The sequence below is a fragment of the Malania oleifera genome, chromosome 7, assembly GCF_029873635.1.
Source record: "Malania oleifera isolate guangnan ecotype guangnan chromosome 7, ASM2987363v1, whole genome shotgun sequence".
Classification (NCBI taxonomy): domain Eukaryota; kingdom Viridiplantae; phylum Streptophyta; class Magnoliopsida; order Santalales; family Ximeniaceae; genus Malania; species Malania oleifera.
In genome coordinates, this window is record NC_080423.1 from 29,137,368 (window position 1) to 29,209,456 (window position 72,089).

General features: G+C 34.9%; 1 protein-coding gene across 1 annotated transcript; it reads left to right on the top strand.

Annotated features, from left to right (window-relative positions):
* Nucleotides 1-10,658: 10,658 nt before the first annotated feature.
* LOC131160800 (protein GAMETE EXPRESSED 1) lies at nucleotides 10,659-13,293 on the top strand. Its single transcript, XM_058116682.1, has 7 exons — nucleotides 10,659-10,753; nucleotides 10,961-11,491; nucleotides 11,603-12,190; nucleotides 12,291-12,417; nucleotides 12,520-12,706; nucleotides 12,803-12,950; nucleotides 13,044-13,293. Exons 2-7 carry the CDS (start codon nucleotides 11,025-11,027, stop codon nucleotides 13,291-13,293), a joined length of 1,767 nt encoding a protein of 588 aa, XP_057972665.1. The 5' UTR covers nucleotides 10,659-10,753; nucleotides 10,961-11,024.
* Nucleotides 13,294-72,089: the final 58,796 nt, after the last annotated feature.

Below are 72,089 nucleotides of genomic sequence, written 5' to 3' on the forward strand. Positions count from 1 at the left end.
TGAAAGGGTTAAGACGTTTGGCACTTTGGGTGAGTGGAGGGTTTTAGTTCAGGAGCCTAGAGTTTAACTGAAAGAGGGTTTCGCATATTTTAAATAAAATAAATTCATGACTTCAGGCACCTGAGAATAAGTGTAGGCGCCTGAAGAATTTCCTGGGTGAAATTTCAACAGGTAGTAGTTGTTCGGTCTCCTGAGGTTTGGGATTTAGGCGTTTAAGGTACATTTAGGAGCCTGAGAATGTCTGCTCAGTCAACCGAAGTGCTTCAACTTCTGAACTTTCCTTATTTCTTTCATTTAAACCTTTCTAACTTATTTCCCTTATTATATAATGATTCAAGAATTTTTCTTATATCAAAATTTATGCTTAAGCTCAATATTCTCATTCCCAATTCTTTAACATTGTGAACCAAGCTTTTCAACATTAAGTTAGACAAATTTATACGTGTGTAGCATATATCATATCACCACATCACACATGGTTAAGTAGGCATAAAGTACATAATATCAATACACTTATATAATATGCTCAGATTGTATATTTTCTTTATGTCTCAATAAATTACGTCTTGTAGAACGGACATCCTACGATTTTAGCCAACAATTCCATCTTTGAATTTCATTTATGTATGGAGTCACTGTTATCTTTTATTTTCCACACTTGTTTGATTTTAACACCTATCCTTTTAAATGGACAATCAAATTTAATGTGTCCCTTATTTTTACATAATACGCAGGTGGTGTGAGCATACGGACCAGTGGAGGTACTAGCATAGAATTTTGACACTGTAATAAAATATCCCATGTATAGGTTCTTTCTTCTCCTATTTTCAATTCCATTGTAACCTATACGTTCTTTGTCTAAGGTCATTTTTTTGGAACCTAAGAGTTTGTCAAAATTTTCTTTTCCCTTAGTAAATGTGTAGATGATCTTAGCTTGATCCTCTATCTTTCTTTCTAGGTCTTGAATTTTTGGATTCTTTAAGCCTTTGCAAACAGCTTGTAATTTTACCAATTCATCAGTCACTTTGTTTGCTTTGCATTCAAGTTCAAATATTTTAAGATCTTTTGCATTATCACTTGAAATCTTAGATCTTAACTCTTTCAGCTCTTTTTCCATCATATCATTCTTGTTTTCTAGTGTTATGATTTTCATGTCCTTGTCTTTTTCAACATCAATTTTTGATTCTAAATCTTTCAGTGTTTCCTCATTCTTGGTTACTAATCTCTTAATCTCTAATTCCTTTTCAGGATTTTCTTTTTCCCAAGAAGTATGAGACTCTTGAAACTCTTCTAATTGTTTTGCTAAGTCTTTATTTCACTTTTCAACATTATTTTCTTTTTGGACATCTTTGTTAACATTTTAAGAGCCTTAGCAAGCCCCTTTTGTAATTCCTCATAAGATAACATGTTATCATTATTAGATTCATCATAATATTCACCACCAGAAGTATCACATGATGTATCACAGTCATTGCATGAATCATTTTGAGAATAATAGAATGGGTAGAGCGTACATCTTCATCAACCAATGCAACAAGGCCACATTTTTCTGCTACCTTATCATTTGAGTAAGGATCTTCCCAAGTAGAGTACTTCTTTCCTTTGGTCTCTCCAAATCTCCTATCGAGTTCTTCCCATATCTCCTTAGCACTTTGACATGTCTTGATTTCATGAAAAATATTAGTATCTAAACCAAGCAATAGAATGTTCATAGCATTAAAATTTATTTGCATTAATTTCATATCATTCTCATTCAGCTCATATTCAAATTTAGGAATTTCAACATTATCAATAATTTTAAGCCACTTAATTTTCTTTCACACACTTCTTATAAGTTTACCAACTACTTCTAGTTGCTCAATTACGTGTGAGTGTGGCAATCCTATCTATGTATCCAATATATTTGATTTAAAATATAATGCGGAAAATAAAGAGTAAAAGGAAAAGAGAAGACAAACGCGATTTTACAAGGTTCAGCCAACCCGGCCTACATCCTCGCCTTGAGCAACCATTCAGGGATTTACAAAGAACCCTGCTCCTTAAAGTGGGACGGAGCTTCCCGTACAATCCGCTGCTTACAAGAGGTACAACTTCCTCCTACTCTGCTGCTTACAAGAGACACAGCTCTCTCCTCACACACCGGTTCACACACCGAACCGTGTATACAATAGAATCTGTAAAATAACACTCAAAACAATGCTTCTAACAAAAGCTTGTGAGTGCAATTCAAATTCCTAACACATTAACATATGATATAACTTGAAGCTCGTGAATATATGAAAACGATACAATCGTTTTATAAATGATTATGCATCAACACACAAATCCCGATTTATTCAAAAACTCCCAAGTTAAAATATATTTGAAATACCTCGGAGTTAACTAGGGTTCTTGGTTCACTTTTGTAAAGATGCAAAAGTATGTTTGAAGTGAACTCGTTAACAAAATTTTTTTCTTGAAAACAAGCTTAATCAAAATCACAAATCTTTATTCCATGTATTCTATCACAAATTGAGAATATTAATTTTCAGAAAATATTCCTCAATTTAGAAATATAGTTATAAGTACCAAGGATATTTAATCATGCTTTAATATATCAAAATATAAATCCTTTGAAGAACACCCACTTGAATCAAAAATCAATCAACCAAGTTAAATAAGTTTTCTCAAGTAATAATCTTCTCAAAAATAAATTTTATATGAATTGATACACTCAAGATCAAAACTTTTCAATACTTAGTCAAGAACGAGCAATGAGATGAGAATTTCTTAAGAATATAAACTTGAAAGATCAAACCTCAATACTAGATTGAAGTAAGTAGAGTAAGCAAGTTCCCTTTGAGAATCTGAGTTGATTTTTTCAAGCTTAAAGATTAGAGATTGAGAAGTAAGCAATCGTATAGCACTAAGAGTAGATTTTCAACGGTCTCTCAACAAAGTGTGTTCTTTTCTTTCTTGTGTATCTCTACCACGTTCTAGGGTTTAGACATTTAATATATATAGTGTATGACCCTTAGGATTGATCTCAAACGTTGGATCAATCCAGATAGCTCGCGTGTTTTTAATAAAAATCTGATTTTTTAGGCTTTCCTGTAAGTTGAGGCAACCGAACTAGGGTTCAAGCTCCTGAAGTGACAACTTCAGGCGCCTGAGGTTCTAGGGTCAGGCGACCGGAGTACCTCTTTCAGGTTCAGTCTTTCCCATTTAATTCTTCAAGCGACTGCACTTAATCTTCAGGCTACCGAACTTATTCTTTAGGCTACTGAAGTAAAGTTCAGGCGATCAAACTCCCCTTTTTCTTAACTTTTCTTTTCTAAGTTAAAAATCAGCTTTGATTCTCTTCTTGAGTCTTTTATAAAACATATTTTTCAATGATTTGAAAACATTTCTAAGTTCATACAAGTTGCCTAATGATATACATGAAACCTAAAATCACTCTAAGTTATATTTGAGCTTCAAAATAAATCATATGACAATGTAAATACATAAGCTCTAAATACCCATTCCCAAGAGATTCATGAACTTTGCTGCTTGTATCTTGATTCTTGTACTCTTTGAGTTCCATGGTACTTGCCAAGATGTGTAAGCTTTACTTGAAGGCTTCCATGACTCATTATCTTTCCGTGCATACTTAATATAGTTCTTGTTCACAAACTCGATGCACAGATCAAATACCAAGTGATTTGTCATTATCGAAATAGGATTGGACTTGTAGAGTCAACACATTCCCAAGATGTTCTTGAACTCTGCCGCTTGCATCTTAATTCTTATACTCTTTGAGTTCCATGGATCTCACCAAGATATGTTAGCTTTACTTTATGGCTTCCATGACTCGTTATCTTTCCATACATGCTTAATATAGGTCCTATTCACAAACTCAATGCACAAATCAAATACCAAGTGATTTTTCATTATCAAAACCGGATTGGACTCGTAGAGTCAACACATTTCAAAAACCAAACCTCTAATCCACAGAAATTTTGACTTATCCAATCAACTAACGTTTCAAGTTCCCGTCTCTCTGCACAGAATCAAAAACCGTCAATGGTTTGCTGTAATTTTCCTGAAACTGTCGTCGTAGGAAAATCACATAAGACCGTCAATGGATTCCTGTTTCCAGCCTTTGAAACCAAAACCCAAGATTCTATCTACCTTCCAATAATGACTCGCTAGATTCATAATCTACCTATGTCCTACCCTCATCAAGATTCATTATACTTTGGTATTGTTATCCACTGAAATTTATAGAACCTAGCAACCTAGGCGCTGATACCAAACTATGACGACCCGAAAATTCTACCATATTTTTTTTTAAAAAAATATTCATAAAACTCTAATACCATATATAAACGACCTGACCACCCAAGTGGGTTACAAGTATAATTGTCTATAAGCTATACTACAACATAGTGGAAGCATAATATACATACATCCCATATAATACCAGAGTACTAATACCATCATAATACAATAGTACCTCTCCCAAAACCACTCATACAACCCAAGGTACATAAAACATAACCATACACAGATAAACATCACTATCTCACTAGCACTAACTTCAATCCCAAAAACACTAATCCTTCCCAAAGCTCTCTAAGCTCGTCTCCTTGGCTTTCCTAAAATGTTAAAAATTAAAGGAGTGAGACATCACTCAGTAAGACAGAATAAATTATTGATAGGGTGTGGCAACATGAGTTTTAAAGTATCATAACTCATTCATTTAATAAATAATTTAGCTGAGTAATCATTAAAACTGTATTCATATACATTTGCAATCATAATTTTTTCTCAAAAGTATGCAAGTGCTCAATACGTTTTCCTGGGTTCGAACCCAACATGTCTGTAAACATAGATTCATCATGTCTGTAATAAGGAACCAACCTGAGTGGACATTCATATATCAACATCATGTAAACACTCCACATGACCGGGTTGTGCGGCCCGAAGGCAAGACTTAACCATGGTTGGCCAACCAGGTTAAGTCAAACCAATTCTCATCTGTAGTATGTAACCTAGTCTGGACCCAGGGGCGGTCCACATCACTTTGCAGGCCCAATCGACTTTCAATGTTAACACTCTCCCTAAGTAGTGTGGTTGTACTAACTCATATCCTAGCAACGGTATCGTGCTCACAAATACATCACTGGTCCATTAGGGCTCTCATTTCCACAATTCCACAGTAATCTCAATATAAAAATTGTCATTTCATTCTCAATATAAAAAATATCATGTCTGTATAAATCACATTTCTCTATATCAAAATAACATGTCTGTATTTTCAATATTCCCATAAACTAGTATAAATCACATTTCTAATGCCACATAAATTTTAAGTAATATTTCATAAAATGATAATTGCTTGGACAAATATATAATAATACAAAACCAGTATTTTCAATGTCAAACACGTTAGAAAACCATATACAAAATCATCATTTTTCTCATGCTTTAAATTAATTAGTAATTTCCAAAATGTCTAACATACTTTATTCCCCTTACCTATTTACTAAGAAAGTGTCAGCAAGGATCCTAAACCAACACTTGCGGCATTCGGAGCACAAACTCCTGTATTTATATGCCTTAATTTAATCAGCTCAACTCCAAAATAATAACTATTTAACATTCCTAGGCCCACACACTCCTATTAACCAATTAAATTCTAAAAACAACAAACGTAATTCATTTTCTTACCTCAACCTTGGAATGGTGCTTAGGACCCCCAAACAGCTAATCTGCTCTGATTTAATTGCAGAGAAATGTCGCCAAGATCCCGAAATGACATTTCTCCTTCGATTCGGGCTTAAACCAAGAAAAAAATCGAAGAGAGAGAGAGAGAGAGAGAGAGAGAGAGAGAGAGAGAGAGAGAGAGAGAGAGAGAGAGAGAGGATACTACAACCCTAGGAGAGAGAGAGGGATAGGAGAGAAATTTTCCTTAAAAAATGAGTTAAAGCCTATTTATAGGTTTTGGACCCAGAGCAAAACCGTCAATAGTTTCCTAAAACTGTTGACGATTTAGTTTTTAGCCAAACCTTAATTCTACTATTTTACCCCTACTGAGCCTTAATAACTCAAAACCGTCGATGATTTTCTAAGCTCACCCAAAACCTTCAACGGTTTGGTCTACTACAAACCAAATTTCCTCCTTTCTAATTTACTTTTATTCTTATTATTTTCCAGGTCTCTACACAGAATGTAGTGATAGAGATATGCTACATGTTTCGTCAGGTTCGGAGTGCCTCACGAGTGATTCTTGGATCTTAGATTCCAGATGCTTTTATCTTAGAAAATGTTTTGACATCTATAGGTTAGTTTATACTGGTTGTATTTTGATGGAAAATAATATTTCATGCAAAATGTTTGTTATTGGAAATGTATGATGGTATTGTAAGAATCATATGTGATGTAAAGCATGAATCGGGTTTAAGGAAGAATGGTATTTCATTGGGAACTTTAAATTGTAATGGATATTGTTACGAGTATGAATGTGGAGAAATGAAAGTGTGTGAAGGTAACTTGATAGTAATGAAAGGGGAAAAAGTAGCAGGAAATATCTATGCACTGCAGGATATTACGGTTGTAGATGGAGTTGCAACTGTTGAATCAGAGTCAGATATCTTATGGCATATGCGCTTAAAGCATATGGGTGACTACATATAAGAAGATATTTGGGAACAAATGATAATAGTATCAGGGGATAGACATATGTATTTTGTGGGATTATCACGAAAGGTCTTGTGTGTACTTCATGTAGTAATTGAGGTGGAGAACCAGACCGGGAGAGAGATTCTCAAGTCAAAAATTGGAGCTGAGTACGCTTGTTTCATTCAAGAAGTTTTTTTAGTAGGGCAAGTTATATGCAGTGCTTGTAAGGTACTTCTTGGTGAAGTCAGTGAGTATGGAGAGTTTCTCGTGTGACCGATCTCCAAATGTATCACTAGACGGGAAAGTTGCAGGTAAATTGTGGGTAGGTTTTATGGTAGACTACTCGATTGTGAGTGGATGTCCATTGGTGCACTATTCTAGTGATGGAGGATCTAGGTTTGGCGTTATGTTCGGACAGTACACTTTTTTGGGGTATAAGAAAGGTGGGTGCAAGCTAGGTGATTGTACGGCAAACAAAGGGGTGATTAAGGACATGACTTTTGGTGATAAAGTCATAGGGCAACATACTCAAGTAAAGGAAGAGAAACAAATTCAAAAAAACTACAGTAGCATAAATCATATTAATGAGGTGGAGTCAGGGACTCAGGGCAGAAATGAGGGGAGTTCTATCTTGGGTCAACAATATCATGGTATGAATGGGTATGTGATGCTGATCGAGCAATAGAATCCAGGAAAAGATGACATAGTTCATATTGCAGGGAGTTTCAACTCGGGAGACCAGTAGAATCATGGTGGGCCCATATGCACTATCAGACCACTACTCAAGTGAGTTGGTGAGGCTTCCTGTTTGGAAGAGGGTAATAGGATGTCGTGGATTGATGTATCTATTGTGTGTGAATGACATGTTATTGGCTGGAAAGGCTTTGACAGAGGCTAATTAGTTGGAAACTCTATTGAAAGGTTTTGGCATGAATATGTTGGGTACGACCAAAATGGGTCTTAGTTTGCTAATTTGCATGGACAAAACTACAGGGAGATTGGAATTATCTTAGGATGGTTTTGTAGATACAACCAGAGAGAGATTGGTGTTATCTTAGAGTGGCTTTATGGATAGAACTGTAAGGAGAATTCGTTTGTTGTCTCAATGGGGTTCTATGGAGAATCAATATGGAATGTCTACTGTACGGTACCCCAAGGACAGGCTATGATGTCCATGATATGTCAAAGGTTCCCTATGATTATGCGATGGGGTGCTTCAGGAGGTAACAGAGTGAATGGTCAATTGTTAGTTTTATTGAAGACTATATAGGGGGCTTTGGTGATATAAGGCTTGCAGTAGCTTTTGTGTTTACTATTATGGGATGGTCTTATAGGAAGCCTAAGGTGAAGTCTTTGGTATTGCATTTACAACTGTATCGTGGTTGATGGCAGAATCTGAAACTTCCATCGACAAGTTAAAGCGGCGTTACTTGGACTTGGAGCATGTCTCCAAGTGTTAGAAGGGAGACGGTCCCAACCGAGCATTCCGAGTTCAAGGTGGAGCAGTCAGATATGTTTTTTTGGATTCTCCTAAGGGGTGTTTAAATGCCAAGGTGGAGATTGTTGTTTATAGTGTGGCTCTTATACTTCGAGGGTTTATAAATAGAGGGAAAAATACATATGGATGTATTCTTGGTGCAGAGCAACAGTAAAGACTCATTGACAAGTACCCTGTGCTCGTCGACAAGGAGATACCAAGAGCAAAAAAAACTTAGAGTTTAAAGACTCGTCGACGAGTGGTCTTCTCTGTCTCGTCGACGAGTGCCTTGTTCTCATCGACAAGTGCTTCTAGGCTGTGAAAATATTTGAATTTTGAATGTAAATGTTATGACAATTGAGGATTCGGAGGGAAGCCTTTGAGGGCTTGTTATATATATATATATATGCTTCTGGGCATATTTTGACATGCAAGAGAATGAGAAAGGGTGAGAGAAGGAGACAAGATCATTGTACTGTGTAATCTTTGATCTTCATAGTGAAATCTTATGTGTTCCCGTGGATGTAGGTTTCATCGAATTACGTAATTCTTTGTGTTGTTGCCTTTATTATTACTTTTTTTTTTCATATTATTATGGTTGTGGATATATTCTGTATTCACCATTTACATTGTATGCAAATGTATGATTGATTATTTTACAACAAAATTGTTATTCTGCTGTGCATTGTTGGAAGAGGCCCTATTTCCCAACATTAAATAATCACTTTAAAGCATGAATTTTAAATTCTACTTTTATATTTTATAAATTAAAAGTATGACATTTGCAAAGCAATATGGTGTGATTAAAGTAAAAAAAATATCAAAAAGGAAGATGATGCAAATATAATAAATTATCTATTACATAAAATTGACCAAAAAATAATAATATATGGTAACAGATCGGGATACTAGACCAAATAATGAAATAACTTAGATTGATAAATTGCTACAATTTTTATTTTTATTTTTTAAAAATTACATAGTAAAATTAGTTTCACATATTTTATTTAGTTTTCTTAAAAGTTTAACTAAAAATTTCATGGATTGTGTGACTAGAATTTTGTAATATAATATAGTATAATAGACCAAGCTAATAAAATATACTACCATTATTGTGGCTCAACAAATATGGCAGTGATTAACTTTAATTTAAAAAATAAAACAAAAAATAATACTTAAAATGAATAAACTAGAAACTAACAAAATTAGTTATTTCCATTTTTTCACAAAATAATAGACAAAAGCATGATGGCATTTGTATTCTATGATGATTTTATATATTAATTGCAATTTTCTTACTTTAAAGTGAACTCTAATTAAATTACAACTTTCTTAATTTGCCTTCTTTTTCTTCTTCTTCTTCTCTTGTAACTTTAACCCTAAATTATTTTAATGAAAAAACCCTAGTATGCAAAATTCGTTGTCTTTTTAAATTTTAAGCGAGTTAAGTGTCAATACTAAAAAAGTAAAAAATTCATGGCACATTACGGCAGTAAAGCATACAAATAAAGAGGGAAAGAAGGAAAATAAAATGGGAAATAAAATCCGAACCATACAGATACACTAAAATATCTCATTACAATTTTAGTACATAACTGCAAACATATATAAATAGTTAATAATCAAAGATAACCGTGTAAAATATAAATGGAACTTGAAATTAATTATTAAAATATTTAACTTGCGCAATGAGTGCACACACACATTAGTGAGTTCTTAATTCAATAACCAAATATTTATTAATCACAATTGGGGACATAGTAGTTGAAATTGAAAAAGAGACTCTTGTTTATCACAATTGTTGGGATACTATGACAATTTTTCAGAAATTAATTGCAATTTATTCACTTTTATATGAACGCTACATTAAATTACAACTTTCTTAAACATTCTATGTAACAAATTTGGCATATAAATTAATACTTATTTAGGAATATATCTTTTGAAAATTATTGATACAAACTTCAATCTAAATAATTTTAAAAAATATATATATATTTGGAAATTATATTAAAATAATTTTATTTTGAAAAATACTCAAAATGACTACTGCAACTACTACTACTACTATTAATAATAATAATAATAATAATAATAATAATAATAATAATAATAATAATAATAATAATATACCTCTCTTGAGAAATGAAATTATGAAAACCAAGGTGTGAAAAATATAAATTTAAGAATTCTAAGGGGAAGAAAGTGTGAATATTGAAAACGCATGGCAGGTTGCTGCAATAAAGCATTAAAAAAAAAAAAAAAGTAGAGAGGGAAAGAGGGAAAACGAAAAAGGAAAAGGAGGAGATATAACGATATGAAACCGGACCGCCACGTCTTCTCCCCTCTGCAAAAAACCCACCCGTTGGTTTTCTTTCCTTTCTGAGGGTTTGTCCGAAGAGTCCCGTCTCTCTCTCTCTCTCTCTCTCTCTCTCTCTCATGTTTAATTTCTCTCTGTTTCTGGGTTCAAACCGATTGAAGAACATATGATCATCAATAATATATATTTGTATTCCCCGATTTTCCAAAAATATTAAGAACACTTCCTCTGCAATTAGAGGTTTCTAAATTTAGTTTCTGTTCAACTGGAGAAAATGAAGTGCCGATTTTGAATCGAAGAACCAGTTCCTGGTGCGCAGTCCATTCGAAAAAATTACAGTGATTTTGATTCTGCATATCCTCTTTTTTCTCTCCCCTTCTCTTCTGTATTTCCTTACTTTTTCCCTTTTCGAGGAGAGGGGTTTTTGGTTTGAAAATATGTTAATAAAAAATAAATTTTTTCTCAATCATGAACTTGTGTTTCGGCTCCTTTACTTAATCGTGAATTACGTAATGCAGGGTTCGCAGAATCGGTGGTGGATTCAGGAAACTAGACTAACGGTCAAAAAAATTGAACTCCTATATGGGTCGTTTGTTCTTGTCATTTCTGCTGCTGTTTTTTCAAAATTGCCAGTCATGGAGTTGGTTCCAATCCTCTACCGAGACTCGTTTCGCTGAAAATCCTTCTGGGGCTAATGATATGTTTAAAGGTTCTGTTGCGGAATTCTCCATGGAAGGTCTCACTGACCGCAAAGGAATCAAACTGGTTGAGAATGCTAGACAGAAGTTGGTTGCCTCAAACTCTTGTTGGCAGAATGCTTATCGGAATCTCTTCGCCGGGTGTGCTGAAGTTATCGCTGTTGAAGAGAAGCGCTCTAAACTTGCTTGGTATCTCAGTGATTGCTTTCAAAAGGACTCGGGGAGGCCTCCTTTTCCTTCTTGTGACACAAGAACCGCCATGAAAAGATGTCTTGCAAAACTGGATGAAGATGAACGTAGGATCTATCTCGAATTCTATCTCGAAACAAACTCCATATGCCACCAGTTGCAGTGAGTGCTACCTTTCGTCTTCTTCTTCTTTCTACTTAGAATTAGGACATTTTCATGTGCTTTTTGTTCTAAGACCAAATGGTAATTTTTATTTCGATTGGATTGTTGCAGGACTAATGCGTTTAAGCATGAAACTGAGAGGCTGGTGAATGAACTTAAGAAGTCAGCCGAATTTGCAGAAGATAAACTAGAAAAAATAGAGGATAGGTCAGAGTTTCTATTAAAGAGTTCAAATCAAGTTCACGAATCTATAAGTTCGATCGATCTTCGTACGCAACAGTTGGCTCAATCGTCAAAGAAAGTAGAAGATCATATCGATGTTGTGCTGAAGCATTCAGAAGCAGTTTATGAGCAATCCAAGGGAATTGCAACTTCTCAAATGGAGTTGCGAGAAGGGCAAGTGAAAATGAAGGAAAAATTGGAAGAGGGGATGGAACTGCTTCATGTCTCGTACAAAAATTTGGGCCAAGGAATCGATAGCTTGAGGAACGAGGCTGTTCAAATTGAAGAGGAGATCAGTAGAGTTAGTGATGCCATGTCTATGAAGATGGAAAATCTGCAGAACAGGGCTGATGATATTGGGAACATGGCAGGAGTTTCTTTAGACAGACAAAGAGAACTTCTAGATGGGCAATCCACAGCCCTCCAAGGTCTTCAATCCCTTACTCAGTTTCAATCCCTGGCCCTGGAAGAGAGCAGGTAAAGAATTCAACAATTCATTTTATTAAAAATTAAAGGTTGGACTCATGAAAATTTGTCTAAATTAGCCATTTGATTTTTCAATGCATAATTACTACAGGGGCATTTTGCAACAAATGTCTGAGTTTGGCCGTAGACAACAAGAAGAGCTTCTTAGACGGCAAGAACAACTTCAACAAGCCCATGATCACCTAGTTGAAAACTCGAAGTCGATATTGGCTGCTCAGGTTGATATCTGAATCAGTTTCATCATTCATTCTTACTTTCACTGCTTGTATTATTTCTGTGAATGATAATCTCATTGGAAATTCTGGCTTTTTTATTTTCAGGAAGTTTTTGAATCAAAACAAGAAAGCATGTTTATGGCTTTAGACAAGCTCTTCACCTTGCACAATGCCATGCTGGCCGAATCACGATTAATTAAAGCTTTCTTCATTTACTCTTTATCGATCTTTTTAATTTACATGTTCACAAGTACAAAGCAGACATATACTGTGAGACCATGGCTTTACATTGGTTCGTATATCATCTTTCAACAAGTTGATTATAATTGTGCAAAAGCCTTTTTTTCTTTTCTTTTCTTTTATTCATTTATTTATTTATTTTTTACAGGGCTATGCGCTGCATTCCTAATTGAGTGTGCGATAATTCGGTTCACAGGGAATAACATTGAGCAGCAGACACGCGTTATTTCTTTGGTTAGAATGCTCTTTGTGTTTTTTGCTTCAGGTCAACTTCTACATGCCATTTATACATACAGGTTTGTGAAATACGGCTACCATTTTGGTGAAATTTAAATGAACAAATGCTTATCTCGATCGAATATCTAAAGGATTTCCTTGAAACAATGCAGGGATTATGATGTGTTAAACCACCAATTGCTACAAACACTAATTGAGAAGGTCAATACCATAGAAAGGAACAAAGAGTTGTCATGGGACATGGACGTGGAAAGCGACATAAACTGGTCCTCATGGATCGACTCAGAGTTGCCAGAAGATTTGAGCAATTTGGAAGACCCTGATTATACACCAGTAGAAGAAGTAGCGGAGAATTCGATATGCACTTCAAGGAGATATAATCTCCGGAATCGTCGTCGTTGAGAACAATTTTGTTTTGATGTTTTTATTATTCCTCCCTTGTGTACACTAACAGTAGTGATGTACTAGCAATATGTGGACTCTTACAAGTGCATTGAGGTCCTTTAGAAATTATTCGCAGCTAAATGTTTTGAATTTGTCTGCATTGGGAATCAGAAATGATGTATGGACATAGTTTAGTAGGTATTTAGAAATTCTCATATAGCAATTCTAATCATCTGCTTTCCCCTTTGTATCGTTTGTTTTTTTGTTTTCAGTGGACAAGAGTGCGTATGTTAGAATGTTGAATGATTTCATCAGGACCCTGTGCGGATTTAGGCGAGAAATATTTCATTTAGTAGAAGCACCTTTCTGCAGTTAATTTTGTTGGCAACAACTAAGCCAGAAATTTTGTAGAATCAATGCTTTTGATTGCTGGGGAAACTTCATTAGGAGAGGATACATGGTTTCCTACTCTTGAGTCTTGTCTTTGTTATTGGCTTCATTGAAGCTGGCATGCTGCAAGAGCTGCCAGGTGAAATGGCTGGAAGAGTGGTCTCGACCTTGATGAGGATGGTTGGTTTTATATATCAAGGATGAGCCCTTGCATTGAATAAAAGGGATTTTATTGCAAATTGATTTTGAGCAAGGAAAAAAATGTTGGGAAAAAAAAATAATATAGGAAACAATTCCCACAAGTAAATTAATGGAGTAAAGCAAATAATAAATAAAATGAGACACAAGAAAATTTAACGTGGTTCTCTCAAATGTTGAGATACGTCCACGGGACACGATGGTCCAAATCTACTAGCACCAAATTCGTATAAAGTGAGCAGAGAAGGTACAAGTCTTGCAAATACACAAAGGGGTGTATAACGAATAGAGCAAGATGAAAAAATCTCACCAATGTTGTGAACAAAGCTCCCAAACAACCAACCAAAAGAGCAAACCAGAGATATCCCAATATGTTGAAAATAACACTTAGCCGGAGTCACATGAAGAAAAGAGCAGCAACAGGTTGCCACAACAAAAATGAACGGCTGCTATACAGGCGTGAGGAGCAGCTACTGCAGGTGAAGAAGACGACTGGCGTGAGAAGTTGGGTGAGGTGCTACTGTGAGTGAAAAACGAAAAATGGAGAAAAAACAGAGGAGCGGCTTGATGCTCTTGGCCGAAAAATCCGAGTGGAGGGGCTACGCACCTGTGAGTGGAAAATTAGAGATTGGAGGTCAAAATTGGGGGTGGTCACTTGCTGCCGTATTCAATGCTGCGGCTGGAGAAAGACTCGCTCAGAATACCTGGGCATGTGTAGAAATGTACCAAATTTTGCTCCACTGGGAAGCCAACAAACCCAATTAAAACTCACATATTTTCAATGCATCGGGCCTATAGAGGGAAAACCCAACAAATCTCCCCCTCCCGACTTATAGGAACGACTCCACCAATCTTGCTAAAACTCAACACTTCACATACTTGTCCCTAAACAATACTTTTGTCATCATATCTAAACCATTATCTTTGGTGTGAATTTGTTCAAATGAATTGCACTTTGGCTATCACAATAAATAGCATACCTTTCTTGTTCCATCCCCAACTCTTTCAAGAATCTCTTCAACTAAAGCAATTCTTTGTAAACTTCCGTAATGGCAATAAACTCGGCTTCTGTAGTAGATAAAGCAACACATTTCTATAATTTAAATTGCCATGCCACAACTCCCCCTGTAAAAGTCATCAAATAACCCAAAGTTGATTTTCTAGAATCAACATCACTAACCATGTCGGCATCTGTGAATCCATAGAGCATAGATTTACCATTTCCAAAACACAAACACACCTTTGAAGTGTTTCTAAGGTATCGGAGAATCCATTTTACCACTAACCAATGTTCCTTTCCCGGATTAGAGAGAAACTGACTAACAACTCCAACGGCGTGAGCTAAATCCGCTCTTGTGCAAACCATTGCATACATTAAGGAACCAACAGCAAAAGCATAAGGAATTTTCTTCATCTCTTCCTTGTCTTTCTCATTTGTAGGACTTTGTTTTGTACTAAACTTGAAGTGACTGGCAAGTGGGCAACCAACGGGTTTTGCTTTATCCATATTGAAACTCTCAAGCACTTTTTCAATGTAACTTTCTTGAGGCAACCAAATTTGCCATTTTTCACAATCACAAATAATTCTTATACCAAGAATTTGCTTTTCTGGTCCCAAGTCTTTCATAGAAAAAGACTTGCTCAACTCCAACTTCAACTTGTCAATCTTGGAGGAGTCTTGTCCTACAACAAGCATATCATCAACATAAAGTAAGAAAATAATATCAGTACCATCCAAAAAAATTTTTCACAAACTTTTCTTGCATACAAACTTTTCTTTTACCATCTTCGAGGCGCTTGCTTCAATCCATACAAACTTTTCTTTAATTTGCTCACTAAATTCTCTTTCTCTTTTTGTTTGAAGTCTTCTAGTTGTTCCATGTAAATTTCCTTTTCCAAGTCACCATGTAAGAAAGCGATTTTCACATCTAGTTGCTCAACTTCTAAATTCAAATTTATTGTCATGCCAAGAACAACCCGAATAGATGACATTTTCACAACCGGTGAGAATATTTCATCAAAATCAATTCCCTTTTTCTGACCAAAGCCTTTTACCACAAGCCTAACCTTGTACTAAAGATTCTTTCCGTCATTTTTCAACCTAAATACCCATTTGTTTTTCAAAGATTTCTTTCCAAGAGGAATTTTAACCAAATCATAAGTATGATTGTCAACTATGGACTTAATTTCCTCTTGCATAGCCTCCATCCATTCAGCTTTATTTTCATGGTTCATGGCTTCTTGATAGCTTTCGAGCTCCCCTTGATCAGTTAGAGTAACATAATCACTTTATGGATATTTAGTTGAAGGTCTTGGCTCTTTTGAATACCTTCTCAATGGAGCTTGCTCTTGAACTTGTTGCTCCCCCTCATTTTCGTCTTCAACATCACTAGGAATTTCATCATTTCCATCATCTTCAAGAGGTGGATGAACATCTTTCATATTTTCGTCATATGCCAAAGGTGGAGAAGATTACTCTAAGTCAACAAAATCATTCTCATTAGATTGTGGTTGCTCAACCGTGCCAAAATCTTCAATTGTTTGATCTTCAAAAAATACAACATTCCAGCTTCTAACAACTTTCTTGTCAACTGGATCCCACAATCTATATCCAAATTCATCATGTCTATAGCCAAGAAAAATACATTGCATTGTCTTGTCATCAAGTTTGGATCTTTTATTTTTTGGAATGTGAACAAATGCATGACAACCAAACACTTTTAAGTGATCATAAGTGACATCCTTACCTTTCCAATTTTTTTCGGGAACTTCACCAAGTAAAGGAGTTGAAGGAGAAAATTTGATCATGTCCACGACCGTCCTCATTGCTTCACCCAAAAATGATTTTGGCAACTTCACATGAGAGAACATACATCTCATTCTCTCCAGTATAGTGAGGTTCATCCTTTCGGCAATTCCATTTTCCTGAGGGGTTGACGGTCTTTTGATGTCTAATGCCTTGACTATAACAATATGCATCAAATGGGCCAATGTACTCTCCATCATTATCCAAGCGCACACATTTCACCTTCTTTCCAGTATCCCTCTCAACTTTAACCTGAAAATGCTTAAACACTTCTAAAACTTGATCTTTAGTCTTCAAAGTGTAAGCCCAAAATTTTCTTGAACAATCATTAATGAAAGTAAAAAAATAAAGTACACCACCATGAGATTTAACTTTCAAATGACCACATACATTGGAATGTATCAAATCTAGAACATTACATTTTTTAGTAACAAACTTTGTACGAAAAGGAGCTCTATGTTGCTTACCGGCCAAACAATGAACCCAAGCTTTAAGAGGGGTACCTTTCATCCTAGGTAGAAGCTTCTTTTTGAACAAAAATTGCATTCCTTTTTCACTCATGTATCCAAGCCGCTTATGCCAAAAATCAGTGGAAGAGTGACTCTCAATTGCATTCACATTACCATTAGCAATTTTACCTTGCATCATGTATAGTGAACTAGTCTTCTTGCCTTTAGCCACCACCAAATTACCCTTTGTGAGCTTCCATTTTCCATCACCAAAATGGTTGTCAAACCCTTCATCATCAAGTTTTCCAGTAGATATCAAATTTAGTCAAATGTCGGGTACATGTCTCACGTCTTTGAGCACCAACTTACATACAAGATTTGTTTCCAAGCTAGCATTTCCCATGCCAATATTTTTTGGCAAACCTTCATTTCCCATCCGAACAACTCCATAACTTCCTTTGGAATAAGAAGTGAAGAAATCTTCCTAAGAAGTGACATGGAATGACGCACCGGAATCAATAACCCAATTAGTCTCTTGACTTGTCAAATTAATGCAACTTTCATCACAAACAACCATAAGATCACCATCAGATGCAACTGAAGTTGTGTCTTCATGTTTTTTCTTAAAATTTTTCTCTTTGTTTTGCTCCTTGAATTTTATTTTTTCACACTCCTGCTTCATATGCCCTTTCTTATGACAACAGTTGCACTCAATTTTCGAAATTGAGCTAGACCGACCTCTTGATTTATCATTACGGTGAGAAGATCTACTTTTGCTCCTACCTTTCCCCCGATTTTCTGTCACAAGTGCCTCTGAATGAGAAGATCCAACTGATTTTCTTCTAATATCTTCATTCAACAAGCTGCTAGTTACTTGGTTCATAGTAACAATTCCATTGGGAGCCAAATTACTAACTGTCACAACCAAAATTTCCCAACTTTTCAATAAAGAGCTAAGAAGCATTAGGGCCTACAACTCATCATCAAAAACTATTTTCATTGTAGCAAGTTGATTGATAATATTTTTATATATTTCATCTCATTCAATTGCTCGGTAATAAGACCACCATCTTTATATTTCAAGTTCACCAATTTTCAAAAAATAAAGCTTTATTTGTAGCCGACTTTCTATCATAAAGACCCTCCATTTTTTTCCACAATTCATGTGCTGAAGTTTCGATAGAAACATGATGAAAAACACTATCATCAATCCATTGACGAATGACACCAACGACTTTTTCTATTGAGCATATTCCACTCATCATCACTCTTATCTTTAGGCTTTCGGATATCACCCTCAATAGGTCCATCCAAATCTTCACAAAATAAAAGATCTTGCATTTTTGTTTTCCAAGCTACCCAATTGCTTCCATTAAAGCTAATCATACGACCAACATTACCATCCATGATTTACACAAACCTAATGAGTCCAAATAACACAGCTCTGATACCACTTGTTGGGAAAAAAAAATTATATACGAAACAATTCCCACAAGTAATTCAATGGAGTAATGCAAATAATAAATAAAATAAGACACGAAATTTTAACGTGGTTCCCTCAAATGTTGAGGTACGTCCACGAGACACGATGGTTTGTTAACTTTTTTGTCAAATCCCTGTTTTGATAATGACAAACCACAGTATCTCATCTATGTGCTTTAAGTATTTGAGCAGATTTATGTTTTAACTAGCACAGATGATGATGTAAAGTGGAAGCCGTAAGAGCACCTGAACGAGCATATCCCAGCGTATTCCATGAAATTGCAAAGGAGCCACGCACGAAGATCGACTTATTTTTCAAGTTGTATTATATTTATCATTTTGGGTCTATAATCTTATATGGTCTGTTATAATTAATGCATTGCATGCATGATAGGACTGATAAGCTCAAATGACCATAGGGATCCAAATGACCTTAGGGCACCCTTCACATAAAAAGTCTCCTATAACTTAGAAATGAAAATTATTTGAGAAGGGGTGACTTTATATAGAAATTAAAACTTAAATGCACAGTTTTTGTATGTTCGGTCGACCGTACCAAAATATACAAAACACCTTCGGTCGACCAAACCTTGTCAGGGTTGACTGTTGACCACTTGGTCGACCAAACCCAACCAAGCTTAGCTTGGTCGATCAAACTGGTATGTGGTCGTCAATTTAACCACACTACGGTTGATCGAACTTTTTTAAGTTAATATTGCTTGGTCGATCGAACGTACCTGGGTCAAAATTTGACCCTTCGATCGACCGACCCAAAATGAGCTTCAACGCTTTGGTCAATCGAACATTCTCAGGAGAAGCCCCAACCATCTAGTCGACCAAACTTCCTAGTTCAAAATGATATGGTCGACCGAACCGCGCGGATTTGGGAAATCCCCTTCAAAATCTCAAGATGGTCGACCATCTTCTTAGGTCATTTTTTAACTGGTTGACCGAATTAGGACACTCGGTCAATCAAACCTTAAGTTCAGTCGATCGACCCTCTCGAGTTGTTGAATTTTTACCGTGAGTTAAACTAGGTTAACTTTAATTAATCTTACTTAATCTTTTTCAAAAATACCCAGTGTGTTTCCAATGACTATATTTTTTTCCAAATTCTATATATAACCATTCATTTTCAAAAATTAAGCATCATAAGGATTTGAGATTAAGAAAAATTCTCTAAAAATATTTTTGTCCAAATTTCTATATTTTCTTATCTCTTCAATCCTATTGCAAAAATCTACCTCCTATACTCATCTAGTTATTTATCTTGAAAGAAGTTAGTATTCTTTTTACTCTTTGCATAGGCTAAACTCTCCCTAGTTTTTATTTGATTACGTGTTGATATTTGGAGACCTAGCTAAGGTTTTTTCCATAATATTTCTTTCATATATATTTGATTGGGAAAAACCCTTGTGTAGCTTAAGATCTTGCATCCTCATTGCAAGTATCATAAGCTTGATTTGTGCTTTGACAACAACATCTTTATCAAGCTTAAAAACCCTATTATTTACTGTGCTCCATATTTAAGAAATATTTATGTGATATTTGTTTAGGTTTATAGAGACTATTTGATTGTGCACACAAGAAGCATATTAGCTTGATATCAAAAGTCTCACTCTCACATATGCACATTAATATACATCCTACTGTGAATTAACACTTAGTTAACAAAATCTCACTTGAGCTTAATATCCTATCATATATGAGTGCATTATTTGATTGAGCATATTGGTGCAAATCTGCTTAGTGTAAGAAGCACTTTGCTTGTAATTAATTTTCATATCATTTGTATTCTAGGCGTGGGGTTGAAGAGGGAGACTAACCCTATTGAATAGTCTCGAATTGGCTTAGACCCGGTTAGGAAAGTTAGGTGCACCATTCTAGTAAGGTGTAGGTTGAGGTCAGCCTCACTAATTAACCTGATTAGAACTAGTGCCGCTCCACCCGTTAAGTGAGCATTAGTAGAATCCTCGGGCTTGCAAGCTAGAGGCAGGGACATAGGCACAGTTGGCCGAACCTCAATAACATATTGTGTGCGCACTTTACTTTTCTGTAATTTATTTTCTGCACGTGTATGTTATTTTATGAATGTTACGCATGATTTAATTTTTACATATTATCTGCGCATTTGGGTTTATGTGTATATAGAAAGACCCTAGGTTGTGAAATACTTTTGTTGGATTAGCTAAACCTAGGACAAAATTTAAATACCCAATTCACCCCCCATCTTGGGAATATACCAAGGCTAACATGGTCCAAATCCATTATTACCAAATTCATACAAAGTGGGCACAAAAGGCACAAGCCTTACAATCACACAAAGGGGTGTATAACAAATATAGCAAGATGAAAAGATCTCACCAATATTGTGAATAAATCTCCTAAACAACCAACCAAAAGAACAAACTAGAGATATCCCAATATGCTGAAAATAATACGTTGCCAGAGTCACTCAAAGAAAAGAGCAGCGGCAGTTGTTGCAACAAAAATGACTAGCTGTTATACAGGTGTAAGGAGCAGCTATTACAGGTGAAGAAGACAACCAGCGTGAGGAGTTGGATGAGGTGCTGTTGTGAGTGAAAAATGAAAAATGGAGAAAAAACAGAGGAACGACTTGCTGCCCTTGGCCAAAAAATCTGAGTGGAGGGGTTGCGCGACTGTGTGTGGAAAATCAGAGAGTGGAGGTCAAAATTGGGGGTGGCCACTTGCTGTTGTATTTAATGTTGCGACTGGAGAAAAACTCACCCGAAATACCAAGGCACGCACAAACATGCTCCAATTTTTGCTCCACTGGGAATCCAACAAACCCAATTAAAATTCACCCATTTTCAATGCATCGGGCCCCACAAGGAGGGAAAAGCCAATAAAAAAAACATGGAAAGTTAGAATTGAGCTCTCGACTATTCTAATTAGATCCAGTGCATAGACCAGATTATCACTCTTTTTCGGTCTCATTATGATCTGATGAATCTAAAACTATAAATAAATAAAAAAATCACACGACAAAGCAAGCACATGGATAGTTTGAGAGTAAAACTGTAAAGTGCCAATTTTGAAGCTCCGTTATCTTGTATTCATTCCATTCAAAGTCACAATGAATTTTATTTCTCCTATGATCTTTTTCCCCTTCTCTTACATTTTTCTTTACTTTTGTCTCCTTTAGAAGGGGTAACAGTAGCTTTTTTTCTTGATCATGAAATTGTGTTTCCTCTCCTTTGCACCATTTTTTTTTTTTTCCACTAGACAAAGAACATGCATGCTATAATGTTTAATGAAAATGAAGAAGAAAAAGTTCGAAGTACTCATAAGACAGCTGCAACAAGTATAATTCAAGACCCAAGTGGAAATGTCAAGATAAATTTTCAATCATTATTAACAAAGAGTAGAAGTCTAGGACAATCAAGTTCAAGACAGTCTGAAGTCCCATAAAGAAGAAGCATTCAAGTATCTATAATGAGCCCAACAAATATTACAATTACAAACTTAAAGGGATCAATTTTGAACCAGAAGTTCAGTATTTTGAAGAATCCATCTCACCAACCATGCCTCAAGCTTTAGATGAAGATTAAAGAAAAGCCTTAAGAAGAAAGAAAAAATTTACTAGTTATAAGTAAAAAATTTGAACCTGATATGGAAATCCTTCGAGAATACTATAAACATAAGCTTAATAAAAAGAATAGAGAAATTTTTTTTCAATAAATATAATAAAGAAGAAAGAGAAAAAATAAAAGTTGATTGGTTAGAAGATATGCAAAAAACTCAAGAATATTTTGTTTTTCAAGTATTTGAAGGACAGACAAACAGTCAATGTTATTCATGATAATAAAAAGAATTGGAAAATGTTAAATAATAATAATGTATCGTCAATACATCCGCCATCAGATTCTTTCAAAATTGATTATAAAGGAACAAAAGTAATAGCATCACCCTATAAAGAAGTTAAAGAAGGAAACAATGAATTTGATCAAATAATTAGTCAAAATAATTATACAAATCAAATATTACAAACTATTGCAAACAAATCTTCAAGAATTGAGAATATTTTAGAAGAATCATTAGAAGTCATGATCAATAGTACCTTTGAAAAGGGTGAATCAAGTAAAATAGTTAAAAAAACAAGAGCTATATAAACCATTTACAATTCAAGACAATATCAAATTCAATTTAGATTCTAAAAATGAGCAAACTATGAAAAAGATTGAAGAACTACTTAAAAATACAAAAATAATAATACTTTAACAAAAGTAGAAGCTATTCATGATCTAGAAAAGACATTTAATCAATATGACAATGATTTCGAAATCAATAAATTAAGAAATTCTCATTCATGGAAAATAAGAGCAATAGAATTTTGTTAGCTTTACTGTAATCCTAAGAGGGGGGGTGAATTGGTATTTTGAAATTTCTTCCCTAGGTCAATCAACTAGCAGCAGTATTACACAACTGTAGGGTCAATCTAGTGCGGATAAAATAAATCAATGTATTCAACTGAAATTAAATTACACAAGTAAACTAATTTAGCATGCACAATAAAACAGTAAAGAGAGATAACACTAGTATGTTATCGAGGTTCGGCAAAAGTGCCTATGTTCCCGTCATAGCTCACGAGCATAAGGATTGCTTTAAGGATCACTTAACGGGTGGAGTGACACCTAAATACAATCAAGTCAATTAGCACAGGGCTGACCTCAATCTTTACAACCAATCCTTCCGGGCTGGATTAACACCCCCTCAGGCCACGCCTGGAATACAACTAATTTTCAATACAAGATGCGTACAAATATTATGCTTCTCAATCAAGAAGATTTGTACCAGTAATAATCAAAGCACACCAATAATGTAAGAACAATAAAGTCAATTCTATATGTGTGCAACCAACACTTAACAAATGTCTATATTCAATCGAGCACATGAGTGTATCAACAAGCTAATCTTTGAAACAACGTATAGATGCAAATCTCAATAACGATTTAGGGTTTCAAAGATTTTCACAAAGAGTAATCAGAATATCTTAAAAATATTTTCTCAATATCAAATCACAAAGAGATATTAAAAAATGAGCTTGTGAAAAGATTTTTTTCACAATCAAAAATATGAGCTAAGGTGTCTTGCAATATGAATGCTAAGACCCATAAGCTTTAAGTTTTCCCACACAAAAGATTTATTAAATTAAATCTGGGGAGGAAACTAAGCTCAACCCTCAATCCGAAAATCAAATATACAATAAACAAATGAGGGTTTTTAGCAACAACCAACAATGAATAATCACTCAAGGATATTCTCACATGACTAAATTTTTCAAAAGAATAGTAGTATATGAGTATATAGACTTTGTATGAAAGAATGGGCTTTGAAAATTTTCAGAGAATTTGTTGCTAATCAATTTTCTAATTCATTGCTAATCAAAGCAAATGAACCCCTATATATAGACTTGCTCAATTTTATAACCATTGGGGATACATAGGGTATTATTAAATTTGTTTTAAAAATGTTTGGGAAAAATAACCCTGTTTAACCCCTCTTAACCCTGGTAAAAATTTGTGCAACCCGAGAGTTTCAGGCGCCTGGCCTGTGGTTCGGTCACTCGAACAAACACATGAGAAAAAATATGTTTTTTTATGTTTGGGTGCCCTAGGAAGAGAACAATTTGCTTAACCAAAGCGATTTTCCAAAAGTTTGAGATTTGGTCGCTCGGTATCAAGTTCGGTTTATCAAACTTGCATGTTCGGTAGCCTGAGGCAGTTTTGAACGTGAAAGTTTGGCCTACCAAGTTGGTGGAAAAGGTCAGAATAAGGATTCGATTGACCGAGGACGCTACAGTCCTTTCGATTCGGTCGCTTGAAACCAAGTCAACTCACTAACCATTCAACGGTTTGGTCAACTGAGGTATTTTGAACACCAAGGTTCGGTCGCCCAAAACCTTACTATTTTAGCCCTTTAAGTCCTATTTCAATTTAATAGGTTCCCCTGATAGTATATGTGATATTGGAGACTAACTTAAGTGTAAGGTTTTGTTCCTACATGCATGATATGCATTCATTATTATAGACTTTTCCTATATTACTATTATAGACCCTAAATGAAGATAATATAAATTACAACAAATTATCTTCTAGTTCTTTATTCTTCAAATCTTCACATGCCATCAAATGATCTTGCTAATATGAACCTGCACACAAACTTGATAGACATTAAATACTTGATTATTTGTCATAATAAAAATAGGGTATGACCTATAAGGTTAACATTCTCTCCCTTTTTGATGATGACAAATACATTATATAAAAATGGGTACAACCTTGAAAGGCTCTCCTTGTCAATATGCACAAGGGATATGTAAAGATTTGAAAAATTCAAACATTTTCCTAAGATACCCAATTTTGCCTAAGTTCTCCCTTTTTTGGCAATAGCAAAAAGGGCCATAAATTTAAATTATATAGGCAATGCATTGAGTAAGAATCATTTGAGTATAATATATGACTGAGAAGATTTTTAGAAATTTTGCCAGCATGCCTGTTGAAAATAGAGCATTTTCTCAAAAATATCTATATAGAAATGACCTGATGGAGTTCAAATTTTATAATTTATCCACAACTACTAACTCAAATAGTCTAATATGGATCAAAACATAAAACATAATTATAACTATCAATATGCAAGATATATGATAGCCATGTATTGCAAAACGCACACAAACTCATAAAGTATAAAGCAAAGATAGATTTAAAGTTCAGAGTCATATGTTTCTATATGAAGAAGCTCCTCCTAAGTTTATGCACTCTATCAAAAATCTATGTGGCTTCCCTACTATGCATTAGACCTAGCTCACGTCTAATCTGAATGATCCTATCTTCCTGAAGAGGTTTGGTGAGAATATCAGTCCACTGTTCATTAGTGCACACAAAGTCAAGTGCCGCATCTCCTTTCTGCACATGATCATGAATGAAGTGATGTCTAATTTAAATATGTTTGGTTCATGAATGTGAGGTAAGATTTCTAGATATATTAATTGCACTAGTATTAGCACATTTAATCGGAACCATATCATAGTGCAATCCAAAATCCATAAGTTGTTGCTTCATATAAAGAGTTTGAGCACAACAACTTCTAGCCGCAATATATTCAACTTCGACTGTGGATAAGGCAACAGAGTTCTGTTTCTTGGAGAACCAAGAAACCAGAAATTATCCTAAATAGTGAAAAGTGCTTCTAGTACTCTTCCTATCAACCTTACTACCGGCAAAGTCAGCATCAGTATAACTAACAATTTCAAATGTCTTATACTTAGGGTACCTTGAGCCTAATTCTATAGTTCTAACTAGGTACCTAAGAATTCTTTTGACTACTAATAGATGAGACTCTTTAGGAGCAGCCTAAAACCTAGCACACATACACACACTAAACATGATATCAGGATGACTAGCAGTAAGATATAGGAGGCTACCTATCTTGCCACGATATAGTTTCACATCAACAGGGATGCCTTGCTCATCTTTATCAAGTTTTGTGGAAGAACTCATAGGGGTACCAAGAATTTTACCATCTTCCATATTAAATTTATTGAACAAGTCCCTAACATATTTAGATTGGCATATAAAAGTCTCATGTTTATCCTATTTGATCTGAAGTCCTAAGAAGAAACTCAGTTCACCCACCATGCTCATTTCGAATTCACTTTGCATGCATTTGGCAAACTCATTACACAAATCATCATTAGTTACTCCAAAAATAATATCATCAACATAAATTTGAATAAGGAGAATGTCATCATTTTTAGATTTGATGAAAAGTGTAGAGTCAATTTTGCCCTAGGTAAACCCATTTTCTAGTAGAAAGCCACTAAACCTCTCATAACAAGCTCTAGGAGTTTGTTTCAATCCGTACAAGGCTTTGAACAACCGGCATACATGATCAGGATATTTATGATTTTCAGAGCCGGGAGATTGTTCTACATACACTTCTTCATTTATATAGTCATTTAAGAATGCACTTTTAACATCCATTTGATACAATTTGAAGTTCTTAAAAGCGACATAAGCAAGCAACATACGGATGACCTCCATTCTAGCTACAGGAGCATAGGTTTCCTCAAAGTCTATCCCTTCTTCCTGATTATATCCCTGGGCAGCTAGTCTAGCTTTATTTCTAGTTACTACCCCATTTTCATCCTTTTTATTTCTATATACCCATTTAGTTCCAATAATAGTATGATCGTTTGGCCTAGGAACTAGGGTCCAAACTTTGCTTCTCTCAAATTAGTTAAGCTCTTCCCACATAGACATTACCCAAGACTCATCCTCTATGGCTTCCTTAATATTTTTAGGCTCTTCTTGGGATAAGAAAGCAAAGTGACTCACTAGGTTTCTTAAGGAGGACCGGGTGGCTACACCACGTGAATGTTCACCTATAATTTAATCTAAAAGGTGGTTCCTAATGAATTTCCAATCCCTAGGCAGCTCTTGAACCTCACTTTCAACTTTATCATTTTCAGTTGATTTATCATTTGCTTTTAAATTGATATCCACATTATTTTCAATAGATAGCTTATCTAGTTCCTTTTTAATATCAATATCATCTTCATCATCTCTTTTAGAAAATGGATTAGATTCATCAAACACAACATGAATAGATTCAATAACAGTTAATGTTCTTTTATTAAAAGCTCTATATGCTTTACTATTAAGTGAATAACCTAGGAAAATAGCTTCATCATATATAAAGTCAAATTTCCCCAGGTGCTCATTATCTCTAAGTACAAAGCATTTACAACTGAAAACATAAAAATAAGAAATATTAGGTCTATGGTTGTTCCACAATTCATATGGAGTCTTATTAAGTGAAGGTCTGATTAACACTCTATTCATGACATAACATGCAGTATTCATAGCTTCTGCATAGAAATATTTGGGTAATTTGTATTCATTTAACATTGTCCTACCCATTTCTTGCAAGGACCTATTCTTTCTTTCTACAAATATGTATTTTTGTGAGTCCTAGGTGCAAAAAAATTATGTGAAATGCCCTTTAAGTCACAATAGTTTTCTATGCCATCATTTTTGAATTCAGTTCCCCTGTCACTTCTTATGTGTGTGATTTTGTAGCCTTTTTCATTCTAAATTCTTCTACATAATTTAGTGAATTGTTCACATGATTCATATTTATGAGAAAGAAATAGCACCCATGTAAACCTAGAATAATCATCCACAATAACAAAGGCATACAATTTTCCACATAGACTTTGAACTTGATTAGGATCAAATAAATCCAAATGTAGCATTTCAAGTGATCTAGTGGTAGATATGAATTTTTTTTTCTTAAAACTTGATTTAGTTTGCTTACCCATTTTACATGTATCACAAATCTTATCTTTCACAAAATGTGTTTTTGGCAAGCCTTTAACTAAATCCTTTTGGACAAGTTTTGACAACAAATCCATGCTTGCATGTCCTAAACGTCTATGCCATAACCAACTAGCTTCATTTATTTTTGAAAAACATGTGACTTGTTGAGAAGGTAAATTATCAAAGCTATTTGTGTACACATTTTCATGACATTCAACAGTAAAAAGTACTTTATTATCAGATTTGCTTTCAACTATGCATTTATCATTTTTCAAAAGATACTTTATACCTTTTATCACATAATTGGCTAAAACTCAACAAATTATGTTTCAATCCATCAACCAATAATAAATTATCAATAACTAGGGAGGTTCCTTACCAACCTTACCTACACCAATGATTCGGCCCTTAGCATTGTCCCCAAATGTCACGTATCTTCCATCCTTGGGAGTGATGGAACCAAACTTGGCCTTGTCGCCAGTCATATGCTGTGAGCAGCCGCTATCCAGGTACCACTTGTCCTTGGAAGAGGACGATCTTAAGCACACCTACAAGAAAATCTAAGTAACTAACGCTAGTCCCCAAATTATGTTGGGTCCAAAAGGTTTAGTGCCTGGATCACCTTTGACTCTCCACACCCTTTTAATTTTTACATGTCTATTTCTAAGTGGATAGTCAAACTAAATATGACCAATTTGTTTACATTTAAAACATATCATTCAATACTGAGGATCTTTAGGTGGAATTTGAGATTTTGATTCTCGAGTAAAATATCCCAAATAAATATTAGGTTGTCTTACATTTCCAAAACCATTAAATCCAAGACCTTCTTTTCTAAGAGAGTTTCTTTGGGCGCTAAGTAGTTTTTCAAAATTGCGTTGACCCTCAATAAATTTCAAAATAATTTTGGAGCTATCCTCCAATTTTTTCTCAAGCTTAGTAATTTTCAAATCTTTTTCTTTAACAATCGAGGCATGAGAGGTCTTTGCAATTTCAAACAATTTTGACCAATTTTCACATTTCTTTTTCAAACACATCATTCTCTTTGGTCATTTTGTTTAACAATTTAGATACATGAATATATTCATATTGCAATTCTTTAAAAGTAGGCATACTATCAGAATCACAATCATCATCAGAATAATATGAAGATAAGGAGCAAGAAGATAATGACTCATCGTCTTGTGCCATTAGGCACAAGTTGGCAATCTCAAAGTCACTACAATCTGAATATGAATCGCTGCTGTTTTGTCTATCCCACGAAGTACCTGCTTTCATGGTTTTCTTCTTTCTCTTAGACTCCTTTTTTAGGTTTGATATGCCTGACCTTGTTGCAATTTTAGCATGTGGGAGTGCTCAATTTTATTTTCTTTTACTAGGCTCTCCCTTCTCAGATGCTGAATCTCTAAATTTTCTGTATGGCCTACTATTCTTCCTAAAGAACTTGCTGAACTTCTTAGTAAGCATAGCCATGTCATCTCTAGATTCAGGTTCACTGCACTCACTAGATATATTAGTAAACGTTTTTAAGGCAGTTACTTTTCTCATCCTATTGTGCTCATTCAGTCTCTTATAAATAGCTAACTCATAGGTGATAAGTGAACCTATCAGTTCATCTAGTGACATAGCCTTATGGTCTCTACCCTTAGATATGACCGTAGCCTTTGCTTCCCAAACAAGAGGCAAACCCCTAAGGATTTTCTTTATCATTTCATACGTAGGATAGGTCTTACCTAATGCATGCAGTTAATTAATGATGTGTGTGAGTCTAGTGTACATGCTCTAAATGGACTAACCAATGTTCATCCTAAATGCTTCATACTCACTGGTTAACATATCAATCCTACTATCCTTCACATCTCTAGTACCCTCTTAGGTGACCTATAACTTATCTCATATTTATTTAGTAGAAGAACATGCCATAACTCTATTAAATTCATTAACATCAAGACCACAAATACAGATTATTTGACAGTAGCATTTATACTAGGAGCTTTCATATCATCATCAGTATATTCCTCTTTAGTCTTAGGAGCTCTAGTTTCACCTTAAGTTTTCATAGGAACATAGTTTCCCTTACAGACAACTCTCCATACCTTCCAGTTAATATTCTGAAGATAAATATGCATCCTCTATTTCCAAAAGGTATAATTAACACCATTGAAGAAGGGAGGACGTGTGGAAGAGGGTCCCTTAAGGAAAGGGGTTACGGTGTTATGAGCCATCTAGATCTTTTTGCAGAATAAAAATTAAGTCTAAACTACTAGGCTCTGATACCAATTGATAGCATTACTGTAATCCCAAGAGGGGGGGTGAATTGGTATTTTAAAATTTATTCCCTAGGTAAGTCAACTAGTAGCAGTATTACACAACCCTAGGGTCAATCTAGTGTGGATAAAATAAATCAGTATATTCAACTAAAATTAAATTACACAAGTAAACTAATTTAGCATGCACAATAAAATAGTAAAGAGAGATAACACCAAATATGTTATCGAGGTTCTGCAAAAGTGCCTATGCCCCCGCCTTGCCTCACGAACACAAGGATTACACTAAGGCTCACTTAACGGGTGGAGCGGCAACTAAGCACAACCAGATCAATTAGCATAGGACTGGCCTCAACCTTTACAACCAATCTTTTCGAGCTGAATTAACACCCCCTCAGACCATGCCTAAAATACAACTAATTTTAAATACAAGATGCGTACAAATATTTTTGCTACTCAATCAAGCAAATTTGCACCAGTAATAATCAAAGCATACCAATAATGTAAGAACAATAAGATCAATGCTATATGTGTGCAACCAACACTCAACAAATGTCTATTTTCAATCGAGCACACGAGTGTATCAACAAGCTAATCTTGAAACAACGTATAGATGCAAATCTCAATAATGATTTAGGGTTTCAAATATTTTCACAAAGAGTAATCAGAATATCTCAAATATATTTTCTCAATATCAAAGCACAAATAAATATTCAAAAATGAGCTTGTGAAAATATTTTTGCACAATGAAAAATGTGAGCTAAGGTATCTTGCAATATGAATGCTAACACCCACAAGCTCTAAGTTTTCCTACACAAAAGATTTATTAAATTAAATCTTGGGGGGGGGGGGACTAAGCTTAACCCTCAATCCGAAAATCAAATATACAATAAACAAATGAGGGTTTTAGCAACAACCAACAATGAATAATCACTCAAAGATATTCTCACAAGGCTAGATTTCTCAAAAGAATGACAGTATGTATATTGACTTTGTATGAAAGAATGGGCTTTGAAAATTTTCAGAGAATTTGTTGCTAATCAATTTGCTAATTATTTGCTAATTAGAGCAAATGAACCCCTATATATAGACTTGCCCAATTATATAACCATTGGGGATACATAAGGTATTATTAAATTTGTTTTAAGAATGTTTAGAAAAATTAACCCGGTTTGACTCCTCTTAACCACGGTAAAAATTTGTGCAACCCGAGAGTTTTGAGCCCTTGACCTGTTGTTCGGTCACCCGAACAGACACATGAGAAAAAGTATGTTTTTCATGTTCAGGTGCCCTGGGAAAAGAACGGTTTGCTGAACCGAGGTGATTTTCCAAAAGTCCGCGATTCAGTCGCCCGGTATCAAGTTCAGTTTACCAAACTTGCATGTTCGGTAGCCCGAGGCAGTTTTAAACGTGAAAGTTTGGGCTACCAAGTTGGTGGAAGAGGTCAAAATAAAGATTTGGTTGACAGAGGACACTACAGTCCTATTGGTTCGGTCACCCGAAACCAAGTCAACTCGCTGACCATTCAACGATTTGGTCGACCGAGGTGTTTTGAACACCAAGGTTCGGTCACTTGAAACCTTACTATTTTAGCCCTTTAAGTCTTGTTTCAATTCAATAGGTTCCCTTGATAGTATATGTGAGATTGGAGACTAACTTAAGTGTAAGTACAAGGACCTAGGGTCTTTCTAAGGTCTTTGAGCTTATTAGTTCCTACATGCATGATATTCATTCATTATTACATACCTTTCCTATATTACTATTACAGACCCAAAATGAAGATAATATAAATTACAACAAATGAATCTTCTGGGCCTTTATTCTTCAAGTCTTCACATGCCATCAAATGATCTTGCTAATATGAACATGTACACAAACTTGATAGACATTAAATACTTTATTATTTGTCATAATCAAAACAGGGTGTAGACACCCCATTTTTACCCAGGCCCAATATTTTTATTATTTTTATTTCACTATTATAATCATTATTAATCATTTTCCTATATTGATATAAATAATTTATTATTATTATTATTATTATTATTATTATTATTATTATCATTATTGTTATGATTTCTATTGTTGTTATTTACACTATTATTATTTTTATTTTTCACTATTATTATTATTATTAATTATTTCTCCATATTGATATAAGTAATTTATTATTATTACTATTATTATGTTATTATTATTTATTTTCCTATATGGATATAAGTAATTTATTATTATTACTATTATTATATTATTGTTATTTTCCTATAGTATTATAAGTGGCTTATTATCACTATTATTTTTATTATTATTATTTTTGTTTTTTTATTTTTTTTATTATTAACATTATTTCCATATTCACTTTATTATTATTATTATTATTTTTACCTTATTATTATTATTATTATTATTATTATTATTATTATTATTATTATTATTTCCTTATTACCATAATAGTAGTATATACTATTTCCAAAAGAAAAATACCATAAACCAAAATGGAAAGGGAGAGGAGCTAGGTTTCCAATTTCTTTTATAAAAAAACTTCTCCTTCTTCACAAAAAGGGCCGGGGGCGCACAGCCACAGCCGGAGCCAGAAAAAAAAAGATCCTGCTTCTACTTCATCTTCTTCTCCTCGGAGACACACAAGCGCCGTCCCCCAGGCTCCCAATCTCACTCTCCCTCACTAGCAGCCACAGCCCTACCTCCAGCATCCATTCCCACGCCCTCATCTCTCAGCACCTCCGTCCCTCTCTCCCATTCCATCACAACAGCCGAACCAGCACCAAACAACCTCACCTCGCCCCACTGCCTAGCCTCCGATCGTCTCTGCCCTCTGGTCGCCGCACATTCAACCTCCTTCATCATCGCCGACCGACGTATTCATACCAGCAATGGAGTGTCCTCTAATGTCTCCAGTTGGCCACGCTCAACCCCTGCCACCCCCAGCGGCCCTGCTACTCCAGCTGCTGCAACCCCCAGACTTCCAACTGCTGCAAGCCACCCGAGAGCTCCAGCCAAAAACCCGGCGTCGGCTGCTGCCTCAAGCAACACACAGCCATGAATTGAGCACGGCCACCCTCTACTCCACCTCTAGATCACACCAGGAACAACACGCACACAGCACACATACACATAAACACACAGTACACGACACACACACACAGCACACGACACACACACACAGCATACATAACACACACACTTCCTTGTATATTTAAAGATGCCATTTTTATATTATTATCTTTCTTTTTTTTTTCTTTTTTTTTCTTCTTATCATCGCTACAAATATTAACTGGTTTGTTCTCGTTTTTGCAGATTTTTTTTGGGGCTCCTTCCAATAATTAGAGTAAGAATTTTGTCCAAAATTGTTTTTATTACAGGTTTGTTTTTATTGTGGAGGTAAGGATATATGCTTGTATTATCTTTTATTTTATTTTATTATTTTTTTTTCTTTTCATTCATTTATTTATTTATTTTTCTATTTCTTTTCTTATTTGGTTTCGTTTTAATACTTAAAGCTTAGTGCTTCATTGTATAGGTATTTATATTAATATGTTATTTATCGTAGTAAGTAAATATTCGCATTTAGGCTTTCTATTATATATATGATAAATTTTTAAATATTGTGTTCACGATCTTATTTAATCGCGGTGATGTTTGTTTAAATTTTATTTTATTTTTTATTTTATTTTTTTGTGATAATTATTATAAATATTACCCGGTCTGCTCTCATTATTGTTCTCCTATCATGTATATAGTCTGTCATTTTAGTTCCTTATTGTTATTATGTATTTATGATATATAGTTTTGTCATTGTTACATATTTGTGGTATATTATATATTATGGTGGGTATATTATCATAGGATTTTTTATTATTGTTATATATATCTAAGGGGTTCGTATACCATGTTGTTGTGTAGATATTATTTAGGTTTTCGGTGTATTTAGGATATTTATCATGTTTATTTTTCATACGATGTTTAGGGATTTTGTTTATTATTTAAGATTGTAGTATTTATGCACATCCAAGATTCTTGATTATTTACATTGTTCTCATAATACGACCATTTAGGGTTTTGGGTTATTGTTTTATTTTAGGGTTTTAGCTATTTCACGTTATTAGGGTTTTGAGTAGTGTTTCATTTAATTTACTTTATATTGTTATTGCGTATATATTTATGTTCATTATTGTTTATTATTTATTTATTTCTTGTATACGATTGTATTATTATTTTGTCGTGTTCATAATACTGTTGTGGAATTTTTAATGCTATAATATTTATTTGAATAAGTGATATTTATAGTTAGCAACTTAGAATTTTAAGTAACATTATACATTTAATTTAGGTGACCGTGTACATTTAGTAATATAGCATTTTAGGTAATATTATATATTATTATTATATTTTTAGTATGTTAATATACAAGGTATTATTTATTATGGTAAGTTTGGCATTTTAGTTAATAATGTATATTTGGTGTTTTGGTATCATGCTATTATATTATATATTTAGTATATATAGTATTATGGTAATTTGTTATTTATTATAGTATCCTTAGTATATTAATATATATATATATAGTAATATGGTATCTAATTACTTATTTTGATATGCATGATATTTTGGTAATTGTGAGTTGCTTATTACTCTATTACCATATATTAAAACCTCCCAACTAGGATTTTAATACTTAAAAAAAAAAAAAACTCTAGAAGATTTCCAAAATTTTGGGAGTGTATTTAGTAAATTATTTTTGATTTTTTATCCCTATGATTTTAATGCTAGGGTATTAGCCTTCGGGCTTCACGTACCTTTAAGCTCTGAGGGAATATATATATATATATATATATATATGTATATATTTATTTATTTTTCATATGTATTTATAAGTTCATAAAAAGGAGTAATTTAAAGACTTATTAGATTAACTTAGGGATAATTTCCAATTGATTAGGTACCGTTCGTAAGAACGGGCGCGTAGGGGGTGCTTGTACCTTCCCCTTGCGTAACCGAACTCCCGAGCCTAACTCTGGTAACATAGACCCGTTCTACCCCTAACGGGGTAGTAATTATGTGTTCTAACCGCACTAAAAGGTTAGTGGCGACTCCGACATTCCATGTTTTTTCATGAAAATATTAAAATTGATTTTTGATTTCGCCGCCCGGGGCACACGCGCTCTCGGGACGTCGCGACATAGGGTATGACCTATAAGGTCAACAAACTTATTACAAAAGACCAACACCACCAAGTTTGTTATTTGAAGATGAACCTTTAAAGATTGAAAGAAGTTTTGATAGAAATTCATTATATGAATGGAACATGGATGGATTCACTGACTATCAAATAGTCACATTAGTACAGTAAATGGCTCTGGCAGCCACTACTTTCAAACTCAAAAAGAATGAAGAACCTACAATAGCCAATATAATTTCTCAAGGATTTAATGGAACACTTAGAGCCCGGTGGGATAACTATCTCACTTGCGTGAAAAAGAAGAAATCTTTGCTGCAGTCAAAATAGAAGAAGTAAATGGTCAGCCAACTCAAGTTAGTGATGCTACTTCAGCATTACTTAGGTCAATACTTAAAGCTTTCATAGGAGAACTTGATAATGCATTTGAAAAAAAATAGTGTCATTTTAGTCAATCTAACTTGTCCAAAATTATTTGATTTCTCATGGTACAAAGATATTTTTCTTACAAAAGTATTATGGCAACCTGACGGAAGAAGTGGATTTTTGAAGTCAAACTAGTCAATCTAACTTGTCCAATCACTTATGGTCAAATCATTAATATACATAAATGGTATACTGAAGTCAAACTGGTCATTAATAAGACATTTGTTCTTGTTGCTCGTGCCCTACTGGACACAGGAGTAGACATGAACTGTGTACAAGAAGGATTAATTCCTACTCAATATTATGAAAAGATGACAACATAACTATATGGAGCAAATAATGCAAGATTACAAATACAATATAAAATTTTAGGCATACATATTTGCAATCAAAAAATTTGTTTAAAAACTACTTTCATACGCGTCAAAAATATGCAACAGGAAATTATACTAGGAACACCATTTTTCACATTAATTTATCTATTTCAAGTAAATGAAAAAGGTATTCATACACAAATAGGAGGTCAAGAGATATTATTTGAATTTGTAGACAAAATGAAAGAAAAGAAAGTCAATACACTTAAGGATTTAGCAGTAAAAAAATCTAATTTGATAAGACAAAAAAGAAAACATGTTAAACAAAAGAAATTAATCATAAAAAGATTAAGGAAAGAATTCAATTGTCTAAAATTAAGTCCAAACTTGAACAATTTAAATAAAAATTGGAAAAAGAAGTCTGTTCAAATTTACCTAATGCCTTCTAGTCTAGAAAAAAGCATTTGGTAAAATTACCTTATATAACAGATTTTACAAAAGATAAAATTCCTACAAAAGCTCGTCCAATACAAATGAATCAAGAATTACTTGGATATTGTAAAAAAGAGATCAAATATTTACTAGATAAAAAATTAATAAGAAAGAGTAAATCACCATGGAGTTGTTCAGTTTCTATGTTCAAAATCAAGCTGAAATAGAAAGAGGAGCTCCAAGACTTGTGATAAACTATAAACATTTGAACAAAACTCTTTAAAGGATTAGGTATCCAATACCTAATAAAAAAGATTTATTAAATTGGCTATGTACAACCTTAATATTCTCAAATTTTGATATGAAATATGGATTTTGACAAATTCAGATTGCTGAAGAAGACAAATACAAAACTGCATTTACTGTGCTATTTGGACATTACGAATGGAATGTAATGCCCTTTGGTCTTAAAAATGCACCCTTTGAATTTTAAAATATAATGAATGAGATTTTTAATCCTTATACAAAATTTATAATTGTATACATAGACGACGTTCTTGTATACTCTAAATCAATAGAACAACACTTCAAACATCTAAACATTTTTCTTGAGGTAATCAAAAGAAATGGACTTGTGGTTTCATAACCTAAAGTCAAATTATTTCAAGTAAATATTAGATTCTTATGTCATAATATTTATCAAAATACAATTACTCAAATACAAATAGCATTGGAATTTGCTGACAAATTTCCAAACGAAATCAAAGATAAAAATCAATTACAAAGATTTTTATGATGTCTTAATTATGTAGCCGATTTTATTCCCAATCTGAGAATAATTTTTAAACCATTATTTAACAGATTAAAAAAAAATCCACCACCGTGGACAAAAGAGCATACTCAAATGGTCATCAACGTCAAAGCTTTAGTCAAAACTTTATCTTGCCTTAGTCTTCTAGATCCAAAAGCTTTTATGATTGTAGAAACTAATGCCTCTGACGTTGGATTTGTAGGTATTCTCAAACAATGATTAGGATCAAAAGAGGTTTTAGTTAGAGTTCATTCAGGAGCCCGTACAGACCTTTAATTAAACTATTCTACAGTCAAGAAAGAGATTTTATCAATAGTTTTGTGCATGCAAAAATTTCAAGATGACTTATTCAATAAAGAATTTTTACTTAGAATTGATTGTAAAGGTGCAAATGATATTTTGGAAAAAGATGTCAAAAATCTTGTTTCAAAACAAATCTTTGCTAGATGGCAAGCCATCCTATCAATTTTTTATTTTCAAATTGAATTTATCAAAGGAACTTCAAATTCATTACCATATTTTGTTACAAGAGATTTTCTATAGGGTAAAAATGCCTCGTCAAAAAATTAGTGACTACTATTCAAAAGCCAGTCCCTCAAAAGACATCCCTATTTAGAACAGATTTCAACCCCTCATAAGACCTCCTGTACAAGCTCCGTATCATGGAAGGACAACAGAGTCATTCTTCTTCCCAGACGAAGACTGCAAAAGGATACATTGACAAAGATATCATCAAAGATCCATTTCCCATTGAACCTGAATGGGATTCATCTCCCCCCTTTGATGTTATCAAAAATTATTTCTTCAGAGGATGTCATTTTGACACTCCCGACCCTTTGAAAAATTAGGAGTTTTATGATATAATTTTAATTGAAAAAAATTCTGTTTTTATTGATCATAACTATGATCTTAAAGAAGTTTCAAAAATTAATTTTTCAAAAATCAAGATTTTGAAAATTATTACTCCTTCTGAGTGGGGTCAACACCCACACGTCTCAAGAAGGTTCTGAGGAGTTTTTTGTCTTTAGAATTATGAATACAAGGACTACATTGATGCCTGGTTTAATACCATGTCCATTCCTAATTACAGCCATTCATGGTTCATCCACCTTGATCAAAAGATTTTGAAAAGCTTTCCAAAATAGTTTTTATCATGGTTCAAGTTCTTTGGTCCTAAGACTTGCATTTTCCTAGAATCAATTCAAGATGATTTTGAGTTGTTTGAAAAAAAATTTCATCCTCCTCAGGACTTGTCTGATCCTTTTTCAAATCTCTTACCGTTTTGTTCATATTTCATTATTACTTAGATTTTTTTTCTGGGACTATATTATAGTTCCTCCCAAAGAAAGTTCAATCTGTGTCAAGAACTGTTCGAAGAATTTATCGAGTGCGATGGTGGGACAAGTTCACCATGCCTAAAGGAAAAGTTCGATCGTGGCTCACTCAAGCTTCTAGTCAGAACCAGCCTGTCTTCCCTAAAGGAGGTTTCTATCCAAAATCAAAAGATAAGAAGAAAATTTTTTAAGAAGACACTATGTCATCGTATTCAAGAAAGTAAAAATCAAGTAGTATGAAGTCAAATTTAATCAAGATGATTGCTCAACTAGAATTAGACGACTCTGAATCCTTTGATGATCAAAATTCTCCTAAGACCCTTGATTTTGAACAATTTGGATCAAACATCAAGAATTGGTACGATTTTATTCATAAGGAAGATCCAATAGCAGAAGCTGCTTCAAAACCAAAAGATCCAAATTCCTCAAAGAAAAAATGATTTCAGCATTTGTCAAAAGTTTCGTCGCATACAACAACATGAGGCCGATGTTTCAGCAACTGGCCTTATTTTCAAAAGAAGATATTGTTATTTGTTCAAAAGTCTTTATTTTAATAGTAAGATTTTACAGCTATCAGCCCTTTGGCCCAGCTTTGTAATTATTTTAAGAGTGAAAGGTTGAGTGATTTTACAGCTGTCCTACTTTATGGCCAACATTGTAATTTTTAAATTATTAAAATAATCCAAGTGGAAGTGGTTCATCCACCCAAAGAAAGCTACCGATGTGCTATTACCACTTTTTCTACTTTAATAAGTTTCATTTTTTCTTGTTGCATCGGTCGAAGTCTTGTAAGGAATCTTGATTTGAGTGGTCGATGGGGCCCAATGAGCACCCGCACTCACTTTTCGGATTCTAAATGGTTTGAAGTCTAGCCCTCAACGTCTATAAATAGATGTTTTGTTCTCAATTGTAATTCACACCAGTTTAGTGGATTCTCTTAGAGCATCCTAAGCCTCGAGCTTCACCTAAACATTTCTCTCTCTCTCTCTCTCTCTCTCTCTCTCTCTCTCTCTCTCTCTCTCCCTCCCTCCCTCCCTCCTCCTAATCTTCGTCCTTAAGCTTTCTATCAAATGTAAAGAGGTGTAAAATTCAATAAAAATAAAAATTTCTGTAAGTTTTGTTTTTCATATTTTGAATGATTTAATTTATTTCAAATAAGTATGCTCTACGATTGCAACTTTTAAAGCTTATATCGCTCTGGCCTCTATGCCACTTATCCCTTTATTTCCATCTCTTGTTGTCTTTACTTTCCCATCTCTATCCCCTTTTCTATCCCTTTTCTTATCTCCTTTAACTTAGTTTCAGTCTCCTCTCTCATTTTTTTTTTTCTTCTTTATGATTTTTATGACTCTCTCATTATCCATGTCCTTACACCTTTTACCAAAGTTGGCTTAATGAGTCTATTCACAACCAATCCACTATTTGCCCTTATTAATCTTTTCATCATTTTAAAAAATTTTGATTTTTTTTATCAAAAATATTTTTGGCACACCTACGTGAGACACTTTACGGCATCAGTTAGACGTGTATGGTAAAGCTATGATACCGAACCAATGTTGAATTGGTGATAATTTGACAACAATTAACTGAAGAAATTTTTTGTGCAACCAGTCGCACCTATCATGAAGTAACAATCATGATGAAGACGATCATGAGCAATTTAAAAATTGAGATGAGATCTTGGATAGAGAGCATGCAAAAATTTATGTTTGGAAATTCAAAATTCATAACAAAATGCTTGTGAAAGTGTCAATACTAGGATTGGGTGGTTCCTTTTTAGACAATAAGTTTGACGATCATTTTGAAAATAAGGCAAGTATAATAAACCAATTCATTAATTTCCTAACTTAACCTTTTGTTCTTGAAAATGGAGTCGACACTTAATTTTAATTTTTGAATTGGTAAAAATAAAGGAAAACCCCCTTAGAGTTTGAATTCATGAGTACATTTTTTATTAAGGAAGATAATCCATTAATTCCTTAAAGTTGAAAATTATTCAATTAGCATCTTATTCTAATAACAATTACTACATTTACAATGTGTGTGTGTGTGTGTCCTTTGAAAAAAAAAAAACACCTTTTTGAAACCCAATTTTAGAAATTTGAATAAAAATACGAGTAGGTAGGGATTAGTCAACTATGTCTTACTCTTGAGTTACACTAGTCAGTCAGTCCTTAGTGAGTGGTCAACCGCTTATGGTAGGTGGCAAATATCTTTTAATTTTTTAGAAAAAAAATGTTATAACAATAAAAAGATGAAAAGATCAAGCCCACCACAAGCCATTTATAAATCCTCTCTCTCTCTCTCTCTCTCTCTCTCTCTCTCTCTCTCTATATATATATATATATATATAATATTTCTCAATTAAATATAAACATTTTCTCAATTAATTTTTTTTTCTCTCAACAAATACAAACTAGAAGGTTCCTAATCAATCAAAATCATGCCTAATTTCAAAAAACCCCTCCCTCCTCCCTTTCTCCAATTATATCATACCAACACATACAAACATACACATGCATATAATTCAAATCAATATATTATTTGTTTCATTATTTATAAAAATATTTTTATTGTGATAAATTATCATTTAATTATAAAATTTATAAATTATTGATACTATTGCTACCAAAAATCAAATGGCTTTTTTGGATCGTCCTTCGACCGTGACCACCTGAAAGGAATCAAATAATAATGACTTGGAGGACCCGAGTTGTACTTCGAGGATCACTCTAATGCCTAAGTTAGGAACTGTGGGAGGATCGAGGTTGCAATAGTAATAGAAAAAAAAATTGATAGTCGCTTGAATGCTCATGCTTTCTGAATGTAAATAGTATAGCATAGCATGGCTTGCCAATAAAAATATTGCAAACATCAGGAAACATATTTTTTTAATGGTAAAAAAACTAATCTTAAATTATCTACTTTAATATGTTCGATGAGAAAAAAGGAAAAAAAAAAATAAAAATAAAAACTGTCACTAATATGTTATAAAATATTAGCCATTGGGCCTCCTAACATATTAATAACGCATTCCATAGCTCAAACTTTAAGTTTTTTGATTTAGACAAAACTAAATAAATAAAAATTGTATTAAGTTTTGTTAAATCACACATATTTGAAATCTAGGGTTTGAAGTTCATCCTCCCAAATGCAACACAATAATCAGTATAGCTTTGAAGAAAGATGGAATCAAATGGATGATTACTCTATTAACTCCATATTAAGTACTTTGAAATTTTGAATATCAATACATCTTTTTTTTTTTCAGTTGAGGGTGTTAGGAATTGGAAGTGGTGAATCACAACAAAAGACTAGCTTTTATTGATTTGAGTAAACATAATAGGTACTTACAACTTAGCACCTTACACTTGGACTTACAACAAAATAGTCACATACATTCAAGATGTCTCATAAGTACAATGTGCCCAACATACAAGTAAACTTTACACCCATACTTGGATTGGTGCCAAGAACCGCCATTCACTTTCTCTAAGCATTTTGCGCGCGCGCGCGCACACACGCACATACACTTTTTTCTTGTTGCTCACCAACAATGGAGCCTTGAGCTTCTTATATAGCAGCTCACAAAATTCTAGAAAGTTCCTATAACAAGAGAGAATTCTAGAGTGAGGGAAGACTTTTAGAGAAAAAGTTCTAGGTTGTGAAGAGGGAAGAAAGTTCTAAAGAATGAGAGTGAGTTGTTATTCTTTCTATAGAGGGAGTTTTAAGGGAGGGGGGAACCACAAGCAAAGGATATTTTTCTTCTTATATATCCCTTGTCTGAGGCATGACAACATGCCACCTAATTTATTTTCAATTAAATGCTAAACTTGTTGGGGAAGGAGAGGTATGAAGGTGATGGTTAAAACACAAAATCCCAAGATAAACCTAATCCTAGTCAAATTAAAACTCAGTAGAATAATTAATTACACAATAAACTAAAATAATCAATAGCCAAAAAAATACAAACCAACCACACCATCGCAAAGGAAACACCAAATTTGCATGGAAAACCCTTTGGTATGAAGGGAAAAATCATGGGATTGAAGTCCGCCTCCAATCTTCAACTATGTCAAAACGCAAGTTACAATAGGTATTCTCTAGCTAAAACTAGAGATATACATTAACTAAATTTATCAAGAACAAGAAATTCTTCAGATTCAAATCAACATGAGTCATCACCAACAAAAACTGGAAATCAAACTTCAAGGAAAATAAAGATTGTTGCCCAACCTAAGAAACCAAGGCAAATGACCTCCAAATGACGATCAAACAAACTAGAGTGAAGAAATATATACAAGCTACGAACATGATGTCTATTGTGATATGTAGCTCACATACTGAGTGGAAAGCATGCACAAAGGGAAAGCATGAAAGAAATCAAGCAGCAGTAGTGGAAACCATCGATGATAAGGCTCTAATTGTAACGACCTGCCTATTTTTCCATATATTTTTTTTTCCACATAATAACATACATAATGATCCTGCTAAGTTGTCATAGTCGTGATCAACCTGGACCCATGGGTGCCAAGGATATACCTGTCATACAACTCTAATACCTAAGCAGCAAAAAACATAAAATTACATATATGCCATAAACACCAGAAACCATACCAGAGTTCTACTAAATCTGTCACATACATATACATACATCCCAATAAGACCAAAAAGTATCCTAGGGTCATAGTCACAAAAATTCATCTGACCCTAGCTCATCCACTTACCCTACAGACAAGGTAGTTCAATCCACTTCTACTACTGCACGGCTCGATCTGCCCTCCTACCTAAATTCCCTGAAATATTTGTAATTTCTAAGGTGAGACACCTTTCAGTAAAGGAGATAAACTAATATCAGTGTGTGGCCACATGAGTATTGTGCATGATATACATATAAATAGTACATAATTCATATTAGGGGTAAATAATTGTATCATATCTGAATAAAACATGATTTATCATAACATAGCGTAACATACTAAATTTCTGTACTGAGAAATCATCTTATATAATCATATCATACTTGAATTATTACCCAAGATAGATAGTTAGTTAACTATTGTCATGCCTTACCCCCCACATGACAGGGTTGTGCGTTTCGAAGGCAAGACCTAACAATGGCTGGCCGACCATGCTAAGTCAAACATAGGTGTGTAAGTATGATGGGCATGTTCCACCTGTGCCGGACTACCAAGGGAACTGCAACACTCCCATAAAGCCACATCGACTGCCATCTCCCACACTCTACATAAGATGTGTGGTAACACTAACATATTCATAATCGTAAACATATAGCTACAATATCGTGCTTTATAAAACTGAACTAAGTTATCCGGGTTTTGATAACATATAATACATTCCATATTAAAATATAGTTGTTTCATAATTCAGAGTAATATCTGACATAAGCATATTTCATGATTTCTTACATATCATACATAATCACGGCATCAACGCCGACATAATTCATAACGTAAAAATCATGACATTTGTGCTGGTATAATTCATAATGTAATATTCATGGCATTTACACTGGCATAATTCATAACGTAAAAATCACGGCATTCACGTTGGCATAATTCATAACGTAATAATCACACATTCTTGCACTATTTAGCATAATCTTTAAAAACATAGTTTCTGTACTGTTTTTAGGGTTTTCCTAAAAACTGCTATAATATACTTATCTAGGAAACTCATAATATTTCAATATAGCATAATTTTCATAGAAATATTATACTCATGCCACACAAAAGTACATAGTCTTATAAACTCATAATTTATTTTGAAATCGCATTTTCATACAACATGTGTTAAAATTATTTCCCTATTCAACAGCAGTATTCACAAACATAATTTTATATCATACATATTTTCCTAAAAATAAATGCTATTTAATTCATAATTATTTCATGAAAAATATTGACGTAATTTATCCCCTTACCTGGCTTATTGAGAAGCCCACACAATAATCAAAACCTACACCCGTGTGTTCCCTAGCTCAACACCCTGAAATTGCATTTTTCCCAACAAAACTTTAGTATTATTCTACCTAAAGCATTCTCCTCAGTTCATAAATACTAAATACCCTATAAAGCTCAAAATACCCAACTTAACCAAATTTTGGGATGGTACCCATGTTGGCCTAACCAACAAACTACTCCGATTTTAAGAGAATCTTCCCAGAAGTAGCATGGTGGCTTCCGATCATCGAACCAGCGAAGGATAAAGCTAGAAATCTAGAGAGAATGAGGGAGAGACGTTTTAGAGAGAGAGAGAATCCTTGCATGCAAAATTCCTTCTCTGAAACCCGAACTTAGGATATTTATAAAATACAAATTTGTCGACGAGACACGTCACTTTGTCGATGAGTCCATGAAAGGAGTTCATCGACGAACACTTACTCCTCGTCAACAAGTTTTAGGCCCTAAAAACAGACCTCTTGATAAATTCTTGTCAACGAGACATGCGTCCACATCGACGAGCACTCTGCACTCATCGACGAGACCTTGCTGAAACCCCCTTTTTGAAAAATATTTTTCTCTCCTTTCTTTTATTATTTAATTACTATAATTCTTCGAGTCTCTACACTAATCGTTGACAATTTGGAGCAGTATTTCAAAAAATTTGCATTCTATTCCCAAACCGTCGATGGTTTGGTTTGGGACACCCAACGCAAATTTCAAATTTTGAAAGAGGGACTTTAATATGATTGGGATTTTTAGGGAAAACCTCCGGGACCTATATATATATATATATATATATATATATGTCATATATGATGTTTTTAAAGTATGATGGTTGTAAGAGTTGAGAGGATTGATGTACTGTTCTTGTAATTTGAACAATAAGATAGTGAATCTTTTCTATTTGCTCCCGTGGATGTAGGTATTATCGAACCATGTAATTCCTTGTGATTATTATTGATTTCATATACTTGTCGTGGTTGTGGATTGTTCTGTATATTCACCATTAAAGTATTGCCTTGTGTGTTTGATCATTTACACATAAATATTCTGCTATGCAATTCATTTTTCACAACAAATTGGTATCAAAGTATTGTTGTAATGGCCTCTAGAACTTCATCTACAAAATTTGACATTGTTATGTTTGATGGAACTTAAAATTTTGATTTGTGGCAGAGAAGGGTGAAGGATCTCTTAGTGCAGTAAGGCATGGTAAAGGCCTTATATGAAATTCAACTGGATGGCATATATGAAGCAAGTTGGAATGAATTGGAGGCAAAGACAGTATCAACCATCTGACTATGTTTGGATGGTGACATGTTGTATCACATCATGGATGAGGATTCTCTGACAGTAGTTTGGAGGAAATCGAAAAGTCGGTATATGTCTAAGTCTTTATCGAACAAACTATTTCTTAAGCAAAGGTTGTATTGTCTTAAGATGGTGGAAGGTTCAGATTTGAACCAATATGTCAATGCATTCAATTAGATTGTGAGTGATTTGATGTGTGTTGATGTAAAGTTCAAGAAGGAAGACAAGGCGCTGATGTTATTGAATTCCCTGCTAGCATCTCACACGTATGAGAACTTGGTTACCACTCTGACATGGGGCAAAGAAATCCTGAACTTGGAAGAGGTGACAAGTGCATTGCTCGATTTTCATAAAAGAAAAATGGCCAACGATCACATTTCACATAGTGAAAAGTAACCAAGAATGTGGAAAACATAAGTCCTGGAGCGGATCTCGGTTGCAATTCGAGAAGAGGAAGGACTTAAAGTGTTTTAGGTGTGATAAAATTGGGCACATAAGACCCGAATGTCCAAAGTGGAAGAAAAGGAATGCTGAAAATCAAGAAGGTTCGTCAAAATCTTCAAATGTAGTGGAATGAGTGATTACGCGCCAAAACTGCGTAATTGGGCATCTTAACCCGGTCTTTACGACTTATATTTTTAACTAAATGTCCAATTACATCCAATATTTTGATAAAGTGCCGAATTTCTCATTCTTGAGTTTTATTGTGCAATTTATGAATTTTGGGTAATTTTTTTATCGCAGAAAAATTCTCGGAAACCAAAACCAACACCTGTTCGTATTTCATGCATAACTTTTTCCTTCGAGCTCCGATCGAAACGATTCAAATTTTTAGAGAAATTGGAAAGGATTAGCTATAACTTTCAAGTTTCAAGTTTCATGAGAAACGGGTTCCAAGGAGGTCAAAACAGGCTATGAATGCAGAGAACAAATAAAATGAGAAAATAATATATATATATATATATATATATATATATATATATAAAAGGATCATGATTTGACCCGGCCATGCAAGCCAGGTCGCGTTGGACAATCTGGGTAGGAAAATCCTTCTTTCCTCTTTATAAACCTCCCTCGCGCATCTTCTCTTCTTCTTCCTCTTCTCTTCTCCTTCTTCTTCCTCTTTTCTTTCCCTTAGCCGTCCTCTGCCCTCTCTCTTGCTCATTATCCCGTTTTCTTCCTTTGTTTTTTTATGTTCTCTTATTCTCTCCCTGTTTCCCGCTGCCCTCTGCTCTCTCTTTTTTTCTTCTATTTTTCCCTTCAACTCTCTTCTCTCTTCTCTCTTTGTTCTCCTTCAGTTCTCCTGCTCTTCTGTTAGCTTTATTATGATCCCAAGAGGGGGGGGGGGGTGAATTCGTATTTTTAAAGTTTATCTCCTAGGTATTCCTCCTAATAGCAGTATGTTCACAAACCTATGGTCAATCTAGTGCAAGTAATATAAATGTATAAGAAATTAAGTAAAGGAGTTTAATAACTCATACAAACACCAGAAAGCAATAAAGAGAATGTGAGACGCAAATATGTTATCGAGATTGGGCCAACTGCCTACATCGCCGCCTTGGCTAACCAGCACAAGGATTATCATAATAACTTGCTCACTTAAACGGGTGGAGCCGAACCTATACAAACCGGGTCAATTAGTATAGGGATGACCTCAACCTTTACACCAAGCCTTACCGGACTGGATTACCGCCCCATCACGCCACGCCTGGAATCTCTCAGATATACAATCAAAAGGTACAATATAAGGGAGCTTTGACATACAACAGATTTGTACCCCAAATGCGCACAATCACAAACACCACAGATGATTTAATAATGTAAGTTCAGTGTGGTCTAAATAGTTCAACTCTCAAATATATTTTCTATCAGTGTAATACGTGGGTGAGAGTGTCAACGACAATCTGTGTATTTCAAGATATTCAATCAAACGTGCTCACACAGAATATCAAGTAAGCCTCAAGAGTATTGATCAGCAAAATATCTCAATCACATAAATATGTATATGCTTGGACTTGAAAAATATATATGATCTTTGTTTTCAGAAAAAATATATGAGTGAATAAATATTGCAACAAAGATGTTTCACCTCAAAAACAAATACCTTCTCAAATGGTTTTCAAAATAAAGAGCAATAGATATTTGTAAATGATTCTGAAAAATATTTCGCAACCAAAAGCAAATACGAGCTTCCCAAGATGTTGCAACGAATATGCAATCTCAAAAGATCTAGTAAAGTCTTCTTAGGATGAACTTATTAGCAAAGTCCCCTAAGAATCCTTTTGGCTTGGCTCTCAATAAAAATGGATCAATCTCACAACAAAGAGAGAACAAACCTTCCTATCTAAACACTCAAGAATACTTACAGATGATTTAATGAGTTTTGAATGTAAGCTAGAGTGTATTTGGAAGAGTAAGAGCAATCAGAAATATTTTGCTTGAGAGAGAATTTGATTTTCTAAAATGTTTTTTTCATTTTCCCAAATGAGAGGGTATATATAGACATACCGGACTTTTTGACCGTTGGGGATCTATTAGGGATTGTTAGAAAAGTTTAATGATGTTTAAAACATTTTAACCCTGTTTAAAAATATTAACTGCAGTAAAAAAATGGGTGCAACCCAAGAGGACCGGTCGACCAGAAATGTTTCGGTCGACCAGGTCTCATATGGTTCGGCTGACCAATGGGATTTTGAAATAATGGCTCAGTCGACCAGGAGAAGGCGATTTTTCAATTTTTCGAGGTTTGGTCGACCGGGCCATATTGAACTGGCTAGTTTGGTTAACCAGACCACTGCGATTTTTCTCGAGGACCCTCGGTCGACCAGGTAGTTGGTGTATAAAAAATGGCTCGATCGACCAGATGATCAAAATGTTGACCCAAGGAGGTTTTGGTCGACCGGCACTTTTTGAACTACCTGGTTCGGTCGACCAGGGTAAAATGAACTTCCTGGTTCGGTCGACCGAAAGTGCACAAAGTGTGCATTTTGGTCCCGTCTTAATACACACAAATCCTAATGAAGTGCCTAACAAACATAGGTTCAAATTTTTGAGTCCTAGGGTTATTTATGATTATGAATACACCGAAAAAGTCTAGTGTCAGTCAATCGAAAGCCCTAAGGTCATTCTACGGCCACTTTTTAGTTTGGGCTTACAAAATAAACCATGCATGTGTTGTGAGTGCTTATTACAAACCAAATATCCTAATTAATATTACAGACCAATTTGACCACTAAATATATATTCCAACTGAAAAACACAAACTGGTCTTCAAGCTTTAAGCTTTCATATGCCATCAATGTGTCTGCTAATATAGACCTGCACATGAACTAAATACTCATTAAATACAAGAGTATTTTTCATTATCAAAACCGGGCGTGACCTATAAGGTTAACATCTTCCCTTTTTTGCAACCCAGCCATCCCAAGAAGCTCTACAACCTGCTGCAACAGTCCAGCCGCCACCCTCTGCCAGCAACCCCTCGGAGCTCCATTCCTCTACCCCATTCCAGCTCCACTCTGCTGCAGCAACCATTGAAGCCTCTCTCCCAAGCCACTGCCACACCAGCTGAACCCGAGGCAACCACACAGCCAGCTACTATCCTACGAAGCAGCAGTAGCAGCCTACTGCCACTACCAACCACAATAGCCCGAGCACCCCCTATTTTTCTCTCTTTTTCTCTTATTTGCTTTCTTTGTTTTTATTTTAGTTGAATGATGTGCTGTTTTAATTTAAGGTTTGTTAAAATTTGATTTTTAATTGTTATTTGAATTGTTTCATGTTTACTGCAGTGTTCACCTTGTTTTACTATTATTGAGTTTCAACTAGTTGTTTGATTTTTTTTTTTTTGGGAAAGATTTAATTGTGGTTTGATTTAGTTTAGGTTCTTTCTTGTTAAAGTTTGTGTTTTTATGTCGTCTGGGTATTGTTCAAGTGTTTAAAGTACTAAGTTTTGGTTCGATCTCTTGAAGTGTGCTAAAATTCCGGTCTTTAGTGTGTGTGTTTGATTGAGTTTCCATTTGCATACTTTATTTCCTTGTTTGAAGTTGTCATTTTTAATTAATGCATGTTTCGGTGTTTCCTTAAGTAGGTTAGGGTTTCCATTCTTGCATTTTAATTTAGTGAATGTTAGTTTTAGAACTTAAATTGCGTGTCATTTAATTTGTCAAAAGTGAAATTGAACAATCTTGAAAATCCTGAATCTGAACCGAGTTCAGTACATTTTTATTTTCGATTGGACGAACGTAAAATTAGAGAATAAAACGCATTCCCTGAAGAGACAATCTAACCCTTGGACTGAATATTACACGACGTAACTCCTATACTTGGGATAGTTTTCGAGCTGCTCATTTTTCGAGTGAATCAATGAGACTCAAGAAGCAGTGATGGTGATATTCTATATGTTTCATCGAGTTCAAAGTGCCTCATAGATTCTTAAATCCTTGACTCTGAATGGTCTTATCACATGACAACAAATATAAAATGGTTCAACACCTATAGGTCAGTTAATACTAGTTTAGTTTTGATGGAAAATGATATTTCATGCAAAATAATTGGTATTGGAAATGTCAAAATCAAATTGTATGATGGTGTTATGAAAACCTTATATGATGTAAGGCATGTACCGAATCTAAGGAAGAATGTAATTTCATTGGGCACTTTAGATTGTAACAGATATAGTTACAAGTATGAAAGTGGGGAAATGAAAGTGTGTGAAGGTGACATGATGGTGATGAAAGGGCAAAAGTTAGCAAAAAATATCTATGCATTGTAGGGTATCACAGTTGTAGGTGGAGCTGCAACTAAAGAATCTGAGTCAGATGTTCTATGGCATATGCGGTTAGGGCATATGGGTGACTACATGTATTAAAATGTTTGGGGATCGATGATGATAGCATCATGGGGTAGACATATGTATTTCGTGCGTTTATCACAAAAGGTCTTGATGTATCTCATGTGGCACAAGTCTGAGGTGTTTACCAGGTTTAACTTGTGGTTGAGATGGAGAACCAGACTGGGGGAGAGATTCTTAGGTCAAACATTGGAACTAAGTACGCTGGTTTTATTCAAGAAGTTTTGTGAGTTTAACAGGTTATATGTAGGGTTTGTAGGGAACTTCTTGATGAATTCAGTGAGTATGGTGCATTTCTCATGTGACTGGTCACCAAAGGTATCACTAGATGGGAGAGTTGTAAGTGAATTGTGAGCAGGTTTTGTAGTAAACTACTCGAGTGTGAGTGGTTGTCCATAGGTGCACTATTTTAGTGATGGAGGATCTAGGCTTGGTGTTATGTCCGAACAGTACATCTTTCGGGGGTATAAGAAATGTGGGTGCAAGATGGGGTGATCCTGTGGCAAACAAAGCGTGATTGAGGACATGAATTTTAGTGAAAAAGCCATAGGGCAGCGTACTCAAGTAAAGGAAGAGAAAAAAATGCTAGAAAATTGTAGCAGCAGCAGCAAACATGTAATTCAGGTTGAGTTAGATACTCGGGGCAGAAATGCGAGGAGTTCTATCTCAGGTCAACAATATCACAATATAAATGGGTATGTGATGCAGGTGGAGCTACAGACTCAGGGCAGAGATGACGTTGTTCATATTGCAAGGAGTTTCAGCTCAGGTAACCAGTAGGATCACAGTGGGCCTAGGTGCACTATCAGACCACCACTTAGGTATAAATTTGGAATTCTAGTGTTTTATGTATTCATTACTACTAGCAGCAAGGTTCCTACTATTTTTTAAGTTACAGTGCACAACAGAGGGAAAAATAGATGGATAAGTGTTATGGTGGAGGAAATGGAAGTATTGCATAAGAACCAAGTGTGGGAGTTGGTAAGGCTTCCAGTGGGGAAAAGGGTGATAAGATGCAGCGAAGTGATATATTTGTTGTGTGTGAATGATGTGTTATTGGTTGGGAAGGATTTGACTAAGGCTTATCAGTTGGGGACTCTATTGAAAGGTTTTGACATGAATGTTTTGTGTATCACTAAGAAGGGTCTTGGTTTGAAGATTCGCATGGATAGAGTTGTAGGGAGATTAGTTTTATCTCAGGGCGGCTTTGTGAACAGAACTACAAGGAGATTCATGTTATCTCAGGGTGGCTTTGTGGACACAATTGTAGGGAGACTTTGTTTGTCGTCTCAGGGTGGTTCTATGGATAATCAATGTAAAATGTCTACCGCTCAGTACCTAATGATGGACTGTAATGTCCAGGATATGCCAAAGGTCCCCCATGATGGTGCAATGGGGTGTTTCGGCAGGCAACAAAGTATTTCGTCAATTGTGAGATTTTTTGAAGACTATGCAGGGGGCTTTGGTGATAGAAGGCTTATAGCAGCTTTTTTGTTGACTATTGTGGGAATGCCTTGTTGGAAGCCTAGGGTGAAGTCTCAGGTTGTTACATCTACAACTAAATTAGGATTGATGGTAAAAGCCAAAGTTGTCATCGGCAAGTTCAAGCGTTGATTAGACTTGGTATTTGTCTCTAGTTGTTAGACGAGAGGCAGTCCCAACCTAACATCCTAAGATCAAGGTGGAGCTGCGGGTTCCTATTTTTGGTTTTCCCTAAGGGGCATATGTTTTCCAAGGTGGAGATTGTTGTGATATGTGACTTACATACTGAGTGGAAAACATGCACAAAGGGAAAGCATAAAGGAAATCAAGCAGTAGCAGGGGAAACCATTGACGGTTTGGAGTAGTATTTAAGACGGTTTGGAGTAGTATTTAAGACAATTTGCATTTTGTATGAAACCGTCAATGGTTTGGCTCGGGGACACCCAGTGCAAATTTCAAATTTTGAAAAGAGGACGTTAATATGGTTGGGGTTTGGAGGCAAAACCTTCGGCAACTCTCTCTCTCTATATATATATATATGTCATATCTGATGAATTTAGAGTAGGATAGTTGTAAGAGTTAAGAGCATTGATGTATTTTTCTTATAATTTGGACAAGAAGATAGTGAATCCTTGCCATTTGCTCCCGTGGATGTAGGAATTGTTGAACCACGTAATTTCATGTGTCCTTGTGATATTGTTGGCTTTTTGAGTCTGATCCCTATTTTGATGCTAACAAAGCATAAGGATCTTATGTGTGTACTTAGCATGTGAACAGGTTTGCAGTTCAACACACACACAAGGAGACTAAAAATGGAAGCCAGAAAGGACGTAAATCATACATCATCTTGGAATATTCCATGAAGATTTGAAGAGAAAGAGAAAAAGAAGACATCTAATTTCATTTGTATTTGCATTTTGTTTTTTTATCTTTGGTCTGTAATAATGCATCTGCATGATATGAATTGAATGCTCAGATGACTGTAGACTAACCTTAGGGCACCTACACTTCATACAAAACCTTTTCATAAAAAGATAAAATCTTACAAAGGTTTTAATATATAACTTTAGGATCAATTTAGGGCTTACAAAGACTTCGGTCAATCGACGTTAAAGTTTTAGGCTTAATTTAAAAGCCCGGTCGACTAAACCCTTCCAGTATTAATTAGCTCAATTGATCGAACAGACTGTAGGCCATAATATGACCATAGGGACCAATAACCTTAAGCTTAAAACACATATGCTTGATCACATAGGGTTATTAAAGCATAGAGACAAAAACAGGACTTAAAAGAGCAATTTAGTGGTCTCGGTCAATCGAACCCTTCGCAGTATAAATGCCTCGGTCGACCGAACCGATTAGAAGTCAACATGTTGACTTCTCTCAGTCGACCATTCTATTTTGACCACACCGTCCTAGGTCAACCAAACTATAAAGTTTCTGGCACCCTAACTACTTGATCGACCAAACCTTATAGTTCAAATTAGCCTTGGTCAACCAAACCTAGATGAGTAGCTAACCAAACTTTGCATTGGTCGACCGAACCCACGAAGGGTTCCGAATCGCCCTGAGATGGTCAACCAAACCTGTAGTTGAAATTTACCTTGGTTAACCGAATTTATTAAAGTGGTCAACCGAACCTTGTCCTTGGTTGACTGAACCTCTCAAGTTGGCCGATTTTTGCCGAGGTTAAATAGGGGTTATTTTTATTAAACTTAATTAAACTTTTCCAAAATCCCCAATATGTCCCCAACGGTCATAATTTCCTAAAAAACTATAAATACCCCTTCATTTGCATTGATTAGTAGCTTTGATTAACCAATTTTTCTCTCAAATTATTTTCTTAATCAAAGTTCCCCCACTTACATTTTCAATTGCAAAATCACTTTGGGGTAAAATTTTACACTCTCCAACTCTCTTTATTACTCTTTGGAAAATATTTTGAAAGAGAGCATTTTATTTTGTTTGGGCATTTATTTTGATTGTGTTTATTGCTAAAACAAATTTTGAGCATAAATCCTAATTTCTCCAAATACTTTTTATTTCTAATCTTTGATTGGAGAAATACTTATTTTATTTTGATCTTTGAAGCATGTATTGCACATTTCTCTCAACATCAAAGATCACACATCTTCATTTTTGCAAAAATATTATTAAGACCAAAAGCCCTAGGTTCTCCGGTTTGTCTTTGAGAAATATTTTAGGGAGAGTATTTTATTAGGGTTCAAATCTTTGAAGCATTTTATTAAATATATCTTTCTTCAAAGATTGGAATATTTGTTTTAAAAAATACCTTTTCTCTACTGAGTATAACTCATATCATATTAGAGTGTGTGTATTTGAGTTTTAATGTATACACCTCTGCTTGTATTTGGAAGCATGTTTATACGTATGAAAAATGTTTTTCATGTATCGGTTGGGTATGAAAAATGTTTTTCATGTATCGGTTGGGTTCATCCCGTAAATTGAATTGGGGAGTCTCAGCCTTGTAAGTAAGACAGGTTGGGTTCAGTCCGTAAATTGAACTAGGGAGTCTCAGCCCTGTAAGGGTTCAATTTAGCCTGGTAAATTGAACTAGGGAGTCTCCACCTCATAAGGGAGACCAGTTGAGCTCAGCCTGGTAATTAAGCTGGGATTTACCTTGCCCCGTAAGGAGAGGTTGTAACGGCTTCTACTTCACCTGTTTAAATGAGCAAGGATAGTGGAATCCTTGGGGGTATGCCCAAGGTGGGGACGTAGGTTGGTTGGGCCGAACCTCAATAACAAATATCGTGTGTCACTCTCTCTCTCTCTCTCTCTCTCTCTCTCTCTCTATCTATCTATCTATCTATCTCATTTAATTATGGCACTTTTGTTTCCATATGTGTATGCTTGCTTATGTACTGTTATAATTATTTGCATGCACACATTTAATTTAAATGAGAATATGCTACACACATGTATATCTGCACTGATAGCTTAGTCGTTTTACATACACGCTTTCAATATTAAATGGAATATGAACTGTGGTGAATCGAAAAATATTTAAATTAGCCAAAAAGTTTTAAAACTCAATTCACCCCCCTCTTAGGATCGCACCAATTCCAACACTTGTGATTATTATTGCTTTCATATACTTATTGTGGTTGTGGATTGTTCTGTATATTCACCATTAAAGTACTGCATTGTGTGTTTGATCCTTTACACATAAATATTCCACAGTTGAATTCGTTTTTCACAACAATGTCAAATTTTCAACTTGATTGGATGATAAATCACCATATGATCATAATGATCAATCTAATTGCACAAACACCTCTAACCCCAACTTTCATCAAGTATTCTTCTCCTCTTTTCTCCTCATCTTTGCCCATTCTTAGTTGTCCCAATAATACAAAAAAATTCAGTAACTCTTAGCCATAACTCTCCTTAATTTGCTACCTTTAATCTCTCCAACGATGATCAATCATTTCTGATCAAATTACAATTGATTATTTAATGAATCAATCATTTGATGCCACCTAAGTTGGCTTTTCCAAAACACAAAAACCTTCTTTCACTTAGGCATGATTCCACTAAGGCCTTGCCCAAGACATGCAAGTGGATCAATCACACATGCAGGCTATCCTCGACATAGGAGGGAAACAAACAAAACTACCCTACAACAAACTATAAGTAATGTTCTTAAGCATGGCTTGCAAGAACTAAAATCCTGAAAAGTGAGGTGTATTCAAAATTCACGTAATGCAGTCCAACTTTCCCTAATTCCACCAAAAAAATAAAAATTAAAAAGCTTCAGCCACTCTCCACTAAAATTGTGTTGTGTAATTAGTTTGATCCTACACAAACATATGTAGTGTAGACACCCCAATTTTAACCAAACCTTTCTGAAAAGACCCGGCGTAATAAGATTTGACTTTGACTCTTGAATGGGCTCCCTTTTTCGAAAGTAAGTCCCTTGAGTCATGAGTTTTCAAATTGAGTCTTAGTACCAGCTACTTGTAGTTAGGTCATTTTAATTGCCTTTATTTTAAAATGACTCCAAGTATTAGGAATTAAGTCCTACACTTTCAAGAAAAAAATTGAGTCCTTTTTAATTTTAAAACTAAGTTCTTTTAAATTGAGTTGAATTCCTTGAATTTCAAATTTTAGTTCTCTTGTTCCTTTCATTAGGAAATTGGGTTGAGTCCTAGAATTTTTTTAATTGAATATTTGAATTTTTTGATCTTAGACCGAGTCTTTCAAATTTTGAATTAAGTTTTTTAAATATTAAGATTAGGTCTTTCAATTTTAAATTTGAGTGTTTTAAGTCCCAAGTTCATATTTGATTACAAAGGGCAGGGCTTTGGTCAAAATAAAGAAAACATACATAAGGTCACACTTTATTAAGAAGGGTTGGACACGTGTCCAAAATAAAAAAGAATGTTGCAGCACACATTGCCAAGTACATACAATAAGATATATGAAAATATGTGCATGCAAAAAGTTACAACAAAAATATATACAAGGAAAAAGAGAGCTAATACAAAAAGATGTTGTAGGAAGTGAGGTACCGGGGGGGTACATTCAAAATACACAAAAAAAAATTACAATAAAAATAATAATAACAAATACAGGCAACCCCAATCCCTGTCTGCTAGCTGGAATAGTTGGAGCCCCTAGTTCACCTGTGCACAAAAAGAGAAATAACACATCAGTTAGCAAATGAAATTAAGAAAAAATAATAAAATTCACACGGGCAAGGAAGGAGAATAAAGGTTTTTAGAATTATTCCCTGCCAAAATGCCCTAACAAAATCAAGAGGGATAGGGGAATTTTGTTAAGCCACGCTAGAAGGGAAGCCAGTTTGGCGCCAAATCAGACCCTCAGCCTCCCTATAAATAGGGAGGCTTGCACAGTGCACCAAGGACACAAGCGGAGAACTAGAGAGAGAACTCTGCAAAGAAAGAGAGAGAAATTAGGGAGAATTGGAAGTTTAAAAAAAAAAGTGAGAGAGCATTGTGGAGAAATCCTTGCAGAAATCGAGAGAGACAGCAAAAAGCATCAGAAGAACTCTGCTAAAATAGAAAAGAAGAAAAAAAAAAGAGGGAGATGCTTTGCAGTACAGAGAGCAGAGAGCAACACTCAGGGCATACCACACATTCAGAATACCAGACCAAACAAGCACATATAGACACAGAAGCAGGAGAAGAAGGCCAGAGGAGAGAAGAGAAAAGGGTAAAATCTGAGACCATTTCACTAGCCTTATTCAATTTATTTGATAATTGTGTGAATGTGAATGCAGGAATAATTTCTCTCAGGCTTCAGGTTCATATCTAAACCTGAATTTAGGTTGATAGGGATCAAATCGAACCCAATTCTCAAAGCTTGAACTAGGGTTCGAATCCTTTAATCCAAACTCGAACCTAACTTGGGTTCAAACCCTTTGAACCAACCCAGATCCCCTTTGAATCCCCCGAAGCCCATTCGTTTTATACTTAAACTAGGTTTTTCTTTTTAAGGCCAACCTCGAAGCCCATTTACTTTTAAATTAACCAAGCCCATTTTATAACTGATCCACAACCCGTCTCCTGTTAACCCCCAGGCCCGTTTTGTTTTCAAATTTACCTGGGCCAAGCCCACTTGAAAATTTACCCTTAGCCCGTTCCGTTTTAAAAACCAACTCAGTCCAAGCCCATTTTTAAAAGAATTGAAACCCATTGGTTTTAAAATTATCCCTGGCCCATTTTTAAACCAAACTTGAAGCCCATTAACTTTGAAATAAACCATGGCTTGTTTTCAAATACCTCAAGCCCATTTTTAAAATCAACCCCAAACCTGCAACAAAAAATACCTAACCAGGAAAGCCTAATCCCCACCACCAAAACATCATTTAGATCATCACAAACCAAAAATCACACCCACATAAATCACAAATAGAATAGAAAAGAAGAGGGGGAAACTTTTACTTATCTGAAGCACAAGGGTTAGCTCGAAGCAAAACCCTCTTGCCCGAGTCCTAATCGAACCCTCCTTAGGTCCCCCAAAGCTAATCATCCATTGAGCTTAGAGAGCTTCATAGGTCTTTAAGGAGAGTAGGGTTTCATAAATGGTATCAGGAGAAGAAATAGAGAAGTAGGTCTAGGATTTTTGTTAGGAAGTTAGGGTTTCAAAGCCAAACCTGAGAGGTTCAAACTTCAAAGATTAGGGTTTCGAAATAGGAATCACGGTTTTAGAGGATGAGTTTAAAGATGCGATTAGGGTTTCAATGAGGGATTCATAGAAATAAGAACTTGCAGAGAGTTTGAGAATTGAGAGAAGAGAGAGAGAGAGAGAGAGAGAGAGAGAGAGAGAGAGATTGATGAAAGAGACTTGGCAGGAAGGGCTTTGGTTGTAAGTTGTGGAGGAAAAGAGAGAACCAGAGTTCAAGACTCAGATAAGAGAAAAGAGATTGAAGGAAGAAGGTTAGAGAAAGAGGAAGAACAAAGAGGGAAGAACTTAGTGTTTCGGAGGTCTTTGAGAGTTTGGGAAAATTTGAGAGAGGGAGAGATTGTAGAAGAGACGAGATATTGAGAGAGTTGTAGGTCAGGTCAAAGAGGAGTTGCAGAAGCCATCAGGGTTTCGCTTGTAGATAGAAGGGAGAGAAGGAGCTGTGAATGGGAGAGTGAAAATTGAGAAGAAGAAAAATTTTAGTTTAAATATGTTTACCCCCAAAGCCACGGGATGCCAACACGTGGAACCTTCAATCTCCCTATGATCAAAGCTGTACGTGGCCAAATCTAGGTCGTTCAGTTTGTGTTTCTTTTGAATGTTAAGGATCAAGCCACATCAGCTATCTAGATGCACCCTCACCCCTGCCGTGGGATCTTTGCCCTCATCAATGGCTATGATCACGCCGTCTCCCCCGATGTATATGCCTTTACTTGACTGTCAACGTGTGGCATCCTCACCTCCATACGCGCTCTACATCATGAGGCTCCCTTAGAGCCCATCGATCCTCATCCCTTAGGGACGGACGAGATTAGATTATGACACAGATCCTCATGCATCAGCTCCCTCCACTCAGTGATCAACACATGCCATTCAATCAGCACCTCACGTGGCTCCTTCACGACCCCTCGATCAACATCTCCCAACAACGATCATGATGATGCCACATGACCTATCCGGGTCACTTGCGATCTGCCATTCTAGCACTGACACATGTCCATGGCCCTGACTTGGCCTTAAACAGGTTATCCCCTCTAACTAGTTGACCGTAGACCGATTTCCCCCTGAACCGATTCCCAACTGGTTTTTCTTATTCTATTTATTATATTATGCTATCTAAATATTTAATAATTCATAAAAAATTCATAAAAATCACAAAAAAAATTTATAGAAAATTCTAGTAATATTTTTTACTTGACTATTTTCTTTAATTGACTTTTTGTTATTTGAAAATTTAGATAATTCACAAAAAAATTCTAAAAAATTTTTAAAAAAAATCAGAAAAAATATTTTTGAGGTTGGAACTTTGTGTTTGCAAACCTTTCATCCCAAATGAGTTCCAAAACTTCCAAAAATAGTATTTTCCTACTTAAAAAGATCCTATAAACTTCAAAATTTTGGGAAGTGTATTTTGTAATGTACTTTCTCGATTTTCCATCCCTATGATTTCAAATGAAAGGCATAAGCTTTTTCAAGTTCCGTGTGTTCTAGTTCTGAGGGAATACTTATATAGTATTTGTATGACATTAGTATTGTGTAAATTTTCTAATGGAGTAAAATAAAAGACTTTTAAGTTTAATTTGGGATAATTTTCTAATTAACTAGGTATCATTAGTAGAACGGGCGTGTAGGGAGTGCTAATACCTTCCCCTCACCTAACTGAACTCTCGATCCCTGCTTTGGTAATGCAAATTGATTCTACCCTTAATTAGGTAGTAATCAAGTGTTCTAACCACACTTCAAAAGGTTATTGGCGACTCCATCACATCCATTTTTCCACGAAAATATCAAAATCACTTTTTATTTCGCCTCACCCCAAGGCACCCTCGCTCCGTAGGGACATCACGACATGTGGCATAGTTTTAATGGAGGTGACATAGTGTAACAACCTGAAAGTTCATACCATTTTTTTATGCTATAAAATCAAATTACTCTAATACCCATGATAAAAATCTACTATAACATCTCAGTCCCAAAGTAGGCACCGAGGAATCCCTATTCATAAGATAACACACCTATGTAGCGGAAAACATAAGATCATAATACCATAAATACAATACCATAATTTCAATATTTTCCCCAAAATATACATACACATTACTCCAGAAACATCCACCAAACCTCCTAAGATCTAGTAAAAAATACATCTCCCTAAAACATTTACCCTACAGACAGGGCAGTACAAATGTCCCCTCTACCTTCGAGCCTGATCTGCTCGTCTAGCTAGGTCACCTGAAATGTGTAAAATTTCTGGGATGAGACAACTCTTAGTAAGATGAAATATGCTATTACTAGTGTGTTGCAGCTGAGTTTACATAAATAATATGTTGTTAAACAACTGAAACTAAGATGACATGTAAAATAATATATAGTATAACTCACACCTATGTGACTTAAAGTACAACTGTTTCTAGACTTTCTATTTAATCATACTTCTAGTAATAATAAATGTATCTGTTGTTTTTCTGAAAATCTATATATATACACATAACTGTCAAAACTTTCCTAGATGGTTGTATGTCATGATTTCACCCCTCATGATAGTGTTGTGCGGCCCGTAGGTGGGACTTAACTCAGGTTAGGCTATCAGGATAAGTCAACTAAAATCTCCCTAGTCAGATCGGCCACCTCAACCCGGACTATCGGGGAGTCTGCAATACCTCCCAAGGCATGATTGAATGCTGATAAATCCACACACTATCTGAGATATGTGGTTGCACTTTGATATGAAATAGCTACAGTACTGTGCTCTGAGAACTGATATAATCAATCAGGGTCTGATACTGTATGATATATATATATATATATATATATATATATATATATATATATACATATCTTACTATTTTACCATGATTCGGTTTCAATTGAAATAACCATAACATTGTAATAACTGATCTAAATAAGCTATAGTATTTGAATAACTGAAGTATCTGAATAACTGAAATATCTGAATGTTATAGTTCTGAAATTTGTATATCACGGTATTTTGTAAATTTTGTAAAATATTTTTCTGTGCGTCTACTGTAAATCATGATATTCTATGTAACGCCTCGACCCCCTACATGGGCCCAGAGCACTACTAATTCAACCATTTACCTGATAATCCACATACTAATATCATGTATGCAGCGGAAAACATAAATATAATCTCCACAAATATATAATACCAAAGTTTATTATCCCTATCTACCAATCATAATAAATTAATCATCCACCTGTATTCAACATATATAAATATCCCCAAAGACATCCAGTATTCACAACCATTCCTATCTCAGAAAACTTAAAACATAAAACAAAAAAAATATGAGTTTATACATCTCAAAATTAACATAAAAATATACCATTTTCTCTTTCTATTTCCCAAAAATGCTATAAAAGCTTGAGCTCTCTAAGCTCGATCTCGGGGAAATCCTGAAAAAGATAAATTCATATTCGGGTGGGACACATCTCAGTAAGGGAAGAAACAATATATTAAAACAGCGTGTGGCTAACATGAGTTTATATAACAACATATTATTTAACATTTGAAAATCGTTAACATAATTTTTGAAATCATTCTCTGAACTTAATCAATCACATGCAAAAGATTTAACCCACGAGATTACCCAAGAATAGGGGAGATTACCTGTCCATACAAGTAGCACCCCTCTGCTCTAATACCATTTGTAATGCCCCGACCCCCTACATGGGCCTGGAGTGCTACTAATCCATCCATTTACCTTATAATCCACATACTAATATCATGTACGCAGCCAAGAACATAAATATAATTTCCAAAAATATATAATACTAGAGTTTACTATCCTTATCTACTAACCATAATAAATTAATCATCCACCTGTATTCAATATATATAAATATCCCCAAAACATCCAGTATTCACAACCATTCCTATCTCAGAAAACTTAAAACATAGAACAAAAAAACATGAATTTATACATCTCAAAATTAACATAAAAATATACCCTTTTCTATTTCTATTTCCCAAAAATACTATAAAACCTCAAGCTCTCTAAGCTCGATCTTGGGGAAATCCCAAAAAGGATAAATTTATATTCGGGTGAGACACATTTCAGTAAGGGAAGAAACAATATATTAAAATAGTGTGTGGCTAACATGAGTTTATATAACAACATATTATTTAATATTTGAAAATTGTTAACATAATTTCTAAAATCATTCTCTAAACCTAATCAATCACATGCAAAAGATTTAACCTATGAGATTATCCAATAATAGGGGTGATTACCTGCCCATACAATTAGCACCCCTCTGCTCTGATACATTTAGCAAGCCAAAGGTCACTACTGAAGCATATCAGGGCACTCACCGTACTCAGTAAGCCCTCAAGTATTAGATTGATCTCATACTCACACAGTTTAAACAAATGTTTACCAGCGTAGGCCCTAAGGATAGGGAAATATACCCTCCTATATAAGTTCATTCCCTCTTCCCTAATACGTTATGCAGTTACTGCCACATCTGATGTTACTAGCGCACTCGCCTTTCTCAACAAGCCCTCAAGCGAAGAGTACGCCCCGCCCAATCGTAACATGTTCTCCAAGCATAGATACTTCTAGTATCATAATACATTGTTCTTTCTGTCATTATTCAACCATTCACCTACGTTCATATTCATAACTTTAACATTTCATTTCATTTCACTTTAAGTGACTCTTTCCCATTTTACATTGTTCACATTTCATACTTCATTTTCGTTTCATTCATTTCCATTTTCATTTCATTTCATTACATACCCAGCATCTTTCAGTTATTTTACCCAGCATCTTTTAGCTATTTTACCCAGCATCTTTCAACTATTTTACCCAACATTTTTCAACTATTTTACCCAACATCTTTCAGTTGTTTTACCCAACATCTTTCAGTTGTTTACATGGTTGCATTAACACACACAAACTGCATAGGTCATATCATATTTTATTCTCAATGCATTACTGACTTAACCTGCATCTCATACATTTAACATATATCTGCACAGAACTTACATTTACTCATGCCACACAATTTAGCAATAAAATTCATACACTGCCTGTAAAATAAGCCAACGAATATTTAATATTTATATACTGAAAATACCTTTCATTTCTCACATAATTATCCTGAAAATATTTTCCACTTTTATCAATTCATTTTCACATATACATATCTAATAAACAGCCCTAAACTCGGAAAAACATAATTTAAATAGTTGGCATTTTAAACCTATACCGAAACATAAACACGTATATATAACATAATTCATTCTCCATTAAATTCATAAAAATTCTGGTTTAATATATATTTTTCCCCTTACCTGGTTTCTTGAATTACGCCAATAGGGACCCCGAAAAGATGCCTGCGGTGCTCACCCGGATCCTGAAATAAAAATCCTAATTCCATTAAATCAACCCTAAATAAAATACTATTTTAATATTTCCTAGGCCCATAAATTCCAAATAAATGGTTATACCCTCAAATATAACAAATTTACCAAATTTCTCAAATCCCACTCTCGCTTTGGAGTGGGGTCTAGAAAACCCCAATTGAAAATTTACTCATGCCAAAATGACGACGATCGCGACTAGGACCCCGTGGTAGTGCCTGATCATTGATTTAACAGCAGATTTAAAGAGAAATTGAGAAATTAGAAAAAATTTGCCTTACCCTAGGACCGGTGCCTACGCCGCTCCCATGACAAATCTGCTCTAATAGAAATGTCGGTGGCGGAGTTAGGAATCCAACGATACCTTCTGTTTTTCGATCAGCGTTCGTTAGACCAACGAAATCGAGGAGAGAGAGAGGAGGATAGAGGAGTGATGGAGAGAGAGAAGGAGACTAAGAGACAAGCTTTTGTTCTGTCTACAGTTCTCCCAGAAGCTTCAAGTTTCCTTTTTTTTTTTGTTTTTTTTTTCCTTTACTTACTTTATATATATTATAACAATATCATATTATATTATATACTTATGTATATATATATATGTATATTTATCCTTATACATTCATATATATATATAACCACCATTTTACTTAACTTAATTAACTCAATTTAATAATATTTAATTAACTAATTAATTAATGAATAATTACTCTTAACTCTTTTTTTCATACTATTTCCTTTTATTTATTTATTTAATACATTAATTTAATAATGTTTAACTAATTAATTGATTAATAATTTTAATTAATTAATTTTTTTTCCCAGGTTATTTCATTCTGAAAGTTGTATAAATTTTGTACTGATCTAATATTAACTCATGCCACACAACTAAAGAAATAGGAAAACCCATGAACTATATAATATGCATTTTCTAATAATATAAGTAACATATAATATGTAGAGTTTTCCTCAAAAACACATAATTTCATATTCCAAAATATATATATGTTTTACTAGTAAAATTTCTAAAATTACTAGCATAGCATATTTCCCTTAATTGACTGACTAGAATGCCTGACTCCAACTCTACCCTCACACCTATAGTGTATCAAACACAAAATCCTTAAATAATATATATTCCCAAAATTAATCAATCCAAACTCAGATAATAACTATATTTGGCTTTTCCCCAGGCTCACATATTTCTTTATTCATAAAATTCTAAACTACTATTTATTTATCAATATTACCTGAGTTTCTGAGGAAACACCCACTGGAATCTTCAACCCATGCCTGTGGTGTTTGGAAACCCAAACCCTGAAATTACAGCACCCGAGTTTAATCAACTCAAACACCAGTATATTCTCATCTTATACATAACTACAAAAACCCTAAAATAACCTACTTACCCTAATTTTGGGATAGTGCCTAAACTTATCAAACCAAAACTCAGCTCCAACTAATTTGTAGAGAATCTCCTCAGGATCATCGTGGAAATTTCTGATCGTTGAACTAGGGAAAAATGGGGCCGAAATCTTAGAGAGAAGGTAGTGGTTCCAAAAATCTAGAGAGAGTGAGAGAGAGAGAGAGAGTAAACAGCCAAATTTTTGCCCAAAAATCTAATTTTTGCATATTTATAGGTGGCGAGCCACATGGATTCATCGACGAGACACATGGACTTGTCGATGAACCAAAAAGAGAGTTCTTCGACGAAGGTGATGAGCTCGTCGACAAATCAAAAAGGTTTGAATTACCCCTCTCGATATCACTTCGTCGACGAGACACTGAAGCTCACTTACAAACCGTATATGGGTGTTTGTCGACGAAACTAGGGTGTTCGTCGACGAACCCTGCTTTTATTTCTTTTGAATTTTCCTTTTAATTTTTCAAGTCTCTACACATAGTACCCCTATTGATGTAGGACGGGAAAGGGTGGCCTAGTCCTATGGTTTCAACCTTCACACATAGATAATAAACACTTTAAACTGAGAATTGAACCAACCAAACTTAATCAAAATAAATCATGTTTTATTTCATATGTTCGAGGATTTTGAAAAGGTATATACTTTGATTCGAAATTCAATATCAAAGGTTCTTTCTCAAGGAATCAAGTAATATGCTATGAAGATGCTATTTTAATCGTTTAAGAATATAAGTCTAAGTTAACAAGCCATATTCCCACAATTAACAAGAAAATAAGTGTATAAAATGCTGAAACTTTAAGGTTCTGGGTGATTTTATTTGAATGGTCTTAAGGGTTAACCGCCTGAAGAATTTGTAAATTGAATTCTGGGAAGGCAGAACTAGGTCAGTTGACTAAGCCAATGACCCTAGTCGACTGTATGAGATTTAGAAAGAAATATCGAGAGCAGTAGAAGGTCAGTCGACTAATCTATCGGGGTCAGTCGCTTGATCTCTTACAGGTTTGAAACAACATGCAAGGATTCAAGGTTTTTTTTCAACTAAAGCTTATGGGACTTTAAACAAAGGTTCTCAAGCAATTCAAGACTTAGTTAAGAACAATCTTAATATGGGAAATCACTGGATAACTTACTATTGTTTACCACGAAATCGAATCGCAATAGAGTAATCCTTGACTAATCTTTGAACAAGTGAAGGTGTTGCTACTGTATATGTATGAAGATGGCATGAGAAAGGAAGAGGTAGTGAAGAAGTGCTAATAACTAGTGGTCTCACACAACTTGATCTCCAAGGAGAATGTCATAGCCTCTCGTCACTCAATCTCAAGGATGGGAACAAAGCTTTAAAAGGAAATTCCTTTGATATATTATATTCAAAACTTAGCTGCTATTTTTGCTCTTACAAAGGAAATTTAAAGACCTAGCATAGGGGAAGGGGAAGACAAGACATTAATTTTTACACAAGCATGGGGGACATAGCCTTGGGAACTAAATAAGGGAAAACTAAATAATTAAACACTACACATATTAAAGACACTCATAACTTTCTAGCATTGCACATGCAAGCAAGTTGTCTTGCATCATTACGAATTAAAAACTAACAATAGCAAAAGGGAGGCCCAATCTATGTGGCGCCTAGAGGAGCCATGTGGGGCCTAATGGATCTTTTTGGGACCCACATGGGTCTTGAGCTCAGACTTGCAATAGTAGATCACTCGGGTCTTTTCATACTGAAAGTCTTCAAGACACTTCCATGTGTACCTACCAAAATTACCAACTATTGTGGACATCCAGGGCCATCCACGTATCACTATATCGGCGAACGAAAGAGGTAATGGTTTATGATCCCCATTATCTCTCCCGAGCTTGAAATAATTCTTCACCGAAGAATAAGAAGTGAAGTATTGGGAGTATAGTTTCGGGTAGAGACGAAGTAAATCTTCTTTCAGAATCCAGTTACGCTCAGAAATCGATTTACCTTTACACTTGACCAAGAATTTTTTACATGATCCTGCTCGTGTTAACGTTGTTTTATCATCCAAAATTTCCTCAATTTCATCTTGGTTCTTGGGTATAGGTAATGATGGAGGCAAAGGCAATTTCTGTGGTTTAGGTTCATAATGAGTGGGGAATAGAGTGGGATCACCTATAGGATTAGAACTAGCGAATTCCACAAAAGTATATGCTTCCAAGAAATGGGGTTAAGTCCTCAACATTAAACACATTACTAATGTCAAATTCAATGGAAATATCAAGCATGTAAGCATTATAACTGATTTTCTTTAAAATCTTAAAAGGACCCATCTTTTTAGCATATAACTTTTTTACTTTTCCTATTGGAATCTATTTGGGACAAATACGGATAATAACCATATCACCTTTTGAAAATTCTTGTAACCTGCGATGAATATCAGCACTAGATTTATAACATTCATTGTTCAAGTTGATCTTCATTCTGATTTCAAAGTGTAGGTGATGTATGTGTTTAGCAAAAGAATCATCCTGTTCACTCATTCTAACCCACAGAGGTAATGGGACAAGATCTATTGGCTTCCTAGGTTGATAACCAGTGACAACCTAGAATAGGCTAAGGCCTATTGTTCTATTCACTAAGCTATTGAACACAAATTCAACCATTGGAAGACACAAAACCCATGAACCTATATTCTAACCTACAAGGCATCTTAATAGGTTACCTAAACTCTTATTGATAACCTCAGTTTGGCCATCAGTTTCGGGATGATAAGTACTAGAAAACTGAAGTTTAGTACCTAACATTGCCCACAAAGTTTTCCATAATTAACTTACAAACTTTACATCCCATTCAAAAACAATGGTCTTGGGAAGACCATGCAATCTCACAATTTACCTAAAAAAAATGGATGCAATTTTTGAAGCATCATGTGTTTTGTTACATGGAATAAAATAAGACATTTTGGAAAATCTATCCAAGACAACAAACACAAAGTCTTTCTTCCTAGCAATCCTAAGGAGTCCTAAAATAAAATCCATGCTGATATCTTGCTAAGGGGTATAGAGTACTAGTAAAGGAGTGTATAGACCAGTGTTCTGTTTTCTACCCTTTACATATTGACATGTTCCACAATGAGAATCAACTCTAGCGACATCCCTCTTGAGACAAGGCCAAAAGAACCTATCCTCTACCCTAGCAATGGTTTTATCCCTACCAAAGTGACCTACAGCACTGCCTGTGTGCAGTTCCCATATTAATTGGTCACATAGAGACATAGAGGGGATACACAATGTAGTTCCTTTGAAAGGAATCCTCCATGGATCACATAGTATAGATGGGGTCTGGGTAGTCCTTGTAACAGATTAGAAAAGATGTCACAAAAATCTAGACATTGAGAATATTCTTTTTTGATGCTCTCAAAGCCTATTACTCTCACTTCCAAAGTTTGTAAAGTGGCCACTACTCGGCTCAAAGCATCAGCAGCTTTACTTTCAACACCGACATAGTGTTTGAGCACAAAAGTGTACTATTGAATATACTCAATCCACTTTGTATGCCTATGATTTTGAGTGCTTAGGTACCTAAGGGCCTAGTGATAAGAAAAGAGAACAAACTCCCGTAGGAGTAAATAATGTCTCCAGTGCCTTAAAGATTGGACCACATCATAGAATTCCTCATCATAAGTAGAGTAACACTACTTAGCATCATTCAACTTTTCACTGAAGAAGGAAACAAGATGGCCCTCTTCACTCAACACTCCTCCTATGCCAACATTGGATGCATCACAAGCTACTTTAAGCAGCTTTTGAAAATCATGGAGGTGTAGCACAAGGACTTTTTTCATCCAGTCCTTAATGTCTAAAAAGGCTTTGGTTCCAGCCTTAGGCCACACAAACTCTCCTTTCTTTTGAAAATTGGTAATGGGTGCCATGATAGTACTGAAACTCCTAATGAATCTTCTATAATATGTAGCAAACCCATGAAAACTTTGTGCTTCATGAATATTTCTAGGAGTAGGCCAATTTTGGATAGCCTTAAGCTTCTCAGAGTCAACAGAAACTCCGCTCTCAGATACAACATACCCTAGAAAGATTATCTGATGAGTCATGAAAGTGCACTTTTTCATATTTTCATACAGTTTCTGCTCTCTTAGAACTTCAAACATTCTTCTTAAGTTACCTAGGTGCTCTTTCCTTGTTCGACTATAAATCAAGATTTTGTCAAAGTAGACAACAAGGAAATGCCCGATAAAAGGTCTCAAAATCTGAGTCATCACTCTCATGAAGGTGTTTGGTGCATTAGTAAGACCAAATGGCATCACTAACCATTCATATAAGCCATCTTTAGTCTTGAATGCAATTTTCCATTCATCTCCAGATCTAATTCTAATCTGGTGGTATCCACTCTTAAGATCAATTTTGGAAAAGATCTTGGTGTTAGGGATTTATACTGAAAGACATGCTTTATGTAATTGGTTTTAGTATTTATTAATAACTTCAGTTATTCCATTTTAATGAGAATCTTTGTGAGCAATGTTTGTCTGACATTATTTATTTAATGATTATGCATGTGTGTTTTTTATTCTATATAATGGGTGATCTAGTGTGTAGAGTACAGCTTATACACAGAAGGTTAGATCATCAGTTCTTATAGAATATAAATTTATTGTTCACAGTCTTAAATGAAATTGAACACATCATTGGTAGGACTGTAGCACAAGATTTTAATAGGTCTGTCTTGACTATTGGGAATGATACAATTCCAACTCCTTGTGCTAGTACACTTTGTGTGTATTGAACAGGACCATCTTCGGGTAATTATTTTTATACTAACTATATAAAACAATTAATACCTCATGGTTATTATGAGTGCTTATGCTCTTAATCCTAATATGATTATTGGGCACATGCATATAGTGTTTATTACTTTGATTCATAAAAGAGTGAGATTCTTTATAGGTCAAAATACTCAGTGAGTTGGGTGATGACATTATGTGTATGGTGAACATTACTTATTGATGGAATTCACATCCTGGTATCGGAATTGATGATACCCCCTTGAGGAACCTTATAAGTTTTGATTGTGTCAAACCCTGCAGATGAATTTTGAATCTGGCACATCAAATAAGTTAAGTGGAAGGTCTTGGGGAATTAATATGTCAATTAATTAAATTGTCAGTAATTTAATTTAACAAACGAGTATTTGTAATCTTTACGTGGGGAGATAAATAGGCATTTAATAATAGGAGTTTAAAATTTAATTTTGAATATGACAGGGAGTGCAATTATAATTCTTTAGTGTTATGAATTATAATTAAGGTAATTAAGGATGAACTAGGTCGGATTAGTAATTCTTAATTACGTGGGAAGCCCTAATCATATTTGCCTAGAGGTCCCTGTTGCAGCCTATATATACGCGCTCCATTTAGCAGCTAGGGGGATGGAGTAAACTCTCACAGAGGAAGACGTTTTCGTGAGAGAAGAAAACCCTAGCAACCGCTTACGAGCTCACTCTCTCAAGAGTAAGGTTGTGTTCAAGGAATATAGTAGAAGATTCTTGGTCGTCTTCAAGAGCTTGTTTTCGTACTTGCAGATTCGGGATCAAATCAGAAAAATCTCGCAGGTATAAACCTAATCACATAATTAGGGATTGCATGATTTGATCATTTTTTTTGTTATCCGTATGCACTACAACCAGATCTTAGGGCTATTCCGCACGTCCCTTCACTTGGAGCCAACCATTTGATCCAACATATCATCTAACCTAGGTATGGAAAACCTATATTTGATTGTGATTTTATTAATGGCTCTACTGTGAATGCACATTCTCCAAGTTCCATATTTCTTTGGAGTAAGAAGAGCGAGACATGCACATGGGCTCATGCTTTCCTGAATAAATCCCTTACTTCTCAACTCTTCAACTTGCCTCTTCAATTCCTTATGTTCTTTAGGATTCATCCTATAGTGAGAAAAATTGGGCAAAGATGATCCTGAAACAAGATCTATAGCATGTTGAATATCTTTCATTGGGGGTAATTCATTTGGAGGTTCAAAGATAACGTCATTAAATTCAGCAAGTATAGGTGATACTTCACGTGGTGTTTCATGTTCAAGAGTAGAAGAGCCATTTTCCTTGGTTACCACAACATAGACAACATGTGTCTCCTTACTCTCTTGCTAAAATTGTTTCTTGGTTAGAATATGCAAAGAAGTTCCAACCTTCTCTTTTCTTTTCAAACTTTTATTTTCCTTGTCTTGTTTGTCCTTCTTGGGCTCTGAAGCATTAAAGAAAATCTTCTTTCCTTTGCACCTAAAAGTATAGGTGTTGGTTCTACCATTGTGTGATACATCAAGATCATACAACCAAGGTCTTCCTAATAAAATATGGGCAACATCCATGGGAAGGACGTCACACCATGTTTCGTCATCATAGTCTGCAATCTTGATAGGGACTAGACACCTATGGCTTAAAGGCATAGTTGTTGCCTTTACCCAAGCAACTTTATAGGGATTGGGATGGGCTTTAATTTTCAATCCAAATTTTTCTGAAACTGATTTTGAGATCACATTCATGCAACTTCCGCCATCAATGATCATTTTGCAAATCTTATTTCCACACTAGCCTAATGTAAGTATGAAAAATAGAAGTTCGACACCAATCCTCTTGTTCTCGAGGTGTCACCATGATACATCGCACAACATTCACAATAGCATTTTCTTTTTCTTCTATGGATAACTCATCCTCACTAGCTACTTCTTCAAGTACATAAAGATTTTTCTCTCGATTCTTCTTCTTCCGCCGCTCTTTCAA

Bases quoted from the DNA above. Each gene is read 5' to 3' on its own strand.
- LOC131160800 (XM_058116682.1), top strand. From the start codon at position 11,025: ATGGGTCGTTTGTTCTTGTCATTTCTGCTGCTGTTTTTTCAAAATTGC. The intron at 11,492-11,602 runs GTGAGTGCTACC...GGATTGTTGCAG, and splicing joins TCCATATGCCACCAGTTGCA to GACTAATGCGTTTAAGCATG. The intron at 12,707-12,802 runs GTTCGTATATCA...TATTTTTTACAG, and splicing joins GAGACCATGGCTTTACATTG to GGCTATGCGCTGCATTCCTA.